Source organism: Salvelinus fontinalis, chromosome 9 (assembly GCF_029448725.1).
Source record: "Salvelinus fontinalis isolate EN_2023a chromosome 9, ASM2944872v1, whole genome shotgun sequence".
NCBI classification, from domain to species: Eukaryota; Metazoa; Chordata; class Actinopteri; order Salmoniformes; family Salmonidae; genus Salvelinus; species Salvelinus fontinalis.
In genome coordinates this window covers 5,637,961-5,698,908 of record NC_074673.1, presented here as the reverse complement: position 1 = coordinate 5,698,908, position 60,948 = coordinate 5,637,961, and the positions used below count along the sequence as shown (strand labels likewise).

The following is a 60,948-nucleotide window of genomic DNA, read 5'->3' as shown; positions in this document are numbered from 1 at the left end:
TGCAAAGCAAAGCAATTGTTTTAACTTTTTTAAATGTTATTTAACCTTCAAGGCAAATGGTGGCTACTTTGAAGAATCTCAAATATAAAATATATTTTTTAATTGTTTAACACTTTTTTGGTTACTACATGATTCCATATGTGTTATTTCATAGTTGTGATGTCTTCACTATTATTCGACAATGTAGAAAATAGTACAAATACTGAAAAACCCTGGAATGTGTGTTCAAACTTTTGACTGGTACTGTACATGCCCACCCTCGCGGCCCACCCGCCGACCCCTCGCCACACAGTTTGGGAACCACTGGTGGAAACCCACTACATGCGCCCCTCGATTAAAGCTTGGCTCAAGTAGCGCATGCGCCGTCAGGGGGGCGGGGTCTCAGCCGGAGTCAGTCTCGGGAGTTGTTGCAGCGCCGGTGTCATTCGTCATTTGGGGAGGCTCGCAGCACGATGGGGAACGGTGGTCCTCCTTTATAGAATGACAGGACAATCGGAATAAATGGCGATTTTCAAAAGGAATCGATATCAGCATTGTTTGCTGTGTTTTGTTTTGTTTATTCAACTATCAGGTTAAGTAATATGTTTTCTTCCTGTATCTTTTCTGTGTCAGTAATTCTTTGTAACTGCAAGAGAGTTTGAGGTCCGTCCGCGTGTGTGTGTGTGTCTGTGTGTGTGTGTGTGTGTGTGTGTGTGTGTGTGTGTGTGTGTGTGACCAGACATAAACCGTACCAGACCGGATGACCACAGAATGTAGCCACAACCTTTTGAGCGGATAATATACCGGGGGAAAAAGGATGCACGAGAAAAATAATATAGTTTATAACGTAAAACGGGAGAAAAAAAAGTTAATATTCTGTGTAAAATGCTCTGATTACATTACGTTTAGAGGATTAGAGTGACTGACTTGAGTGGCTGTGATTGTTTTCCTTCATGGACCAGAACCATACATTCAAATATTCAAATTAACAGATTTTTCCCAATTCAAACCGTCAATTTAGTATATTGTTTTTGGTCTCATCAACACTATATTGTATACCAAGTAACCTGAGCAATAACTAGGCTATGCACTGTATCTGAGTTATTTATTTTTCTTTCTATTTGTGATGTATTTATCAGGAAATATATGAGTAGGTAGAGAACGTTACACTAAAAGCTATACACTGCTATAATACACTGCTATGATAACCATGCAAGTATTGTGCAATTACATAAGGGCCCGATAGAGTCCCACATACCTGACAGGACAGGTCTAACATATCAATGCCTTCCTCTCCATCTATCCTTCCATCCTTCCTCCTCCTCCTTCCATCTCATTAACAGTCCCCTCTCCTTTCCATTTCCAGGTGTTTTTTGTTTCAGTGAGCTCTCCTTCATCACAGAACCCAGTGATGTTGTAGTAATAACCAGGGATCCAGTGATCCTGGACTGTGTGGCCCACGGACAGCCTCCCATCACCATCAGATGGCTGAGGAATGGAGTCATGGTTACGGAGAGCACCCGGCTCCAGATCCTGGCCAACGGATCACTGTGCATACCCGAGGTCAGGAGAGACGGACCGGAGTCAGACAAAGGGTTCTATCAATGCCTCTCTCAGAATAAATATGGAGCCATATTAAGCCAAAGATCACGACTGACTATCACAAGTAAGTGTGGATCATGAGGTAAATACAATGTGTCATTGGAAAAGCATACGTTGTATATACCGCTTAAAGGTATATCAAACACATCATTGCAGGTTGTATGTAGAATGCTATAGAACAACAACAACATTTGTAATGACACACACAAACATGTTATTGAGAAAAGCTTTCCTCAGTAAAGTTTCCACGTCATTAGAAGCTGTCCAGTGTTTCAGGGAGTGGACAGGCCTCTCCTTATTGGTGGTAAAAGCTTCTTGTGGAGTTATAGACTTGTTTTTTTGTTTTTTTACGACTTTGAAAGATCAATTAAGTACTGATGGACAGTCTGAAAGATAATTAAATACTCAGGTTAATAGGTTATATGTGTAATTTAGGAAATGTAATATGGAAGCACACGCACACACACACACACACACACACACACACACACAGGCCTATACACTTTCACACACACACAATTTCCTGGAAAATGGGATCAGTCAGTCTGCCGTGTTCTTGTGTAGGTTCATTGTCAGTGTAGACCAGTGCTCTCTCTGTGTGATTGTCTGTCACTTTTAGCCCTCTGTCTGGCCTGTCCTGACTGTTCCTGACTGTTCCTGACTGTTCCCGACTGGCCCTGACTGTTCCCGACTGTTCCTGACTCGCTCTGACTGTTCCTGACTGGCTCTGACTGTTCCTGACTGGCTCTGACTGTTCCTGACTGTTCCCGACTGGCCCTGACTGGCTCTGACTGTTCCTGACTGGCTCTGACGACTGGCTCTGACTGTTCCTGACTCGCTCTGACTGTTCCTGACTGGCCCTGATTGTTCCTGACTGGCCCTGATTGTTCCTGACTGGCTCTGACTGTTCCTGACTGGCTCTGACTGTTCCAGACTGTTCCTGACTGGCTCTGACTGTTCCTGACTGGCCCTGATTGTTCCTGACTGGCTCTGACTGGCCCTGGCTGTTCCTGGCTGTTCCTGACTGTTCCCGACTGGCCCTGACTGGCCCTGAGTGTTCCTGACTGGCTCTGACTGTTCCAGACTGTTCCCGACTGGCCCTGACTGGCCCTGACTGTTCCTGACTGTTCCTGACTGTTCCTGACTGTTCCTGACTGTTCCTGACTCGCCCTGACTGGCCCTGATTGTTCCTGACTGGCCCTGACTGTTCCTGACTGGTCCTGACTGGCCCTGACTGTTCCTGACTGGCTCTGACTGTTCCTGACTGGCCCTGACTGTTCCTGACTGTTCCTGACTCGCCCTGACTGTTCCTGACTGGCCCTGATTGTTCCTGACTGGCCCTGACTGTTCCTGACTCGCCCTGACTGTTCCTGACTGTTCCTGACTGTTCCTGACTCGCCCTGACTGTTCCTGACTGGCCCTGACTGTTCCTGACTCGCCCTGACTGTTCCTGACTGTTCCTGACTGTTCCTGACTGGCCCTGACTGTTCCTGACTGGCCCTGACTGTTCCTGACTGGCCCTGACTGTTCCTGACTGGCCCTGACTGTTCCTGACTGTTCCTGACTGTTCCTGACTGTTCCTGACTGTTCCTGACTCGCCCTGACTGTTCCTGACTCGCCCTGACTGTTCCTGACTGTTCCTGACTGGCCCTGACTGTTCCTGACTGTTCCTGACTCGCCCTGACTGTTCCTGACTGTTCCTGATTGTTCCTGACTCGCCCTGACTGTTCCTGACTCGCCCTGACTGTTCCTGACTGTTCCTGACTGGCCCTGACTGTTTCTGACTGTTTCTGACTGTTCCTGACTGTTCCTGACTGTTCCTGACTGGCTCTGACTGTTCCTGACTGGCCCTGACTGGCCCTGACTGTTCCTGACTGTTCCTGACTGGCTCTGACTGTTCCTGACTGGCTCTGACTGTTCCTGACTGGCCCTGACTGTTTCTGACTGTTCCTGACTGTTCCTGACTGGCTCTGACTGTTCCTGACTGGCCCTGACTGTTCCTGACTGGCCCTGACTGTTCCTGATTGTTCCTGACTGTTCCTGACTCGCCCTGACTGTTCCTGACTGTTCCTGACTGTTCCTGACTCGCCCTGACTGTTCCTGACTGGCCCTGACTGTTCCTGACTGTTCCTGACTCGCCCTGACTGTTCCTGACTGTTCCTGACTGTTCCTGACTCGCCCTGACTGTTCCTGACTCGCCCTGACTGTTCCTGACTGTTCCTGACTGGCCCTGACTGTTTCTGACTGTTTATGACTGTTCCTGACTGTTCCTGACTGTTCCTGACTGGCCCTGACTGTTCCTGACTGTTCCTGACTGGCTCTGACTGTTCCTGACTGTTCCTGACTGTTCCTGACTGTTCCTGACTGGCTCTGACTGTTCCTGACTGGTCCTGACTGGCCCTGACTGTTCCTGACTGGCTCTGACTGTTCCTGACTGGCCCTGACTGTTCCTGACTGTTCCTGACTCGCCCTGACTGTTCCTGACTGGCCCTGATTGTTCCTGACTGGCCCTGACTGTTCCTGACTCGCCCTGACTGTTCCTGACTGTTCCTGACTGTTCCTGACTCGCCCTGACTGTTCCTGACTGGCCCTGACTGTTCCTGACTGTTCCTGACTGTTCCTGACTGGCCCTGACTGTTCCTGACTGGCCCTGACTGTTCCTGACTGGCCCTGACTGTTCCTGACTGGCCCTGACTGTTCCTGACTGTTCCTGACTGTTCCTGACTGTTCCTGACTCGCCCTGACTGTTCCTGACTCGCCCTGACTGTTCCTGACTGTTCCTGACTGGCCCTGACTGTTCCTGACTGTTCCTGACTCGCCCTGACTGTTCCTGACTGTTCCTGACTGTTCCTGACTCGCCCTGACTGTTCCTGACTCGCCCTGACTGTTCCTGACTGTTCCTGACTGGCCCTGACTGTTTCTGACTGTTTCTGACTGTTCCTGACTGTTCCTGACTGTTCCTGACTGGCTCTGACTGTTCCTGACTGGCCCTGACTGTTTCTGACTGTTCCTGACTGTTCCTGACTGGCTCTGACTGTTCCTGACTGGCCCTGACTGTTCCTGACTGGCCCTGACTGTTCCTGATTGTTCCTGACTGTTCCTGACTCGCCCTGACTGTTCCTGACTGTTCCTGACTGTTCCTGACTCGCCCTGACTGTTCCTGACTGGCCCTGACTGTTCCTGACTGTTCCTGACTCGCCCTGACTGTTCCTGACTGTTCCTGACTGTTCCTGACTCGCCCTGACTGTTCCTGACTCGCCCTGACTGTTCCTGACTGTTCCTGACTGGCCCTGACTGTTTCTGACTGTTTATGACTGTTCCTGACTGTTCCTGACTGGCCCTGACTGTTCCTGACTGTTCCTGACTGTTCCTGACTGGCTCTGACTGGCTCTGACTGTTCCTGACTGGCCCTGACTGTTCCTGACTGTTCCTGACTGGCTCTGACTGTTCCTGACTGTTCCTGACTGTTCCTGACTGTTCCTGACTGGCTCTGACTGTTCCTGACTGGCTCTGACTGGCTCTGACTGTTCCTGACTGGCCCAAAAGAAAAGACTCTGTTGCAGGGCATTAGTTTGTCCACACCTTAGTGGACAGGACATCTGTCCATATCTATGGTCTATTTAGCATCACCAGGCCAGTTCTTAGACACACAATTACAGGAGTTGGCTTTAGTTTAGTCTGGTTTATCTTTTGGGAAGTATATTTTTAAAATATTTTCCTGTAGGACATAATTTAGGGATGGGGGCGATATTCTAAGTTTCACATATTCCTTGTTTATCAAAAGCAACACCAATATCAATGTTTCTCAGTTTATTTTATGTTTTGATAATAGTTGTTAGATCTGGCAATGATGAGCGTGGCTCCTAAAGGGTTAAAAGGTTTTGGCCAGCTGTATGGAGGTTGGGGAGGCAGAGGTTGGGGGAGGGGCATCTCTCTTTCTCTCTGCTGCTCCCCATCGGTCCCAGAGGCCCAGAGAGGTCAAGGGTTGCATGGGAAAGGCTTTGTGATGTCACCGCCTGGCCTGGTCTGCTCTGAGCTCTGTGCTGGGCCTGGGGGTTGCCCTGTCCTGCTGTCCTCTGTCCTTTCACTAGTCCGTTGGTCCTTTCAGTGGCTCTCCAGTCGCTGACCTCTCCCACACTCACTATCATTGTCAAGGGAAACTCTATTGTTCTATGTATGTATAGACTAGGCCCGATCTGTCATGCGGGTGACTAGGTTATATTATCAAACGTCTGAAAAAAAAGCTCAGGGAAGGAAAGCTACAATAGTTCTGTGATGTTTATTATTATTACGTCTGATTTCAGTTTGATAACAGTCATCGTTATACCACTGATGTCATAAAGCAACATGCTCTATGACATCACACTACGTCCTCATCTTTACAGTCATACTGCAGCAACATTGTTTCATATTCGAATACAAAACATCTTAACAAAAAAACAAAGTCCCAACAAGTCCCATTTTTTTTTTTTTTGGTAGACAATAGCTGACCAGACCGATAACAGTCTTCGATCCGACCGGTCTCCCCCCCCCAATTTGAGCTGAAATTGGATGGACAGGGGGGGGGTTTGAACCCTGCCCTCTTTAAGGGAACCTTTGTGCAGTCTGACCTGTCCATTGATCTGCTGTTTACAACAAAGCTAGGCTGGGCTGACCATATTAGTGGAGTAGTCTGCTGCCCAGGCCACACCCCTCAACATGGCTGACCCCAACCACCGGCAGAAACCCCCGCCAGAGAGGATGGCCTGGCCTCTTCATCTATGGGCGGGCATTTAGATCATCTTAGCAGGCCCCAGGGTAGTTCTGGCTCCGGGTGGGGAGGACCTAGAGCTACATTCCATGGTTCCATTGTTTTCAAGATGTTTCTCATGTTACAAAAAAAAAACATATATCTTCTTTTTTTTTACACCCCCCTTTTTCTTCCCAATTTCGATCCAATTACGATCTTGTCTCATCGCTGCAACTCCCCAAAGTGCTCGGGAGAGGGGAAGGTCAAGTCATGCGTCCCCCGAAACATGACCCGCCAAACCGCGCTTCCTAACACGGAAGCCAGCTGCTTCGTAGGAAACACCATTCAACTGATGACCGAAGTCAGCTTGCAGGAGCCCGGCCCGCAACAAGGTCCTGTGACTGTGGTCTTTAACATGGTATTGACCTGGTCCTGTGACTGGGGTCTTTAACATGGTATTGACCTGGTCCTGTGACTGGGGTCTTTTTTTTATATTTATTTATTTATTATTATTTTTTTTTTATTTAACCCCTTTTCTCCCCAATTTTCGTGGTATCCAATCGCTAGTAATTACTATCTTGTCTCATCGCTACAACTCCCGTACGGGCTCGGGAGAGACGAAGGTCGAAAGCTATGCGTCCTCCGAAGCACAACCCAACCAAGCCGCACTGCTTCTTTAACACAGCGCGCCTCCAACCCGGAAGCCAGCCGCACCAATGTGTCAGAGGAAACACCGTGCACCTGGCCCCCCTTGGTTAGCGCGCACTGCGCCAAGCCTGCCACAGGAGTCGCTGGAGCGCGATGAGACAAGGAAATCCCTACCGGTCAAACCCTCCCTAACCCGGACGACGCTGGCCCAATTGTGCGTCGCCCCACGGACCTCCCGGTCGCGGCCGGCTGCGACAGAGCCTGGGGGCGAACCCAGAGACTCTGGTGGCGCAGTTAGCACTGCGATGCAGTGCCCTAGACCACCGCGCCACCCGGGAGGCCGTGACTGGGGTCTTTGACATGGTATTGACCTGGTCCTGTGACTGGGGTCTTTAATATGGTATTGACCTGGTCCTGTGACTGAGGTCTTTAACATGGTATTGACCTGGTCCTGTGACTGGGGTCTTTAACATGGTATTGATCTGATCCTGTGACTGGGGTCTTTAACATGGTATTGACCTGGTCCTGTGACTGGGGTCTTTGACATGGTATTGACCTGGTACTGTGACTGTGGTCTTTAACATGGTATTTACCTGGTCCTGTGACTGTGGTCTTTAACATGGTATTAACCTGGTCCTGTGACTGGGGTCTTTAATATGGTATTAACCTGGTCCAGTGACTGGGGTCTTTGACATGGTATTGACCTGGTCCTGTGACTGTGGTCTTTAACATGGTATTGACCTGGTCCTGTGACTGGGGTCTTTGACATGGTATTGACCTGGTCCTGTGACTGTGTTCTTTAACATGGTATTGACCTGGTCCTGTGACTGTGGTCTTTAACATGGTATTGACCTGGTCCTGTGACTGTGGTCCTTAACATGGTATTGACCTGGTCCTGTGACTGGGGTCTTTGGCATGGTATTGACCTGGTCCTGTGACTGGGGTCTTTAATATGGTATTGACCTGGTCCTGTGACTGGGGTCTTTGACATGGTATTGACCTGGTCCTGTGACTATGGTCTTTAACATGGTATTGACCTGGTCCTGTGACTGTGGTCTTTAACATGGTGTTTACCTGGTCCTGTGACTGGGGTCTTTGACATGGTATTGACCTGGTCCTGTGACTGTGTTCTTTAACATGGTATTGACCTGGTCCTGTGACTGGGGTCTTTGACATGGTATTGACCTGGTCCTGTGACTGTGGTCTTTAACATGGTATTGACCTGGTCCTGTGACTGGGGTCTTTAACATGGTATTGACCTGTGACTGTGGTCTTTAACATGGTATTGACTTGGTCCTGTGACTGTGTTCTTTAACATGGTATTGGCCTGGTCCTGTGACTGGGGTCTTTAACATGGTATTAACCTGGTCCTGTGACTGGGGTCTTTAACATGGTATTGACCTGGTCCTGTGACTGTGGTCTTTAACATGGTATTGACCTGGTCCTGTGACTGTGGTCCTTAACATGGTATTGACCTGGTCCTGTGACTGGGGTCTTTGGCATGGTATTGACCTGGTCCTGTGACAGGGGTCTTTAATATGGTATTGACCTGGTCCTGTGACTGGGGTCTTTGACATGGTATTGACCCTGGTCCTGTGACTGTGGTCTTTAACATGGTATTGACCTGGTCCTGTGACTGTGGTCTTTAACATGGTGTTTACCTGGTCCTGTGACTGGGGTCTTTGACATGGTATTGACCTGGTCCTGTGACTGTGGTCTTTAACATGGTATTGACCTGGTCCTGTGACTGGGGTCTTTAACATGGTATTGACTTGGTCCAGTGACTGGGGTCTTTGACATGGTATTGACCTGGTCCTGTGACTGTGGTCTTTAACATGGTATTGACCTGGTCCTGTGACTGTGGTCTTTAACATGGTATTTACCTGGTCCTGTGACTGGGGTCTTTAACATGGTATTGACCTGGTCCTGTGACTGTGTTCTTTAACATGGTATTGACCTGGTCCTGTGACTGTGTTCTTTAACATGGTATTGACCTGGTCCTGTGACTGAGGTCTTTAACATGGTATTGACCTGGTCCTGTGACTGTGGTCTTTAACATGGTATTTACCTGGTCCCGTGACTGGGATCTTTAACATGGTATTGACCTGGTCCTGTGACTGTGTTCTTTAACATGGCATTGACCTGGTCCTGTAACTGTGTTCTTTAACATGGTATTGACCTGGTCCTGTGACTGTTTTCTTTAACATGGTATTGACCTGGTCCTGTGACTGTGGTCTTTAACATGGTATTGACCTGGTCCTGTGACTGGGGTCTTTAACATGGTATTGACCTGGTCCTGTGACTGTGGTCTTTAACATGGCATTGGCCTGGTCCTGTGACTGAGGTCTTTAACATGGTATTGGCCTGGTCCTGTGACTGGGGTCTTTAACATGATATTGGCCTGGTCCTGTGACTGTGTTCTTTAACATGGTATTGACCTGGTCCTGTGACTGGGGTCTTTGACATGGTATTGACCTGGTCCTGTGACTGTGATCTTTAACATGGTATTTACCTGGTCCTGTGACTGTGGTCTTTAACATGGTATTTACCTGGTCCTGTGACTGAGGTCTTTAACATGGTATTGACCTGGTCCTGTGACTGTGGTCTTTAACATGGTATTTACCTGGTCCCGTGACTGGGATCTTTAACATGGTATTGACCTGGTCCTGTGACTGTGTTCTTTAACATGGCATTGACCTGGTCCTGTAACTGTGTTCTTTAACATGGTATTGACCTGGTCCTGTGACTGTTTTCTTTAACATGGTATTGACCTGGTCCTGTGACTGTGGTCTTTAACATGGTATTGACCTGGTCCTGTGACTGGGGTCTTTAACATGGTATTGACCTGGTCCTGTGACTGTGGTCTTTAACATGGCATTGGCCTGGTCCTGTGACTGAGGTCTTTAACATGGTATTGGCCTGGTCCTGTGACTGGGGTCTTTAACATGATATTGGCCTGGTCCTGTGACTGTGTTCTTTAACATGGTATTGACCTGGTCCTGTGACTGGGGTCTTTGACATGGTATTGACCTGGTCCTGTGACTGTGATCTTTAACATGGTATTTACCTGGTCCTGTGACTGTGGTCTTTAACATGGTATTTACCTGGTCCTGTGACTGTTGTCTTTAACATGGTGTTTACCTGGTCTTGTGACTGTGGTCTTTAACATGGTATTGACCTGGTCCTGTGACTGGGGTCTTTAACATGGTATTGACCTGGTCCTGTGACTGAGGTCTTTAACATGGTATTGGCCTGGTCCTGTGACTGGGGTCTTTAACATGATATTGGCCTGGTCCTGTGACTGTGTTCTTTAACATGGTATTGACCTGGTCCTGTGACTGGGGTCTTTAATATGGTATTGGCCTGGTCCTGTGACTGTGGTCTTTAACATGGTATTGGCCTGGTCCTGTGACTGAGGTCTTTAACATGGTATTGGCCTGGTCCTGTGACTGGGGTCTTTAACATGATATTGGTCCTGTGAATGAGGGGGGAAGGTTCAGATGTGTTATCACTAAAAACACACATATTGAAGGGTAAACACATATGGTACCTATATGTTTCCAGTGGATTTGTGAGTTTTAGGGTATGCGTATGGAAAGATTCCTAGTTAGTTGCAGGACGTGGCTGAGCTCATCACTCCGCCATCCTGACTCAAATGGACACTACATCAGTTTCTGTAGTTTCCGATGACACATTGTGTTTTGTATTACGTACTCAATGGTGAGACAGACAGAAACTTCTAGTATTCGTTATTGAAGATCTCTGTGATGAATCATTATCATACTTTTATTATTTATATTTCTCCTCTTCCTCCTCCTCTTCCTCCGCCTCCTTCTTCATCTATCTGCAGTCTTAAAGCCTTATCTCCTGAGAGCCAGCCCATTGATTCGTTTTAATTTATGACCAATCATCATTCAATGCCATTCTCCCATTGATCTATTGATTGGTCTATTGATCCGTCCAGCTGACCAGCTGCACAGCTGATTGGCTCAAAGACAAGATCGTGATGGCTGGGATGTATCAAACTCCCTCGTGGATTCAGATCACATTTATCAACGTCAGGATTTGACAGACTTGACCTCATATCTTCAAACAATTAGACTGAAAGCTGAATATTCAAATTCCCAAGCAAAGTTGTTGAAATCAATGCAGTCGTTTTGTGAAACAACTTGATAACAAGTTCATCAGAGAAACGTTTTTAAATGGTAAAGTCCTACAGACCTTCCAGTCAGTCATTTGTTCTTAACTGCCTCACCTGGACTTAATGGTAAAGTAAATCAATACATTTGAATATGTTGCACCAATTTGCTTCTAGAACTCATCAACTCCCTGGTTATTCTATGTGTGTTCTAAGGGCAGTCTGTGTGTTCTAAGGGCAGTCTGTGTGTTCTAAGGGCAGTCTGTGTGTTCTAAGGGCAGTCTGTGTGTTCTAAGGGCAGTCTGTGTGTTCTAAGGGCAGTCTGTGTGTTCTAAGGGCAGTCTGTGTGTTCTAAGGGCAGTCTGTGTGTTCTAAGGGCAGTCTGTGTGTTCTAAGGGCAGTCTGTGTGTTCTAAGGGCAGTCTGTGTGTTCTAAGGGCAGTCTGTGTGTTCTAAGGGCAGTCTGTGTGTTCTAAGGGCAGTTTAGAACATTGAGCCTCGTTGGTAGAAATACGTTGAGCCTCGTGGGCAGAAATACATTGAGCCTCGTGGGCAGAAATACATTGAGCCTCGTGGGCAGAAATACATTGAGCCTCGTTGGTAGAAATACATTGACCCTCGTGGGCAGAAATACGTTGAGCCTCGTGTGCAGAAATACATTGAGCCTCGTTGGTAGAAATACATTGAGCCTCGTGGGCAGAAATACGTTGAGCCTCATGGGCAGAAATACGTTGAGCCTCGTGGGAAGAAATACATTGAGCATCGTTGGTAGAAATACATTGAGCCTCGTGGGCAGAAATACGTTGAGCCTCGTGGGCAGAAATACATTGAGCCTCGTTGGTAGAAATACATTGACCCTCGTGGGCAGAAATACGTTGAGCCTCGTGTGCAGAAATACATTGAGCCTCGTTGGTAGAAATACATTGAGCCTCGTGGGCAGAAATACGTTGAGCCTCATGGGCAGAAATACGTTGAGCCTCGTGGGAAGAAATACATTGAGCATCGTTGGTAGAAATACATTGAGCCTCGTGGGCAGAAATACGTTGAGCCTCGTGGGCAGAAATACATTGAGCCTCGTTGGTAGAAATACATTGACCCTCGTGGGCAGAAATACGTTGAGCCTCGTGTGCAGAAATACATTGAGCCTCGTTGGTAGAAATACATTGAGCCTCGTGGGCAGAAATACGTTGAGCCTCATGGGCAGAAATACGTTGAGCCTCGTGGGAAGAAATACATTGAGCATCGTTGGTAGAAATACATTGAGCCTCGTGGGCAGAAATACGTTGAGCCTCGTTGGTAGAAATACATTGAGTCTTACATTGAGTAACCACAGCTTCCTTTGGCCAGACTGTGTTTTGTGGAGAGTCAATACTAGACGGAGTAACCACTGCTTCCTTTGGCCAGACTGTGTGTTGTGGAGAGTCAATACTAGACTGAGTAACCCACTGCTTCCTTTGGCCAGACTGTGTGCTGTGGAGAGTCAATACTAGACGGAGTAACCCACTGCTTCCTTTGGCCAGACTGTGTGCTGTGGAGAGTCAATACTAGACGGAGTAACCCACTGCTTCCTTTGGCCAGACTGTGTGCTGTGGAGAGTCAATACTAGACGGAGTAACCCACTGCTTCCTTTGGCCAGACTGTGTGTTGTGGAGAGTCAATACTAGACTGAGTAACCCACTGCTTCCTTTGGCCAGACTGTGTGTTGTGGAGAGTCAATACTAGACGGAGTAACCCACTGCTTCCTTTGGCCAGACTGTGTGCTGTGTCCCGTAGCTAATTGGTCTTTCATTGTGCCTTCCAGATATCTCACCGTTCGTGGTGCATCCCGTGCTTTTGGAGGTGACTGAGGGTTCCGTGGCCAGGTTCACCTGTCAGGTGACCTCTAACCCTCCTGCCAGCGTGACCTGGGAGCTAGACCAAAGCACACTACTGCTGGAGACAGACAGGTACAGTATTTGAATATCGGGGCAAAATGTGTTTTCACGTAAAAGGTTCTACAAGCGATGTTTAGGGTCTGCAGCTGGACCATGCTTACTTACACGAGCTGTGGTCAAGAAGCATTTGTCATTTCACTCATAGCTGTATAGTTAAAAAGAATAAAAATCTAATCATACCAGTATGGTATTGATATTATACCTGTTGTTTATGTTATGGTACAATTCAAAATACAAGACTGCATTTGTCTCTTGATTTTACTTGAATCTCATCAGGTCCTGACCATCACTATCCACTATACTGTTCTATCAGGTCCTGACCATCACTATCCATTATACTGTTCTATCAGGTCCTGACCATAACTATCCACTATACTGTTCTATCAGGTCCTGGTACTAACTATCACTGACTATACCATGTCTCTATAGAATCACAGTCCTGCCCAACGGAGTTCTCCAGATCCACAACGTCCAGCTAGAGGATGCTGGGAAGTACCGCTGTGTGGCCACCAATATCGGCAACCGCGTCAAGAGCAGCGAGGCAACGCTCTCCGTTATCAAACCAGGTGATTGAGAATAAACTGTCAACACCACATTTATTCAATAAAGGAAGCAATCTCCACCCGGGCACAGCCAGAAGAGGACTGGCCACCCCTCATAGCCTGGTTCCTCTCTAGGTTTCTTCCTAGGTTTTGGCCTTTCTAGGGAGTTTTTCCTAGCCACCTTGCTTCTACACCTGCATTGCTTGCTGTTTGGGGGTTTTAGGCTGGGTTTCTGTACAGCACTTTGAGATATCAGCTGATGTACGAAGGGCTATATAAATAAATTTGATTTGATTTGAATCTGTGTGTTTCTCCTATGGACGACTGTATCACCCCTCCACTTCCTGGTATATTTATACTACTGTACATAGAAACGTTGTTTATTGCTTACTTGACATGTGTCTTGGTCGTCCTATCTGTTTCAGGTGTTGGCCCTAAGCCCCGTCAGAGGCCCCGAATCATAGCGGGCCCCCAGAACGTGACGGTGTCCCTCCACCACACTGTGGTTCTGGAGTGTATTGCTACGGGCAACCCCAGACCCATCATATCCTGGAGCCGAGTCGACAGTAAACCCATTGACGTTTACAATGCCAGGGTGCTGGGCAGGTAAGATAGACATTCAACTGAGAATCAGCCATCTGACGCTTCGCCCCCCCAATACTGCTGTTTACTTCGTTTGTGGCTGACTGTACCTTAATGACTGTCCTATTTAGCTTGGCCTTTAATCAGTGGTTGTATTAGTAATTTTTTAAGACATTTGTTGTGTTTTATGTTCTTTTGTTTTTACTACGGTGTTTGTTTTAACGGTAAAAGTGTGTTTAACGGTAAAAGTGTGTTTTAACGGTAAAAGTGTCTTTCAAATGTGTCAAGTCAAGTTTGATGTGGTTTTGTCAGTGGGAACCTCTTGATCAGTAATGTGAAGCCTCAGCACAATGGAGTCTACCTCTGTAGAGCCACCACACCAGGAACACGCAACCACACTGTCGCTGCTGCCAACCTCACCGTGCTAGGTGGGTACAATCCTTGGGTACATTTCCTTCCTGCACAACAGAATAAGCCTGCTCAGTCGATAATCTTTCATTGAAAGTGTTTTTTTTTTTTTTGTTGTCCAGGACTAGCTTAAATCTATGTCTCGGATTCCAGAATCGTATGCCCTTATTCATTGCTCCAATATATGTGATTCCAGACTATAATGAAGAGTACTGGAACCACAGAGATCGAACTGTTATATTGTCTTTGACCTCAACCATCATCCTTGTATGTTTTGAGTGGAATTGAATAGCGTTTTTTCCAGACGCTCAAAGAGATTTATTAAGTAAGGGGGAAACTAACCTCATATACCCGTTAAAGGGGGAAACTAACCTCATCTACCCGTTAAAGGGGGAAACTAACCTCATCTACCCGTTAAATGGGGTAACTAAAGGGGGAAACTATCCTTATCTACCTGTTAAAGGTGGAAACTAACCTCATCTACCCGTTAAAGGGGGAAACTAAAGGGGAAACTAACCTCATCTACTCGTTAAATGGGGAACTAAAGGGGGAAACTATCCTTATCTACCTGTTAAATGTGGAAACTAACCTCATCTACCCATTAAAGGGGGAAACTAACCTCATCTACTCGTTAAATGGGGAAACTAAAGGGGGGAAACTAACCTCATCTACCCATTAAAGGGGGAAACTAACCTCATCTACCAGTTAAAGGGGGAAACTAACCTCATCTACTCGTTAAATGGGGAAACTAAAGGGGGGAAACTAACCTCATCTACTCATTAACAGGGGAAAACTAACCTCATCTACACATTATAGGGGGAAACTAACCTCATCTACCCGTTATAGGGGGAAACTAACCTCATCTACCCGTTATAGGGGGAAACTAACCTCATCTACCCGTTATAGGGGGAAACTAACCTCATCTACCTGTTGTTATGTCCCTCCAGAGCCTCCGTCCATGGTGGAGAGGCCAGAGAGCCAGACTCGTCCCAGAGCTGGCACTGCCCGTTTCATGTGCCAGGCTCAGGGTGTGCCCCCACCTCGCATCACCTGGCTGAAGAATGGAGAGGAGGTGCACCTGAACGGCAGAATCAAGATGTACAACAGGTAGAACCTGAACTTATTCCACCTTATTAAACTTATTAGACAATTCACCACTTATCCCTTAACAAATCAAAATAGATTTAGCTATTTCATTTTCTTTTGGATTACAAAACTTCACAGTTTCAGTATAACAAGAACAGATTGTAGTAATAGTGCCCTACAATACATTTGAGGAAACCTAATCCCAATGTATACATAATAAAACTGTATAACTCGATGTTCACTAAGTCTGTGTTTCCCTCCACAGTAAACTGGTGATCACTCAGATCACCCCGGAGGACGATGCCTTCTATCAGTGTGTGGCGGAGAACGACCAGGGCAGTGTTCTGTCCATGGCACGCCTCATCGTGGTGATGTCTGAGGACCGGCCCAGCGCGCCCAGGAACATCTACGCTGAAACCATCTCCTCCTCGGCCATCCTACTGGCCTGGGAGAGACCCATCTACAACGCTGATAAAGTCATTGCTTACTCTGTACACTACATGAAGGCTGAGGGTAAACGACTTGTTATAAGCGTGTATGAGCCTTTATAATGTCCTATTACAGATGTAGGATCTTAATTTGAGCAAGTTTGCTACAGCAGGAAAATAATCCTGCAGCAACAATAATTATTATTATGTGGATTCTAATTAATGGACATTTTTTGTAAGGGTTGAAATTATATTTTGTTAGGGCAAATCAAGTCTGAAGTTTCAAAGTGGAACTATAGAAGCCTTTTTAAACCTAAAAAACATTGCAAGTTTGCATTTCCTGCCATGCAGAAAAATTCTCAGCAACAAAATAGTAATCAAATTAAGATCCTACATCTGTATAATGCTGACATAAGTCATCACATACTCTGTACACTACATGAAGGCTGAAGGCAGGAGTAAAGAGGGAGAAATTAGCATGTAGTCTCACAAGGATAGATGACAAAAAGGAATGTCCACAAGTCACAGCTATCTGATCTCTCTAGGAAAAGAGATGATTTATCTGAAGGGACTTTCTGGTTAAAACATGATGACAATTCAAATATTGTTTGATATGTGGGCGTTCTAAAGAAATCACTGACGAGAATAACAGAGGTGTGGAAAAGTTCTTTTTCTTCTTCATACAAATATATGTTTTATTTTATACCAATATGTTACAGGCGCCAAAGATCACCGAGAAGTGTTGCAAATGGTGGTTGAACTTGTTGAACTTCACTATGACGCTATTGAAAGGAGTGAAAGGGAGTCCAGTCCACCTCAATAGGTGATGGAGGCAGGCAGGGCTCTAACCTCTACACCTCTAGTAGCCTAATGTGTGACCAGCTTTCCTTGGAGGCCATCTGTTGTCGCCACGGCGAGGTCGAGGTTTAAACAGGAAGAATGGCCAACGCTCCAAAATAACAACAGCCATGGCGTGCCATTGTCCACCCTCAACCTTCTCAACCACACCGCTCTCGCTCTTAAAGGGACAGGACACCATTTTCTTTAAGCCTGACTTACTCTGTCTAGTACTCCAGACCAAACAGACATCCAAACACTTGTAATGTTAGAAGATAATCTACAAACTATCAAAATAAAGAAAGTCGCACACTCAATATATAAACTCCCAGCAATTTAATGGGTATTTACCAACATTTCGACGTCACTGTGCCTTCCTCAGGATCCACAAGGAGACCGTCTACAAGGGTCCACAAGGAGACAGGAAGTCACAGTGATGCAGAAACGTGATGCCCGAATCATTAGTCAGCACCTCCACACAAACAAATTTTTCTGTGTGCGCCAGCTCATGTTTTTTTAATCAAAAGATAATCTACAAACATTAGTTAACTGACATTTTAAACAACAATAATTGCTGACAGTTGCTAAAAAAAAAAAAAACACTTAAAAAAGTGGATGCAGACAAAAGTAAACAAAATATTTTTCTTTAACTCACAGGTTAGGACTGTTTGAGGCCTGTGGGCAGGAAAGACATGTCACAGGGAATGTGACTCTGCTCTGCATTAGGTCAATGTTTACAGAAAATCTGAGGGGCAAGAGAGACTATTAGCAGAAAGACTACCCAGCAAACCAGAAACATTCCCGGAACATTAGCTAAGATTCCCTGTAACAGTCCAAGGGCAACCTACCAAAAATGTGTTGCTCCGTGACCCAGAAAACTGAACTGCAACATTATGTATATAGTGTTATGAGGATGAATGATTCAAAACGTGTAAAAAAAATGCACATACATTTTTTTTCTTTAATCAAAGTTATGATATTTAGCATCAAAAACACAGTTTCACTTTGGTTACTTTTGTTGTACACTGGCTCACAGAACTTCTCGGTTAATACAGGGCCCTTTGGGCAGCTGTACTTAGCCTACAAGGGCCATCATTGCTCTTTCCTGCTAGCCAAACTAAAGACAGGTCAACGTTTGCTAGCTTACACTGCTCTCAAAACAAGCAAGGGTCCCGACAACTAAATAAAATACTGTTCTGGCATCTGAGATTTTTCAACAGCTTCTAATCTCGCATTATTTTGGGATTCCTCCGGTCCGGTACATACGTTTCTTTCTGTAAACATGGACAATGGAATGTGTGTAACGATGGTAACCAAGATTTAACATGGACAATGGAATGTGTGTAACGATGGTAACCAAGATTTAACATGGCAACCTCATAATGTTGCTAGGGGAAATTACCCAAAATGGGCTATGATTTCGAAATTGTACCCTTTTGATTTATGATATTTAAATTAATTTTAATTTTTTACAAGTTGTAGATCACAAATTCTTCAACTTAATTACAATTATCTACAAAATGATGTTGTCATTTTCCAGTTCTGTTTCAAGGGTGGTAGGTAGCCCTTTGACTACAAGTTATAGTTATGGTTTTAACGTTAGGATGATAACATCCCCAAAAAACATTCAAACAATGTTTTTAAATGAAATATCCGTATAATTTTATCCTAACATTAACTATAATGTACTGTAACAACCACCCACAGAACATTCCCCAAATGTTCCAATTAGATTTCCAGGTAATGTAATAACACATATTTGGAGCATACTGTCGCAAACAAAATGTGAGAGCAACGTTCACAGAACCAATTTTGGTTTGCTGGGTAGTTTACCCCAAACAGTGAATCCAATTTGTTTATATAAAACAGGGTTGTGAAGATCTCTGGTCTTTTTATATCTATTTTCATTTTAATTCTCATTTATTTTACCAGGTCCCATTGAGGTAATTCCTCTTTTAAAAGGGAGCCCTACATTTGAGGCATCTTACACGTTACGTTAAATCTATGCTTTTCATCTGCTCCCTATCCGTTCCAGGACTAAACAATGAGGAGTATCAGGCAGTGATTGGCAACGACACGACCAGCTACATCATAGATGACTTGGAGCCAGCCTGGAACTACTCTTTCTACATTGTGGCGTATATGCCGATGGGAGCTAGCCGTATGTCTGACCAGGTCTGTCAACACACTCTGGAGGACGGTGAGTAGGGCCATACACATTTGTATACTTTCTTCACACCAATAAAATATACTTGAATTGAATTGAATTGAGCAGTAGAGGACAGGGACTCAATGATTCCTGTCACTAACTCACTTCATTTGAGATAATATTCAGGTAATATTCAGGTAAACGTTGTGAGTCAGTGTTTTATTATGTTACTATTTATTATATTGAATATACATATTCACTCGCATGATTTTTCAGATAGTGGCTCTTCTGAAGAAGGATTTTACCTTTGTAATGATGTTAAACATATTATGTGATTGTTTTACCTAGTTTAGTTGATGCACTGATTGGAAGTCGCTTTGGAAAAGAGCATCTGCTAAATGACTAAAATATAATGATGTATGGGATTTCGCTCTTCCTGTTCCCTCAGTGCCCTTGCGTACCCCGGAGCTCAGTCTGACCAGCTACAGCCCTACAGACATCCAGGTGTCGTGGCAACCCCTGTCCACCAAACTGTCCCGTGGTAACATCTGGGCCTACCGCCTCTCCTACCGCACGGCTGCAGACGCCACGGTTTTGTCTGTGGAGCTGGCCCAGAACGACACCCAGTACCTCCTCGGTGACCTTCAGCCTGATACCATCTACCTTCTCCGGATCGCTGCAGCCACCAGGGTGGGGTGGTGTGAACCCTCCTCCTGGACCTCCCACCGCACTCCCAAAACCTCCAGTAATAATGGTAACTAACATCACAGTCTAACCCAATACCTCCAGTAATAATGGTAACTAACATCACAGTCTAACCCTAACCCAATACCTCCAGTAATAATGATACCTAACATCACAGTCTAACCCAATACCTCCAGTAATAATGATACCTAACATCACAGTCTAACCCAATACCTCCAGTAATAATGGTACCTAACATCACAGTCTAACCCAATACCTCCATTAATAATGATACCTAACATCACAGTCTAACCCAATACCTCCAGTAATAATGGTAACTAACATCACAGTCTAACCCTAACCCAATACCTCCAGTAATAATGGTACCTAACATCACAGTCTAACCCTAACCCAATACCTCCAGTAATAATGGTACCTAACATCACAGTCTAACCCAATACCTCCAGTAATAATGGTAACTAACATCACAGTCTAACCCTAACCCAATACCTCCAGTAATAATGGTAACTAACATCACAGTCTAACCCAATACCTCCAGTAATAATGGTACCTAACATCACAGTCTAACCCAATACCTCCAGTAATAATGGTAACTAACATCACAGTCTAACCCAATACCTCCAGTAATAAAGGTAACTAACATCACAGCCTAACCCTAACCCAATACCTCCAGTAATAATGGTACCTAACATCACAGTCTAACCCTAACCCAATACCTCCAGTAATAATGGTAACTAACATCACAGCCTGATAGGGTGATATAGGGTGAACCAGCTTGGTCAGGCTACTGTATTGATGTAGTCAGGTCCACATCTGCTTGGTCATGCTACTGTAATGATGTAGTCAGGTCCACATCTGCTTGGTCAGGCTACTGTAATGATGTAGTCAGGTCCACATCTGCTTGGTCAGGCTACTGTATTGATGTAGTCAGGTCCACATCTGCTTGGTCAGGCTACTGTAATGATGTAGTCAGGTCCACATCTGCTTGGTCAGGCTACTGTAATGATATAGTCAGGTCCACATCTGCTTGGTCAGGCTACTGTATTGATGTAGTCAGGTCCACATCTGCTTGGTCAGGCTTCTGTAATGATGTGAACATGAAGGGAGACAGAGAGCTGTTTTCAAGCGCAACTCTCAGCAGGTGTTTAATGTATAGGACCACAGGAGGTGGCAGGTACCTGGTCCAGGGACAGGCAGAAGGTCATACACAGGAGCTGGCAGGTAGCTGGGTCCAGGGACAGGCAGAAGGGTCATACACAGGAGGAGGCAGGTATCTGGGTCCAGGGACAGGCAGAAGGTCATACACAGGAGGAGGCAGGTAGCTGGGTCCAGGGACAGGCAGAAGGTCATACACAGGAGGAGGCAGGTATCTGGGTCCAGGGACAGGCAGAAGGTCATACACAGGAGGAGGCAGGTAGCTGGGTCCAGGGACAGGCAGAAGGTCATACACAGGAGGAGGCAGGTAGCTGGGTCCAAGGGCAGGCAGAAGGTCATACATAGGAGGAGGCAGGTAGATGGGTCCAGGGGCAGGCAGAAGGTCATACACAGGAGGAGGCAGGTAGCTGGGTCCAGGGGCAGGCAGAAGGTCATACACAGGAGGAGGCAGGTAGCTGGGTCCAGGGACAGGCAGAAGGTCATACACAGGAGGAGGCAGGTAGCTGGGTCCAGGGGCAGGCAGACGGTCATACACAGGAGCTGGCAGGTATCTGGGTCCAGGGACAGGCAGAAGGTCATACACAGGAGGAGGCAGGTAGCTGGGTCCAGGGAAAGGCAGAAGGTCATACACAGGAGGAGGCAGGTAGCTGGGTCCAGGGAAAGGCAGAAGGTCATACACAGGAGGAGGCAGGTAGCTGGGTCCAGGGAAAGGCAGAAGGTCATACACAGGAGGAGGCAGGTATCTGGGTCCAGGGACAGGCAGAAGGTCATACACAGGAGGAGGCGGGTCGCTGGGTCCAGGGGAAGGCAGAAGGTCATACACAGGAGGAGGCAGGTAGCTGGGTCCAGGGAAAGGCAGAAGGTCATACACAGGAGGAGGCAGGTAGCTGGGTCCAAGGGAAAGGCAGAAGGTCATACATAGGAGGAGGCAGGTAGATGGGTCCAGGGGCAGGCAGAAGGTCATACACAGGAGGAGGCAGGTAGCTGGGTCCAGGGACAGGCAGAAGGTCATACACAGGAGGAGGCAGGTAGCTGGGTCCAGGGGCAGGCAGAAGGTCATACATAGGAGGAGGCAGGTAGCTGGGTCCAGGGACAGGCAGAAGGTCATACACAGGAGGAGGCAGGTAGCTGGGTCCAGGGGAAGGCAGAAGGTCATACACAGGAGGAGGCAGGTAGCTGGGTCCAGGGAAAGGCAGAAGGTCATACACAGGAGGAGGCAGGTAGATGGGTCCAGGGAAAGGCAGAAGGTCATACACAGGAGGAGGCAGGTAGCTGGGTCCAGGGGCAGGCAGAAGGTCATACACAGGAGGTCCAAAGGCAACAGTACAGGCAGGGAAAAGGCTAGTAATGTAGTCCGGAAGATCAGGTAATAGGTTGATAACAGGAAATCCGATAGGCTAAAGTACAGGCAGGGAATAGGCAAAAAGACATCGTTAGTGAGGCAGGCAAAAACTATCATACAAGGGAGGAGTAAATTACGGGAAACACAGCGCTCTGAAAGACGTGTTTCACAAAACAAACAATACCTCACAGTGATGGGGTGCAAAGAACTGAACTAAATAGTGTGTGATAATGACATACAGGTGTGTGAACAGGTGATCAGAATTCAGGTGATTGGGATCTGGAGAGTGAGCTGCGTTCAGGGGATCTATGTGTTTGAGGGTGTGAGTTGGAAGCAGACGTTACAAGATGTCCGTAGGACAGACGTGAACTCCTAAGTCTGAATCGGCCTCTACGTGCCCTGGCCTGAAGCGGTGCCAGTATGTGTCCTTCATCATCCCCTTCATACCGACTCTCCTTCCTGTGTCCCCACAGTGCCACCAGCCCCACTGCTGCAGCAACTGGAGCCTCTCAACTGCACCTCCATCTTGGTTCGATGGCAGCCATCTCCAGGCTCCGTGGTCGTCCAGGGTTACCGGCTCTGTTACCATGAGGATGGCCAACCAGAACACCCCTCCATCCAGCTCCAGCCTGAGGACACAGAATACACCATCAGTGGCCTGGGTGAGTGATAGTTACAGTAGGTATAGATTGGGTATAGGCGGGTATAGGTATAGATTGGGTATACAGTGGGGCAAAAAAGTATTTAGTCAGCCACCAATTGTGCAAGTTCTCCGACTTAAAAAGATGAGAGAGGCCTGTAATTTTCATCATAGGTACACTTCAACTATGACAGACAAAAAAACAAAAAAAATCCAGAAAATCACTTTGTAGGATTTTGAATTAATTTATTTGCAAATTATGGTGGAAAATAAGTATTTGGTAACCTACAAACAAGCAAGATTTCTGGCTCTCACAGACCTGTAACTTCTTCTTTAAGAGGCTCCTCTGTCCTCCACTCGTTACCTGTATTAATGGCACCTGTTTGAACTTGTTATCAGTATAAAAGACACCTGTTGTAACGGCGTTCCTCTCTCTCTTCATAAGAAGAGGAGGAGTAGTGATCGAACCAAGGCGCAGCGGGTTGTGAATACATGATGAATTTTATTTACAAGACAAAACGAAACAAACTATACTTGAATAAACTAACAAAATAACAAAACGAAAATAGACAGACTTAGTACGACGAACTGACATAACACACGCAGAACGAACGAACAAGTACTTACTAAAAAAAAAACGCACGAACAAACCGAAACAATCCCGTATGGTGTAACATCGACACAGACACGGGAGACAATCACCCACAAACAAACAGTGAGAACACCCTACCTAAATATGACTCTTAATTAGAGGAGAACGCAAAACACCTGCCTCTAATTAAGAGCCATACCAGGCAACCAAAACCAACATAGAAACAGATAACATAGACTGCCCACCCAAAACACATGCCCTGACCTAAACACATACAAAAAACAACATAAAACAGGTCAGGACCGTTACAGAACCCCCCCCTCAAGGTGCGAACGCCGGGCGCACCAGCACAAAGTCCAGGGGAGGGTCTGGGTGGGCAGTTGACCACGGTGGTGGCTCCGGCCCTGGACGCTGTCCCCACACCACCATAGTCACTCCCCGCTTCTGTCTTCCCCTCCCAATGACCACCCTAAAACTAACATCCCCTAAATGAATGTCCAGCACCAGGACAAGGGGCAGCACCGGGACAAGGGGCAGCACCGGGACAAGGGGCAGCACCGGGACAAGGGGCAGCACCGGGACAAGGGGCAGCACCGGGACAAGGGGCAGCACCGGGACAAGGGGCAGCACCGGGACAAGGGGCAGCACCGGGACAAGGGGCAGCACCAGGATAAGGGGCAGCACCAGGATAAAGACCAGCACCGGGACAAGGGGCAACCCCGAAATAAGGGGCAGTTCCGGACTAATATACTCAGGCAGATCCTGACTGAACGGCTCTCGACGCTCATGGCTGGCTGACGGCTCTCGACGCTCATGGCAGGCTGACGGCTCTCGACGCTCATGGCAGGCTGACGGCTCTCGACGCTCATGGCAGGCTGACGGCTCTCGACGCTCATGGCGGGCTGACGGCTCTCGACGCTCATGGCGGGCTGACGGCTCTCGACGCTCATGGCGGGCTGACGGCTCTCGACGCTCATGGCTCTCTGACGGCTCTGGCTGCTCATGGCTCGCTGGCGGCTCTGGCAGATCCTGTCTGGTTGGCGGCTCTGGCAGATCCTGTCTGGTTGGCGGCTCTGGCAGATCCTGTCTGGTTGGCGGCTCTGGCAGATCCTGTCTGGTTGGCGGCTCTGGCAGATCCTGTCTGGTTGGCGGCTCTGGCAGATCCTGTCTGGCGGGCGGCTCTAGCGGCTCCTGTCTGGCGGACGGCTCTAGCGGCTCCTGTCTGGCGGACGGCTCTAGCGGCTCCTGTCTGGCGGACGGCTCTGTAGGCTCATGGCAGACGGGCGGCTTTGCAGGCTCATGGCAGACGGGCGGCTTTGCAGGCTCATGGCAGACGGATGGCTCAGACGGCGCTGGGGAGACGGATGGCTCAGACGGCGCTGGGGAGACGGATGGCTCAGATGGCGCTGGGGAGACGGATGGCTCAGATGGCGCTGGTGAGACGGATGGCTCTGGCCGGATACGGCGCACTGTAGACCTGGTGCGTGGTGCCGGAACTGGAGGCACCGTGCTAAGGATAAGCACCTTCCTACTAGTGCGGGGAGCAGGGACAGGGCACACTGTACTCTCAAAGCCCACTATAACTGATGCGAGGTACCGGCACTGGTGACACCGGGCTGAGGACAAGCACATCAGGATTAGTAGGGGGAGAAGATACAGTGTGTACAGGGCTCTGGAGACGCACAGGAGGCTTTGTGCGTGGTGCCGGAACTGGAGGCACCGAACTGGATACACGCACTACAGAGAGAGTGCGTGGAGGAGGAACTGGGCTCAGGAGACGCACTGGTAGCCTAGTGCGTAGTGTAGGCACTGTAGGTACTAGGCTGGGGCGGGGAGGTGGCGCCGGAAATACCGGACCGTGGAGGCGTACTGGCACTCTTGAGCATTGAGCCTGCCCAACCTTACCTGGTTGAATGCTCCCGATCGCCCGACCAGTGCGGGGAGGTGGAATAACCCGCACCGGCCTATGTAGGCGAACCGGGGAAACCATGCGTAAGGCCGGTGCCATGTATGCCGGCCCGAGGAGACGCACTGGAGACCAGACGCGTTGAGCCGGCCTCATGACACCTGGCTCAATACCCAATCTAGCCCTACCAGTGCGGGGAGGTGGAATAACCCGCACTGGGCTATGCACTCGTACAGGAGACACCGTGCGCTCTACTGCGTAACACGGCGCCTGCCCGTACTCCCGCTCTCCACGGTAAGCCTGGGAAGTGGGCGCAGGTCTCCTACCTGCCCTTGGCCCACTACCTCTTAGCCCCCCCCAAGAAATTTTTGGGTGTTACTTACGGGCTTTTTGGGCTTCCGTGCCAGACGCGTTCCCTCATAGCTCCGGTTCCTCTCTCCGGTAGCCTCTGCTCTTCTCAGTGCCTCCAGCTGTTCCCATGGGAGGCGATCCCTACCAGCCAGGATCTCCTCCCATGTATAGCAACCCTTTCCGTCCAATATATCGTCCCATGTCCATTGCTCCTTCTTTTCCTGTCCCTTACTCCATTTACTCCGCTGCTTGGCTCTGGAATGGTGGGTGATTCTGTAACGGCGTTCCTCTCTCTCTTCATAAGAAGAGGAGGAGTAGTGATCGAACCAAGGCGCAGCGGGTTGTGAATACATGATGAATTTTATTTACAAGACAAAACGAAACAAACTATACTTGAATAAACTAACAAAATAACAAAACGAAAATAGACAGACTTAGTACGACGAACTGACATAACACACGCAGAACGAACGAACAAGTACTTACAAAAAAAAAAACGCACGAACAAACCGAAACAATCCCGTATGGTGTAACATCGACACAGACACGGGAGACAATCACCCACAAACAAACAGTGAGAACACCCTACCTAAATATGACTCTTAATTAGAGGAGAACGCAAAACACCTGCCTCTAATTAAGAGCCATACCAGGCAACCAAAACCAACATAGAAACAGATAACATAGACTGCCCACCCAAAACACATGCCCTGACCTAAACACATACAAAAAACAACATAAAACAGGTCAGGACCGTTACACCTGTCCACAACCTCAAACAGTCACACTCCAAACTCCACTATGGCCAAGACCAAAGAGCTGTCAAAGGACACCAGAACCAAAATTGTAGACCTGTACCAGGCTGGGAAGACTGAATCTGCAATAGGTAAGCAGCTTGGTTTGAAGAAATCAACTGTGGGAGCAATTATTAGGAAATGGAAGACATACAAGACCACTGATAATCTCCCTCGATCTGGGGCTCCACGCAAGATCTCACCCCGTGGGGTCAAAATGATCACAAGAACTGTGAGCAAAAATCCCAGAACCACACGGGGGGACCTAGTGAATGACCTGCAGAGAGCTGGGACCAAAGTAACAAAACCTACCATCAGTAACACACTACGCCGCCAGGGACTCAAATCCTGCAGTGCCAGACGTGTCCCCCTGCTTAAGCCAGTACATGTCCAGGCCCGTCTGACGTTTGCTAGAGAGCATGTGGATGATCCAGAAGAAGATTGGGAGAATGTCATATGGTCAGATGAAACCAAAATATAACTTTTTGGTAAAAACTCAACTCATCGTGTTTGGAGGACAAAGAATGCTGAGTTGCATCCAAAGAACACCATACCTACTGTGAAGCATGGGGGTGGAAACATCATGCTTTGGGGCTGTTTTTCTGCAAAGGGACCAGGGCGACTGATCCGTGTAAAGGACAGAATGAATGGGGCAATGTGTGGCCTGGGGTACAGGTGGGTATATGTATACCTATGTATACCTCTCGAAATAAACATCCTGGCTTACTTTACAGTGCCGAGTATGATCACCTTTAAAACATAAAATAAAATAATTGGGTTTGACCGCTAGACTAACCATAAAAATAAAAAATCCTATATAGGTATACATATACCCGATCTATACCTATACCCACCTGTACCCGATCTATACCTATACCTATACCCACCTGTACCCGATCTATACCTATACCTATACCCACCTGTACCCGATCTATACCTATACCTATACCTACCTGTACCCGATCTATACCTATACCTATACCTACCTGTACCCGATCTATACCTATACCTATACCCACCTGTACCCGATCTATACCTATACCTATACCCACCTGTACCCGATCTATACCTATACCCACCTGTACCCGATCTATACCTATACCCACCTGTACCCGATCTATACCTATACCTATACCCACCTGTACCCGATCTATACCTATACCCACCTGTACCCGATCTATACCTATACCCACCTGTACCCGATCTATACCTATACCCACCTGTACCCGATCTATACCTATACCCACCTGTACCCGATCTATACCTATACCCACCTGTACCCGATCTATACCTATACCCACCTGTACCCGATCTATACCTATACCTATACCCACCTGTACCCGATCTATACCTATACCCACCTGTACCCGATCTATACCTATACCCACCTGTACCCGATCTATACCTATACCCACCTGTACCCGATCTATACCTATACCCAATCTATACCTACACCAACCTGTAAGAAATCTATACCTACACCCTATACCTACATATACCCACCTGTACCCAATCTAAATCTATACCCAATCTATATCTAAACCCGCCTATACCCAATCTATACTTATACCCAATCTATACCTATACCCGCCTATACCCAATCTATACCTATACCCACCTATACCCAATCTATACCTATACCCGCCTATACCCAATCTATACCTATACCCACCTATACCCAATCTATACCTATACCCGCCTATACCCAATCTATACCTATACCCACCTATACCCAATCTATACCTATACCCACCTGTACCAAATCTATACCTATACCCAATCTATAGACCTGCACCCAATCTAAATCAATCTAAATCTATACCTGCCTATACCAAATCTAGATCTATATAGATATAGATTGGGTATAGGTGGGTATAGATATAGATTGGGTATAGATATAGATTGGGTAAAGGTATCATCTATATAGGTATAGATTGGGTATATGTATAGATAGAGTATAGGTGGGTGTAGATATAGATTGTGTATAGGTGGTTATAGATATAGATTAGGTATAGTTGGTTATAGATATAGATTGGGTATAGATTGGGTATGGGTATAGATTGGGTATAGGTGGGTGTAAGTATAGATTGGGTATAGATTGGGTATTGGTGTGTTTAAGTAAATATTGGGTATAGGTGGGTATAGATATAGATTGGGTATAGACATAGATCGGGTATAGGTGGGTATAGATATAGATTGGGTATAAGTATAGATTGGGTATAGGTGGGTGTAAGTATAGATTGGGTATAGTTTGGGTATAGGTGGGTATAAGTATAGATGTTGGTATATAGGCGGGTATAGATATAGATTGGTATAGACATAGATTGGGTATGGATATAGATTGGTTATAGATGGGTATACGTATAGATTGGGTATAGGTGGGTGTAAGTATAGATTGGGTATAGGTGGGTGTAAGTATAGATTGGGTATAGATTGGGTATAGGTGGGTGTAAGTATAGATTGGGTATAGATTGGGTATAGGTGGGTATACGTATAGATTGGGTATAGGTGGGTGTAAGTATAGATCGGGTATAGATTGGGTATAGGTGGGTATACGTATAGATTGGGTATAGGTGGGTATAAGTATAGATCGGGTATAGGTGGGTATACGTATAGATTGGGTATAGGTGGGTATAGAACTCCAGCTTGAGGACACAGAATGAAACATCAGTGGCCTGGGGAGTTTCTGTCTCCTGTGTAGTTGTAAAACATCCGGGAGGGAGTAGGGAGGGGCTTATTTTGGAAATGCACTGACATCTTTTAATGTCTTCTTGCTCTTTCTCTCCGTCCGTGCCCGAACAGTACGACCTGACCCTTGTTTCCTAAACAGACGTCCCTCTCCATCCCCAGCCCCCCCTCTCCATCCCCAGCCCCCCCCTCTCAATCCCCAGCCCCCCTCTCCACCCCCCCCCCCCTCACCATCCCCGGCCCCCCCCTCACCATCCCCAGCCCCCCCCTCTCCATCCCCAGCCCCCCCTCTCCATCCCCAGCCCCCCTCTCCACCCCCCCCCCCTCTCAACCCCCCCCCCACCCCCCCTCACCATCCCCGGCCCCCCCTCTCCATCCCCAGCCCCCCCCTCTCCATCCCCAGCCCCCCCCTCTCCATCCCCAGCCCCCCTCTCCATCCCCAGCCCCCCCTACTCCATCCCCAGCCCCCCTCTCCATCCCCAGCCCCCCTCTCCATTCCCAGCCCCCCCTCTCCATCCACAGCCCCCCCTCTCCATCCCCAGCCCCCCCCTCTCCATCCCCAGCCCCCCTCTCCATCCCCAGCCCCCCCCTCTCCATCCCTATCCTGGTCCTGTTTGTGCTGTCTTACCAACTATGTTTTGGTCATTGTCACATTTGGCATCACAAGACGGCACACACAGACCTGGGACCAGGATACTCTAGTCCCTGTCCAGTCCCCTCCCCAGTGTCTCTCCATTCCCTCTCCCAGCATTGTGTGAGCAGCAAAGCCTCCAAAGGGGGTTAGGGCCCAGAGGTCAGGGCCCAGAGGTCAGGGCCCAGAGGTTAGGGCCCAGAGGTTAGGGCCCAGAGGTTAGGGCCCAGAGGTTAGGGCCCAGAGGTTAGGGCCCAGATGTTCTTCCCACCACCGGTTCCCATGGATCTTATCCTTGGTTTGCATACGTTATCCCTGGATATTGTGGTATAGCCAGTGGGCCAGAGCTGCCCTATGGCACCCTGACCACCAACCCCCCCCCCCCCCCCCCTCCGACACCTTGACTAGGACCCGATCTCCAGCAGGATGGGGGAGGTTACCACCACACCCCACGGCCCCCTGGGACTGGCCAGAGCTAGACAGACAAAGGACCTATGACCTATGGTCTTGAGACAGTGGACTTGGATATAGAGAATTGCACTGTCTGTCCCCTATTTCACAATGGCCTCTGTGATGCCCGAGGGTTTGATTCCCCACGGGGGACCAGAATGAAAATGTATGCACTCACTACTGTAGTGACTCTGGATTAGAGAGTCTGCTAAATGACTCACAACTGTAGTGACTCTGGATTAGAGAGTCTGCTAAATGACTCACTACTGTAGTGACTCTGGATAAGAGAGTCTGCTAAAGGACTCACTACTGTAGTGTCTCTCTGGATAAGAGAGTCTGCTAAATGACTCACTATTGTAGTGTCTCTGGATAAGAGAGTCTGCTAAATGACTCACTACTGTAGTGACTCTGGATTAGAGAGTCTGCTAAATGACTCATTACTGTAGTATCTCTGGATAAGAGAGTCTGCTAAATGACTCACTACTGTAGTGACTCTGGATAAGAGAGTCTGCTAAATGACTCACTACTGTAGTGACTCTGGATTAGAGAGTCTGCTAAATGACTCACTACTGTAGTGACTCTGGATTAGAGAGACTGCTAAATGACTCACTACTGTAGTGACTCTGGATAAGAGAGTCTGCTAAATGACTGACATGTAAATAGTGTCCAACAGATGCAGAGGAGTCCATGTGGTTGTGCCTTAGTCCCTAGACTGATAGATCTTTAACCTTTATTTAACTAGGCAAGTCAGTTAAGAACAAATTCTTATTTTCAATGACGGCCTAGGAAACAGTGGGTTAACTGCCTTGTTCAGGGGCAGAAGGACAGATTTTTACCTTGTCGGCTCGGGGATTCGGTCTATCAACCTTTCGGTTATTGAGCCGACGCTCTAACCACTAGGCAACCTGCCGCCCCCTTCAGATAGATATCATTAGATCTCAATCTAGGCTTTTAACAGTTAAAGGATTTATTTGGAAGTAAGTTAATAGATTTATCTAGAGGGAAGTTTATAGATTTATCTAGAAGGAAGTTAATAGATTTATCGAGAAGGAAGTTTATAGATTTATCTAGAAGGAAGTTAATAGATTTATCGAGAAGGAAGTTAATAGATTTATCTAGAAGGAAGTTTATAGATTTATCTAGAAGGAAGTTAATAGATTTATCGAGAAGGAAGTTTATAGATTTATCTAGAAGGAAGTTTATAGATTTATCTAGAAGGAAGTTAATAGATTTATCGAGAAGGAAGTTTATAGATTTATCTAGAAGGAAGTTTATAGATTTATCTAGAAGGAAGTTTATAGATTTATCGAGAAGGAAGTTTATAGATTTATCTAGAAGGAAGTTAATAGATTTATCGAGAAGGAAGTTAATAGATTTATCTAGAAGGAAGTTTATAGATTTATCTAGAAGGAAGTTTATAGATTTATCTAGAAGGAAGTTAATAGATTTATCTAGAAGGAAGTTTATAGATTTATCTAGAAGGAAGTTAATAGATTTATCGAGAAGGAAGTTAATAGATTTATCTAGAAGGAAGTTTATAGATTTATCTAGAAGGAAGTTTATAGATTTATCTAGAAGGAAGTTAATAGATTTATCTAGAAGGAAGTTAATAGATTTATCGAGAAGGAAGTTAATAGATTTATCGAGAAGGAATCAAAAGTGTTACTTATTTTTATTTTTATGTTCATGATAACATTAGTTGAAGTTACATACTAGGCAAATGCTTCAATACTAGTATCCTTTCGTGTTCCCAACCCTTCCTCCAGACCTATATGTTGAAGGGTAAGATAGTGGCAGTTACCTAGTACCCAATCCTACTTTAACCCGTCTCCTCCCCTTCATCTACACTGATTGAAGTGGATTTAACAAGTGACATCAATAAGGGATCATAGCTTTCACCTGGATTCACCTGGTCAGTCTGTTATGGAAAGAGCAGGTGTTCTTAATGTTTTGTACCCTCAGTGTATATGTGTCCAAATTGAAAGGGTCATTTGAGTGGACAACCCTTTCTATGGTATATATTATATCTGTCCAAGGTGGAGGGTAGATAGAAGGCTGGAGGGGAAACCAGGTGGAGGGTAGATAGAAGGCTGGAGGGGAAACCAGGTGGAGGGGAGGGTAGATAGAAGGCTGGAGGGGAAACCAGCTGGAGGGTAGATAGAAGGCTGGAGGGGAAACCAGCTGGAGGGTAGATAGAAGGCTGGAGGGGAAGCCAGGTGGAGGGTAGATAGAAGGCTGGAGGGGAAACCAGGTGGAGGGTAGATAGGCTGGAGGGGAAGCCAGGTGGAGGGTAGATAGAAGGCTGGAGGGGAAGCCAGGTGGAGGGTAGATAGAAGGCTGGAGGGGAAGCCAGGTGGAGGGTAGATAGAAGTCTGGAGGGGAAGCCAGGTGGAGGGTAGATAGAAGGCTGGAGGGGAAGCCAGGTGGAGGGTAGATAGAAGGCTGGAGGGGAAGCCAGGTGGAGGGTAGATAGAAGGCTGGAGGGGAAGCCAGGTGGAGGGTAGATAGAAGGCTGGAGGGGAAGCCAGGTGGAGGGTAGATAGAAGGCTGGAGGGGAAGCCAGGTGGAGGGTAGATAGAAGGCTGGAGGGGAAACCAGGTGGAGGGTAGATAGAAGGCTGGAGGGGAAACCAGGTGGAGGGTAGATAGAAGGCTGGAGGGGAAACCAGCTGGAGGGTAGATAGAAGGCTGGAGGGTAGATAGAAGGCTGGAGGGGAAACCAGGTGGAGGGTAGGGGCAACCAGGTGGAGGGTAGATAGAAGGCTGGAGGAGCAACCAGGTGGAGGGTAGATAGAAGGCTGGAGGAGCAACCAGGTGGAGGGTAGATAGAAGGCTGGAGGAGCAACCAGGTGGAGGGTAGATAGAAGGCTGGAGGAGCAACCAGGTGGAGGGGAGGGTAGATAGAAGGCTGGAGGGGAAACCAGGTGGAGGGTAGATAGAAGGCTGGAGGGGAAGCCAGGTGGAGGGGAGATAGAAGGCTGGAGGGGAAGCCAGGTGGAGGGGAGATAGAAGGCTGGAGGGGAAACCAGGTGGAGGGTAGATAGAAGGCTGGAGGGGAAGCCAGGTGGAGGGTAGATAGAAGGCTGGAGGGGAAGCCAGGTGGAGGGTAGATAGAAGGCTGGAGGGGCAGCCAGGTGGAGGGTAGATAGAAGGCTGGAGTGGAAACCAGGTGGAACAGGTCCTGAGAAGGGGAAACAAAGGGGGCCAGCTCCTCCTCTACTCAATTCAATTCAAGCCGCTTTATTGGCATGGGAAACATATGTTAACATTGCCAAAGCAAGTGAAGTAGATAATATACATAAGTGAAATAAACAATAATAATGAACAGTAAACATTACACTCACAGAAGTTCCAAAAGAATAAAGACATTTCAAATGTCATAGAATGGTCTACTCTCTCCTCTCCCACAGTCCTGAAGCCCAGATTCCTTCTGTTGTATCTTGGCCTGACCCCTGACCCTAGTCAACCCCCCCCCTTGTCCCAGGGGCCCTGGATCCTAGCAGCTGAATGCTGCCTCTGGCCCCCACACCCCAGCCCCCCAGGCCTCCCACCAAGCCTCCTGGCCCCATCCCCCACCACCACAACAACAGGCCTGGACACACACACACCACCTCCCCTTTCCACTGGTCAATACCCAGAACCTAACCTTTCACACCAAGATATAAAACAAATCCTTAACGGTCCCCTAAAATACGACATGATTTAGGAGATGGTTAGCGTGTGGTGCGTTTTAAACTGAAAGACACTGAATTGAATTGCAGCATTTTTAAAGAGCGATTGGCCCTAAAAATCAACTTCTCATTTTGAAAACGGTCGATGTGGCATCGATATGAGTCAGAAACATTGATTCTAGTGCCAAAATGGACAACAAAATGAATATAGAATAATTTTGGACATAAAGTATCTAGCAAGCGCAAAAGTAGGTGCCAGACGCACCATTTTGTGTCAAGAACTGCAACGCTGCTGGGTTTTTCACACTCAACAGTTTCCCTTGTGTGTATCAAGAATGGTCCACCACCCAAAAGGACATCCAGCCAACTTGACACAACTGTGGGAAGCATTGTAGTCAAAATGGGCCAGCATCCCTGTGGAACACTTTCAACACCTTGTAGAGTCCCGTGCCCCGACGAATTAAGGCTGTTCTGAGGGCAAAAAAGGGGGGAGACACTGAACTCTGTGTGAATAGGGAACGGTCAGCCCTCCAGCTCTAGGGGCTCGTACTTTAACTGAAAAAGCAAACTTTGATAACTTTTCATTTATTTCTTATGTTTTGACTGATAATGGCCATTTCAGATGTGCCTTTTGTTTGCACCGATGTTTTTAACGCGTATGTGGGTCAGTTGACAATAGATAGAAAATATAATATTTATTTCCACAGCAATTACTTTTTAATCTACCATTATATTGTTTTCCAGACCCAAGGAGGAAATACCATGTGAAACTGTTGGCATTAAGCCTGGTAGGAGATGGTTACCAAGCCGACCAGACACTCAGCACCCCAGGATGTGTGTGTAAGTAAACAGAAAAATCGTAGCAATTCTTTACTATTGATCTGCTTCAGCTTCTGTTCATCCTGAATTCTACATGGGCCTCTAACACATCTCCCACTACCATAAAAATAACTTCTCGACAGCTGAAGCAATCGCACGCATTTTCTACAGGAAGTGTTATTTTTGTCTGTGTGTGGGTGTGTCTTGTAGCTGTACGAGATCACCCGGTGGCCTCCCCTCCAGCCCCGGACCACGTGAGTGCGGTGGCTAACAGCTCGTCAGCGGTGTACCTGCGGTGGAACCGTCCCGCCTTCGCCTCAAGGAAGGTTGTCAGCTACACAGCTCGCTGTACACCTGTGGGCCTGATGAACGCATCAGCTGTACGCTACATACAGACGTGAGTTCATGACCAGTGTTCTGCAACAGAACCGCTCGAGTTCAAGAAGATACTTAGGATCATCAAAAAGAAAAGAGGACCAATTATTAATTAATTAATAACAATTATAATAATTAATAAATATAATAAATCATAATTATAACTACTTAATAATTACGGCAATTAATATTTATGCCAATTAATAAATATAAGGAATATTAATTATAATTAATAAATAATTATGATAATTTATAATTATGATACTTTATATTTATGCTAATTAATAAATATAGTAATTAATACTTATAATAATTAATAATTATAATAATTAATAACTATATTAATTAATTATATGAGGAGTGCCTTGGTCCTCCTTTCTTTTTGATGATCAATTTACCCCTTTTACCAAAGAGCACCTTCTGTCTACCAAAATGTACTATTGTTTACCTTAGTAACGGTTCCCTTCCTCCTCTTTCTACAAGATACTTAGGATGTTTATACCTGTATCCTGGGGTCTGTTGAAGAAGAAGAAGAAGAAGAATACTTTACTACTATTTTAATACTAAGATTATTATACTGAACAAAAATATAAATGCAACAATTTAATTGATTTTACCGAGTTACAGTTCACATGAGGAAATCGGTCCCATTGAAATAAATTCATTAGGTCCTAATCTATGGATTTCACATGACTGGGAATACAGATATGCATCTGTTGGTCACAGAAACCTTAAAATAAATGAGGGCACAGGATCTCGTCACGGTAGTTTTTGTGCATTAAAATTGCCATTGATCAAATTTAATTGTGTTTGTTTTCTGTAGCTTATTCCTGCCCATGCCATGGAATTCTATTCACAAAGGTGACATCAGCAAACCGCTCGCCCACTTGACGCCAAACACGTGGTTGTGAGACCGGTTGGACGTACTGCCAAATTCTCTAAAATTACGTTGGAGGTGGCTTATGGTAGAGAAATTAACATTCAATTATCTGGCAATAGCTCTGGTGGACATTCCTGCAGTCAGCATGCCAATTGCACGCTCCCTCAAAACTTGAGACAAATGTGGCACTATGTTGTGTGACAAAACTGCACATTTTATTGTCCCCAGCACAAGGTGCACCTGTGTAATAATCATGCTGTTTAATCAGCTTCTCGATATGCCACACCTATCAGGTGGATGGATTATCTTGGCAAATGAGAAATGCTCACTAACAGGGATATAAACAAATTTGTGCACAACATTTTAGTGAAATAAGCTTTTTGTGCGTATGGTACATTTCTCTGACTTTTATTTCAGCTCATGAAACACGGGACCAACACTTTACATGCTGCAGTGTACTTTACTACTATGCTATTGTCCATTCCATTGTAATTTTTCAGATCATGGAAATTGATAGTGCATGTGGTGATTTAGTTTTACACTTTACTTCTGACAAGAGACTGAAGTGCCACATTGTTATGGACACTGAGTGTTTTTGATTGAACCTGTCATGATTGCTAATATTTATTCTGGGATGTCTGTTTGTCCTCGTCAGTACCAACCAGAGTGTGCAGATACAGAGCCTGGACTCCAACACTCGCTATGAGTTCGTGGTGCGTCTCCATGTCGACCAACTGGCCAGTCCCTGGAGCATGGTTGTCTTTCAGAGGACTCTACCAGCAGGTAAACAATCCTCTTATTCTCTTCTGACTATCATGGAGCATGGTTGTCTTTCAGAGGACTCTACCAGCAGGTAAACAATCCTCTTATTCTCTTCTGACTATCATGAAGCATGGTTGTCTTTCAGAGGACTCTACCAGCAGGTAAACAATCCTCTTATTCTCTTCTGACTATCATGGAGCATGGTTGTCTTTCAGAGGACTCTACAAGCAGGTAAACAATCCTCTTATTCTCTTCTGACTATCATGTCACGTTTCCCAAGGAAAACAACGATAAAGATTCCTTCATGATCTATACATTATGAAGGAATCTATTTAACTTTAAGTGACATCAACAGTATAGCTTCCTTCCCAGTCTACTCTGAGATGTACCCGGCCGGTACTCTGGCCTGCACCTTGAGACTAATGCCCCATGTGATATAGATAGAGTCATTGAACACTGGTCACCTCATATTCTGTGTATATACTGTAATGAAACAGGCAGGGAGCGGGTTTCGAACCCTCGACCTTCTAGAAGTCCGGCGCGCTCTGGTACTCTGGCCTGGTACTGTGCCGCAAAAGCACGCTCGGACGGCAGAGTCGATTTCCGCGCCTTATAAAATCCAGGGTCGTTACACTACTGTGAAAACTTTACGTTACATATACATTGCACACTGGTCACCTCATATTCTGTATATATGCTGTTGTTGACTCACTGTTTATGTATAAACTGTATTCTCAACATAGCTCATCCTAATATACCTACTACTGTCCATACCATTTTCTTCCAAATTATCTACTGTCTAAACACAGCACGTATTGTGTATGTGTAACGGATGTGAAATGGCTAGCTAGTTAGCGGGTACGCGCTAGTAGCATTTCAATCAGTTACGTCACTTGCTCTGAGACTTAAGTAGTGTTGCCCCTTGCTTTGCAAGGGCCGTGGCTTTTGTGGAGCGATGGGTAACGCTGCTTCGTGGGCGACCGTTGTCGATGTGTGCAGAGGGTCCCTGGTTCGCGCCCGGGTCGGGGCGAGGGGATGGTTTAAAGTTATACTGTTACATTGATGCTGTTGACCCGGATCACTGGTTGCTGCGGAAAAAGAGGAGGTTGAAAGGGGGGTGAGTGTAACGGATGTGAAATGGCTAGCTAGTTAGCGGGTACGCGCTAGTAGCATTTCAATCAGTTACGTCACTTGCTCTGAGACTTAAGTAGTGTTGCCCCTTGCTTTGCAAGGGCCGTGGCTTTTGTGGAGCGATGGGTAACGCTGCTTCGTGGGCGACCGTTGTCGATGTGTGCAGAGGGTCCCTGGTTCGCGCCCGGGTCGGGGCGAGGGGATGGTTTAAAGTTATACTGTTACATATGCAGACACTGTTCACACTGATATATCTACTCTGGGTTGTCGGACTCATTCTTAAAATATAAAGGAGAGCTCTAGGAGCTCTGATGCAAAAAAATATGTAGTATCCAACGTTTCGCCGGCCAAGCTCGTCTTCATCAGGGTAGATGAATGTTGGACTCATTCTGACATTTTTTTTGTTTGTATTTTGATTATTTCTGTATTTGTATTGTATTTGCTAGACATTCTCACAGGCGCTGTTGGACCTAGTAACATAAGCATTACGCTGCACCTGCTATAACACCTGCTATAACACCTGCTATAACACCTGACAATTTTGTGTACGCGACAATAAACTTTTATTTTATTTTATTTGAGATGGGCCGAGAACCAGCGACCCGTGTGCACACAATAACACTCACCAATCAAAGCCAACTGTACTAGATGACGGACCGAGATACATTTAAGCTTAAGAGACTCAAATGACCCTTTTCTGTTCATCAGCGCCCAGCCACCCTCCTGAAGGTGTGAGGGTGAGTCTGATTGAGGACGGTACAGCCCTGGTTTCCTGGAGAGAACCAGCGGAGAACAACCTGGCCGTGACACACTACACCATCCTGTACGCCTCACAGAGGGCCTGGCTGGCCGGATACTGGCAGACACTGCAGAGGGAGGGTGAGTGGAACAGCTAGATACTGGCAGACACTGCAGAGGGAGGGTGAGTGGAACAGCTAGATACTGGCAGACACTGCAGAGGGAGGGTGAGTGGAACAGCTAGATACTGGCAGACACTGCAGAGGGAGGGTGAGTGTAACAGCTAGATACTGGCAGACACTGCAGAGGGAGGGTGAGTGGAACAGCTAGATACTGGCAGACACTGCAGAGGGAGGGTGAGTGGAACAGCTAGATACTGGCAGACACTGCAGAGGGAGGGTGAGAGGAACAGCTAGATACTGGCAGACACTGCAGAGGGAGGGTGAGTGGATCAGCCAGACACTGCAGAGGGAGGGTGAGTGGAACAGCCAGACACTGCAGAGGGAGGGTGAGTGGATCAGCCAGACACTGCAGAGGGAGGGTGAGTGGATCAGCCAGATACTGCAGAGGGAGGGTGAATGGAACAGCTAGATACTGACAGATACTGCAGAGGGGGGATAAATGCTATGGTTAGACAGCCAGATACTGCAGAGGGAGGGTGAGTGGAACAGATAGATACTGACAGATACTGCAGAGGGGGGATGAATGCTATGGTTAGACAGCCAGATACTGCAGAGGGAGGGTGAGTGGAACAGCTAGATACTGACGGATACTGCAGAGGGGGGATGAGTGAGATGGTTAGACAGCCAGGTATTATAGAGGAATTGTAAACACAGGTGGACATTTTGGAAGGGGGGGGGGGGGGTCTGGAGACCCAAAAAGCTTTGAGAGCAGAGTGTTGTAGCTACTGTTTGAGTCCGTTGAGTGCAGATTTAAACATTTCTGAGTATCTGACCAGTGTGCATCCAAGATTTGGGTCTGGGGTTTTGGGAATGGCTGTATTATGATGCATTCTACTCCAGTCCGCTCTAAAAACCTGTCTGCTGTCCCTACAGGAAGTAACACCAGTCCTGTCTTTCCCCTACAGGAAGTAACACCATGGCCCTGCTGGAGCGCCTGGAGCCTGGTAACGTCTACCTGGTGAAGATCTCTGCCTCCAACCAGGTGGGAGACGGGCCCTTCTCTACTACTGTGGAGCTGGCCCTGGGGCCTGGCTCTAGACACAGAGGGAAGAGCCCCAGGCACTCGGGCAGCGGCTCCTCCTCCTCAGACACCACAGGTTAGTTATGTCGTAGTGTTGTTGGACTGGAGAGTATTGCAGTTAGTGTTGTGGCTAGTGGTCAGTATTGTTGAACTGCAGAGACATAGGACCTGTCATGTCAGGTACTTTGAACATACTGCAGTTGGAGACAACATGACCCTAAACAGAATATAGTCTCTTACTTTACCGGTACAGAGTCAATGTGGAGGCTATATACAGGGGGTACCGGTACAGAGTCAATGTGGAGGCTATATACAGGGTGTTACGGTACAGAGTCAATGTGGAGGCTATATACAGGGTGTTACGGTACAGAGTCAATGTGGAGGCTATATACAGGGTGTTACGGTACAGAGTCAATGTGGAGGCTATATACAGGGGGTACCAGTACAGAGTCAATGTGAAGGCTATATACAGGGGGTACCGGTACAGAGTCAATGTGGAGGCAATATACAGGGGGTACTGGTACAGAGTCAATGTGCGGGGGCACCGGTGTTGAGGTAATTGAGGTAATATGTACTTGTAGGTAGAGTTATTAAATTATTTGAGGTAATATGTACATGTAGGTAGAGTTATTAAATTATTTGAGGTAATATGTACATGTAGGTAGAGTTATTAAATTGATGTGATAACATGATTTCTCATGTCTTCCAGTGTTCTCGGACGACCTGTACCACACAGAGCAGAATTCCATGACAGGGATCATCGTGGGGGTCTGCATCGCTCTGGCCTGTATAGTGATGTGTACCATCATCCTCATCAGCAAAGGCAGATCCAGGTATTTACACAATATCCATCTAAGTAATAGTCTTCTCCTTCTTCTGTTTCTTCTTCTTCTGTTTCTTCTTCTTCTCCTTCTGTTTCTTCTTCTCCTTCTTATGTTTCTTCTTCCGTTTCTTCTTCTTCTCCTTCTGTTTCTTCTTCTCCTTCTTCTGTTTCTTCTTCTTCTTCTCCTTCTGTTTCTTCTTCTCCTTCTTCTCCTTCTTCTGTTTCTTCTGTTTCTTCTTCTCCTTCTGTTTCTTCTTCTCCTTCTTCTGTTTCTTCTTCCGTTTCTTCTTCTTCTCCTTCTGTTTCTTCTTCTCCTTCTTCTGTTTCTTCTTCTTCTCCTTCTGTTTCTTCTTCTCCTTCTTCTCCTTCTTCTCCTTCTGTTTCTTCTTCTCCTTCTTCTGTTTCTTCTTCTTCTCCTTCTGTTTCTTCTTCTCCTTCTTCTGTTTCTTCTGTTTCTTCTGTTTCTTCTTCTCCTTCTTCTGTTTCTTCTTCTGTTTCTTCTGTTTCTTCTTCTGTTTCTTCTTCTGTTCCTTCTTCTGTTTCTTCTTCTCCTTCTTCTGTTTCTTCTTCTGTTTCTTCTTCTGTTCCTTCTTCTGTTTCTTCTGTTTCTTCTGTTTCTTCTTCTCCTTCTTCTGTTTCTTCTGTTTCTTCTTCTGTTTCTTCTTCTGTTCCTTCTTCTGTTTCTTCTTCTCCTTCTTTTGTTTCTTTGTCTGTTTCTTCTGTTTCTTCTTCTTCTGTTTCTTCTTCTTCTGTTTCTTCTTCTGTTTCTCCTTCTTTTTCTTCTTCTCCTTCTTCTGGTTCTTCGTCTTTCTTCTTCTGTTTCTTCTACTCCTTCTTTTGTTTCTTTGTCTGTTTCTTCTGTTTCTTCTTCTGTTTCTTCTTCTCCTTCTTCTTCTTCTCCTTCTGTTTCTTCTTCTCCTTCTTCTGTTTCTTCTTCTCCTTCTTCTTCTCCTTCTGTTTCTTCTTCTCCTTCTTCTGTTTCTTCTTCTCCTTCTTCTGTTTCTTCTTCTTCTTCTTCTCAGACTATACTCCATTTACTCATTCTAATGCTTCAGCCATTTTTGAAAGAACTGTCTTCAAATAGATTCTTTCATATTGTCCCCTATTGTCCTTCTACTCTTTGCTCCAATAGGAAATCTTCCATCTGTAAGATAATTGACGTAGTGAATGGTGAGGGAACCCATGGTCCACATACTGGTTTGGCCCTGGCCAATGAACACCAGGCTGAGAACATAGAGGCCCTGATGCCCATGATGGCACCACACTTCATTGATGCCGAGGTGAGACATGACTCCACAGACACAGGCCATGTGTCTATGTATGAGACTGTATGTATGTCATATACTGTGCCTTCGGAAAGTATTCAGACCCTTTGACTTTTTCAACATTTTGTTGTGTTACAGCGTTATTCTAAAATTGATTACATTTCATCAACCTCATCAACCTAAACACAATACCCTATAATGACAAAAAAAAGAATTTTTTGCAAATGTATTAAATCGGGTTCATGTCCGGGCTCTGGCTGTGTCACTCACGGACATTCAGAGACTTGTCCCGAAGCCACTCCTGCGTTGTCTTGGCTATGTGCTTATTGTGGTTGTCCTGTTGGAAGGTGGAACCTTCGCCCCAGTCTGAGGTCCTGAGCGCTCTGGAGCAGGTTTTCATCAAGGATCTCTCTGTACTTTGTTCCGTTCATCTTTCTCTCAATCCTGACTAGTCTCCCAGTCCCTGCCGCTGAAAAACATCCCCACAGCGTGATGCTGCCACTACCATGATTCACCGTAGGGATGGTGCCAGGTTTCCTCCAGACGTGACGCTTGGCACTCAGGTCAAAGAGTTCAATCTTGGTTTTAATTTTGTTTCTCATGGTCTGAGAGCCCTTTAGGTGCCTTTTGGCAAACTCCAAGCAGCCTGTCATGTGCCTTTTACTGAGGAGTGGCTTCCATCTGGCCACTCTACCATAAAGACCTGCTTAGTGGGGTGCTGCAGAGATGGGAGAAACTTCCAGAAGGACAACCATCTCCACAGATGAACTCTAGAACTCTAAAAAAAAAATAATAATAATATCCCAATGCCCCAGGGCAGTGATTGGGAACACTGCCCTGTGTAGGGTGCCGTCTTTCGGATGGGACGTTAAACGGGTGTCCTGACTCTCTGAGGTCATTAAAGATCCCATGGCACTTATCGTAAGAGTAGGGGTGTTAACCCCGGTGTCCTGGCTAAATTCCCAATCTGGCCCTCAAACCATCATGGTCACCTAATAATCCCCAGTTTACAATTGGCTCATTCATCCCCCTCCTCTCCCCTGTAACTATTCCCCAGGTCGTTGCTGCAAATGAGAACGTGTTCTCAGTCAACTTACCTGGTAAAATAACGGTAAAATAAAATAAAATAGAGCGGCGTAGGAGTGACCATTGGGTTCCTGGTCACCTCCCTGGCCAAGGCCCTTCTCCCCCGATTTCTCAGTTTGGCCGGGTGGCCAGCTCTAGGAAGAGTCTTGGTGGTTCTAAACTTCTTCCATTCAAGAATGATGGAGAGCACTGTGTTCTTGGGGACCTTCAATGCTGCAGAAATGTTTTGGTACCCTTCCCCAGATCTGTGCCACGACACAATCCTGTCTCGGAGCTCTACGGACAATTCCTTCAACCTCATGGCTTTAGTTTTTGCTCTGACATGCACTGTCAACTGTGGGACCTTATATAGACAGGTGTGTGCCTTTCCAAATCATGTCCAATCAATTGAATTTAACACAGGTGGACTCCAATTAAGTTGTAGAAACATCGCAAGGATGATCAATGGAAACAGGATGCACCTGACCTCAATTTCGTGCCTCACAGCAAAGGGTCTGAATATTTATGTAAATCTGAAGAAAAAAAAAATGTAATCTGTTTTCGCTTTGTCATTATGTGGTATGGTGTGTAGATTGCTGAGGATTTTTATTTATTGAATCCAGTTTAGAATAAGACTGTAACGTAACAAAATGTGTGAAAAAGTCAAAGGGGTCTGAATACTTTCTGAATGTACTCTACCCCTTTATCTGTTTCTAATCTGGCTCTCTCTCTGTTTCAGGGTGGGACAAACCTGGTGATTACAGAAGCTGGTCCAGTCTGCGGTGTCAACCGCAGTAAGAGATGGCAGTTTTTTAAGACGGAGAGAGACAATAGAAATACAAGCCAGGTAGGTCTTCAGACATGAACCAATCATGTTGCTGCTATTACAATACCAGTCTTCAACATGGAGTTTACAGTATTGATTATTGGTTATTTGTTATACAATGACAAAACTAACAAATATCTCTCCTCTCCCTTATCTCTAGGCTGAGAACAGAGCATGTCTGTACGAGGCAGGGAAGACCGTTCTGTGTTACGAAGAGAAAGAGGGCGCGTCTCCCCTCCAACCCTCCAGCCTGCATATCCTGTTCGGTCCACTAGGGGGCTTACAGAGCTCTGGGGGCTTTAGTGAGGGAAACAGCTCTGGGACTACAGAGACCAGCGACGGGAGTCAGGAGACAGGAGACTCTGGTCACTACTCCAACGAAGAGATAAGCAATGAGATGAGCAACCCGTCCACCGCCACCTCAGGCCGTAACTCCCGGCCTCCGTCCTTCGGGTCGGCGTTGGATGACAGCCCAACTCCAGAGAAGGAAGAAGAAGAAAAGCTTCTTCTTCTTCTTCCTGGTTTTAAAGTGGAATCTGAGGTGATGCCACCGAGACGTCTCTACCGTCATCACCATGGTCTCCACCAGCCTGGTCATGACACCGTTCAGCATCCCTCACATCCCTGTTCCCTCTCGGCTGAGGAAGCTGCTTATCCTGCCCAGACCACCGTCCAGCATCCCTCACGTCCCTGTTCCCTCTCGGCTGAGGAAGCTGCTTATCCTGCCCAGGCCACCGTCCAACATCCCTCACCTCCCTGTTCCCTCTCGGCTGAGGAAGCTGCTTATCCTGCCCAGGCCACCGTCCAACATCCCTCACATCCCTGTTCCCTCTCGGCTGAGGAAGCTGCTTATCCTGCCCAGGCCACCGTCCAGCATCCCTCACGTCCCTGTTCCCTCTCGGCTGAGGAAGCTGCTTATCCTGCCCAGGCCACGGTCCAGCATCCCTCACGTCCCTGTTCCCTCTCGGCTGAGGAAGCTGCTTATCCTGCCCAGGCCACGGTCCAGCATCCCTCACGTCCCTGTTCCCTCTCGGCTGAGGAAGCTGCTTATCCTGCCCAGGCCACGGTCCAGTCAACAGGCTCGTCCTGGTGATAGGTTACCCAACCTGAATGTGGCTTATTTTCAGTTGAAGCAGCCCGCCTTTCTCGCTTCTTTGCCTCCTAAAATAAGTCCTTGGGCAAGGAACATACTGTTACGTAGAGGGATCAGGAAGTTGAAGATTTAAGGAGGAAATGGGTGTTCGCTTCAGGTCTACCTCAAGATATTTGTAATGAATGTTGTTGTTTTCCTGTTTGTTATTTGTTCCTGGTTGTTGTCTTTGTCAGGTCTTTTAGGGAGGATTTCTTAGACACCAACCTAAGCGGGGACGGTGGCAACCGGATACATCTGGTTTTCAGGGGAACTGGAAAGAGAGGCTTCCGCTTTTCGACGTTAACAAATCGACATTCCATCTTAACTCCTCCTCCACATTTACAGGATTGGTTGAACAGTGTAGAAGAGAACCCCCCCCCCTGTTAGCACAACAAAGAAAGAAACACCACACAGATGAAGCTTTGTCATGAAATGGTGAAAGGGATGTTATGGGATCCTGAAAAGCATATTCGGTGAAGATTGGACATTGGAAGTGTTTTTTCCCCAATTTTTTTTTTTTTACAAAACTAAACTTAATCTTTGTCCGGGAAACCAGTCCTTAATGTCTGTCCTAAACCAAAGCTCACCCAACAATGAATGTTCAAAAGAATGTAAAAAATATATTGCTTTATGATACATTTACTTCTATAATTAAGTAGATTGTTTTCTTCCATTGAAGCAGAGGGTTTAGTTGGTGACCCCCTCATTGCTGATTGTCTACCTCAGTTACTCTGACTCTGTCAGTACTACCTCATTTTAACAATATATTGTGCAGTACTGTATTATACTACTACCTCATTTTAAGAGTATATTGTGCAGTACTGTATTTACTACTACCTCATTTTAAGAGTATATTGTGCAGTACTGTATTATACTACTACCTCATTTTAAGAGTATATTGTGCAGTACCGTATTATACTACTACCTCATTTTAAGAGTATATTGTGCAGTATTATTTTCCCTAACTCAGGGAATGAGGTTGAAAAACATTTCAAAGCCATGTCGTCTTACCTGCAGGAGTTTTTTAAATATTTAATTGTACCTTTATTTAACTAGGTAAGTCAGTTAAGAACAAATTCTTATTTTCAATGACGGCCTAGGAACAGTGGGTTAACTGCCTTGTTCAGGGGCAGAACGACAGATTTTGTACCTTGTCAGCTCTGGGATTCGATCTTGCAACCTTTCGGTTACTAGTCCAACGCTCTAACCACTAGGCTGAATTTTGTTTGAAGATTTGTGAAAATTCCTTTTGGAATTATTTGTTGTTTTTATAAGGTCGGAAAAGCTTTTACGTTATTTTAACGATGAACCTCTTTAGTATAGTTCTAACATTGAAGTGCATTAGATATTGTATCACCAGTCTCTATTTGAGTAAGATCAAGTAACTAAAAATTCAACGTTGAACTGGCATTTCCAGTGCAGCGGACCTTACAAGCTTTAAAATGTCCTTATTACGTGGAAAAGGGCTTTGCAGATGATTGTAGATACAGAGAACCAAAGAAAGAGTAGGAACACGTGACATAACAGCCGTACAGTATTGTAAGTGTCCTCTGAATCATTTTGCTGCCGTATCAAGTGTGTATATTTCTCGTTGAATTATCGAGTTGAATACAATTCTTATTGTACATTTTCAAGGCACGTTTTTATATCTGGTTGAAAGCTTTAGTGCTCTGTCTTTCAGACGAGTGTTCTCCATTTGCCTTCTATGTACAGCAGATCATTGATGCAGTGTTGACACTGTGCTATTAGATGCCAAAGAGTTGCCTACTTCCTCAGATGGGGGGATTCAGATAGATGGGAGGACTGATGGGTCCTCCAGATAGATCAGATGGGGAGGACTGATGGGTCCTCCAGATAGATCAGATGTGAGGACTGATGGGTCCTCCAGATAGATCAGATGGGAGGACTGATGTGTCCTCCAGATGGATCAGACGGGAGGACTGATGGGTCCTCCAGATAGATCAGATGGGAGGACTGATGGGTCCTCCAGATGGATCAGATGGCAGGACTGATGGGTACTCCAGATAGATCAGATGGGAGGACTGATGGGTCCTCCAGATGGATCCTTGGGATGATGTCACAGGAGATTCCAGGGTCGGGGCTAGTTCCATTTCAATTCAGTCAGTTCTGGGAGTAAACTGAAATTCCAATGCTTTTCAACACGGAAATTTGGGAATTTTGACATTTCAGTTAATTTACAGAATTTACTGAATTGGAATGGAATTAAGCCCAACACTGACAGGAGTTTGTCTCACACCAAAACAAAGAATCCGGTCAGTGTATTGACAGTGATAGTGGATGGATGGTGAAGCATTTTGCTTTTTGAATTTGCATTCATCAAGCTGATATCAACTGTGGTCACATTTCACATGAATACAATTTTTTATGAATATTGTATGATGGACAAATGTATATTTGTATCCACTATATTTCTAGCCTGGTATCGGATTTGTTTGTGCTGTATAGCATGCCACCCATGACAATGACCATAGGAGTTGGCTATACAGTACAAACAGATCTGGGAGCAGGCTACTACTATATTTCACATCCCAGTTTGACAATACCCCAAGATTCTGACTATCAAATCAATAACCCCTATGTGTGAAGAGCAACATAATCAAGTTTTATATCTTTGAAAAGCAAATAATCTTGACCAAAGAAGATGTTGTTTAATAATGAGTTATTTGGTTTTACTTTTTTTAAATTTTAATTTTACATAACAGTATTTGCATAATGTGTTTATAAGTTTCTAGGATTTTGATTCACTAGTAAAAGGCATTTTTAAAGTCGAATCATTGTGATGCCAAGTTCCATTTTGTTTTGAGTGGCTTGAGAGGTCAAAGAGTGTTCATTTGTCAGTTGGATCGTGTTCATGAGATTTCACCTGAAAGATGTTAAAAGTTTACTTTGGAACTTTTTTAACATTTTGTTATGGTTTTGTATATTTTAGGATAGTTTTATTTCGTGTTAAAGCATATTTTTCTTAGGTCGTGTCTACACTTGACACTTGCATGCGACTTCTGCTATCAGAATACGAACGACGCATTGAAAAGACGGGTCTAGACGCTCAAAAGTCGCTTTGTGGTCTGATTGTGTTCAGTTCTGGCTGACCACTTCAGAAGGTGGTCAGGGATGCGTTGTGTGCGGATTTCTCCTCAGTCTGGACACAATCAGGCTACCGAAAGTGCATACGGTGGGCGACGTCATCAGCACTCCTCCCATAAGTCTCCAGAAAGCTTGTTTTGAAATCGAGAGGCGCCTTTTTCATTATAACGTTGGAGAACATACATTGTGAGTGTGTGAGGAACGCGTTTACTGGCCTCAGAAATGCTAGCCAACAAGCTAATATTTAGAAAAGCTTTTTTTGGGGGGGCTAGAGTTATGCAAACCCTTTAGTGTTGCTCGCTGGCCAGCTACAGAGCTTAGCTGGCTAGTTAGCTACAGTAGTTAGCTATTGCCATCAGTTGTTGTTGTGTTGTTATCATATTTTGCCTATTCCACCGTTTGTAGAATGCATACTGGCATTTGAATATAGCGCAGGAAAAAGGGGAATCCGGACACACTGTGGTAGACAAGTTCGGAATTCCATGATCAGAATACTAAAGCTGCGTGAACTGTCAAGTCTAGACACGGCCTTAGATGGATATAAGAAAAGACTGGGCTATTTTCCCCCTCTGTGTTCTCAGAGCCTGCGTCGGTGACAGGTTTTGTGGCTAGGGGAGCGTGCTGCCTGTCGGACACCAATTTGAATGTGTTTTATTGCTACTATTTAACGTATGTTTTTGTTGTAATTTCCTGCTTTTGTAATGCATATTTACCATATCATGTATTTCTTTCTCCCAAGTATTAAAGCAAACAGTGTTTATGTGTTACAAACCACATTATTTTATCCTCTCACGATGGTCTCATCATTTGAATAAAAATGTTTCCTGAAAAAGTATTCCAGTGATAGTGTTTAAAAAATAATAATTCTCAGTTGATATGGATGAGATGAGGACATATTTTTACCTCAATGTCACCAAAATACACTATACAGTGTCAATAGATACAGGATTGATTGGTATGTGTGGATCTGAGTCTGTCCAGCAAACCCAAAAATGGTTCTGTGTGAAAATTAAACTTTCTCAGCAAATGTTTTCATAACTCAAACTCTCTAGTCGTACTGATGATTATAGAATGTTTGAATAAAACATTTGCCTGATGTTGCAAGGACATTTCTTGAAGAAAAGTAGGGGCGTGGATCAGAAAACCAGTCAGTATCTGGTGTGACCACCATTTGTCTCATGCAGTGAGACACATCTCCTTCACATAGAGTTGATCAGGCTGTTGATTGTGTCCTGTGGAATGTTGTCCCACTCCTCTTCAAATGGCTGTGTGAAGTTGCTAGAAATTGGTGGGAACTGGAACACTCGATTGTACACGTCAATCCAGAGCATCCCAAACATGCTCAATGGGTGACATGTCTGGTGAGTATGCAGGCCATGGAAGAACTGGGACATTTTCACATTCCAGGAATTGTGTCCAGATCCTTGTGATATGGGGCGGTGTATTATGCTGAAAGATGAGGTGATGGCGGCGGATGAATGGCACGACAACAGGCCTCAGGATCTCGCCACAGTATCTCTGCCATCGATAAAATGCAATTGTGTTGGTTGTCTGTTGCTTATTCCTGCCCATACCATAATCCCACCGCCACCATGGGGCACTCTGTTCACAACGTTGACATCAGCAAACCGCTCTCCCACACAATGCCATACACATTGTTTGCCACCTACCCGGTAGAGTTGAAACCGGGATTAATCCATGAAGAACACACTTCTCCAACGTGCCAGTGGCCATCGAAGGTGAGCATTTGCCCACTGAAGTCGGTTAGGTCAAGACCCTGGTGAGGACGGCGAGTATGCAGATAAGCTCGGTTCGATGAGCTCGATGAGACGGTTTCTGACAGTTTGTGCAGAATTTCTTTGGTTGTGCAAACCCAGAGTTTCATCAGCTGTCCGGGTGGCTGGTCTCAGACGATCCCGCAGGTGAAGAGGCCGGATGTGGAGGTCCTGGGTTGGCGTGGTTACATGTGGTCTGCGGTTGTGAGGCCGGTTGGACGTACTGCCAAATTCTTTAAGGCGGTGTGTAGCTCTTTAAAGCACATTGGAATACATCCCCACTATGTTTCTCTCCAGATTGAATGGCAATACGCATTTGAGGACTGTATTGTAGGACCACTACAAGCTGATGTAGACTCACAGGACATTTGAACAGCATTTAATCATAAACACACAAACATATTTATTTTACTGTTTATACTGTATGTTGACAATCTGCACATGTGGGGTTTGAAACTGTCGCGACTTTCACCGAAGGTGGCTCCTCTCCCTGTTCGGGCGGCGGGCAGTTGTCGTAGTCACCGGTCTACTAGCTGCCACCGATCCTATTCCCTTTTCTTTTGGTTATGTCTGTTTTGTGTTTCACCTGGTTTCATTTTGGTTCATTTTGGGGGGGGGGGATTTCATCTCGACATTTCCTTTGGACTTTTGTGCGGGATTGTTTTCGTTTTCGCTAGTTCATGTTTAACAGGTGGGGTTTTATGGCTACTGCTGTAGTCCAGTGTCCTGTTGTCTTAACTAGCTCTCCCAATCAATACCTGCGATTACTTTATGCCTCGCTGTATGTCTCTCTCAAATATCAATATGCCTTGTATACTGTTGTTCAGGTTAGTTATCATTGTTTTAGCTTACAATGGAGCCCCTAGTTCCACTCTTCATACCTCTGACACCACCTTTGTCCCACCTCCCACACATGCGGTGACCTCACCCATTATAACCAGCATGTCCAGAGATACAATCTCTCTTATCATCACTCAGTGCCTGGGCTTAGCTCCGCTGTATCCGCACCCCACAATACCCCTGTCTGCACATTATGCCCTGAATCTATTCTACCACGCCCTGAAATCTGCTTCTTTTATTCTTTGTCCCCAACGCTCTAGGCGACCAGTTTTTGATAGCCTTTAGCCGCACCCTCATCCTACTCCTCCTCTGTTCCTCGGGTGATGTGGAGGTAAACCCAGGCCCTGCATGTCCCCAGGCACCCTCATTTGTTGACTTCTGTGATCGAAAAAGCCTTGGTTTCATGCATATCAACATCAGAAGCCTCCTCCCTAAGTTTGTTTTACTCACTGCTTTAGCACACTCTGCCAACCCTGATGTCCTTGCCGTGTCTGAATCCTGGCTTAGGAAGGCCACCAAAAATTCTGAGATTTCTATACCCAACTATAACATTTTCCGTCAAGATAGAACTGCCAAAGGGGGAGGAGTTGCAATCTACTGCAGAGATAGCCTGCAAAGTAATGTCATACTTTCCAGGTCCATTCCCAAACAGTTCGAACTTCTAATTTTAAAAATTAAACTCTCGAGAAATAAGTCTCTCACTGTTGCCGCCTGCTACCGACCCCCCCCAGCTCCCAGCTGTGCCCTGGACACCATTTGTGAAATGATCGCCCCCCATCTAGCTTCAGAGTTTGTTCTGTTAGGTGACCGAAACTGGGATATGCTTAACACCCCGGCAGTCCTACAATCTAAGCTTGATGCCCTCAATCTCACACAAATCATCAAGGAACCCACCAGGTATACAACCCTAAATCCGTAAACATGGGCACCCTCATAGACATTATCCTGACCAACTTGCCCTCCAAATACACCTCTGCTGTCTTCAATCAAGATCTCAGTGATCACTGCCTCATTGCCTGTATCCGCTACGGGTCCGCGGTCAAACGACCACCCCTCATCACTGTCAAACGCTCCCTAAAACACTTCTGCGAGCAGGCCTTTCTAATTGACCTGGCCCGGGTATCCTGGAAAGATATTGACCTCATCCCGCCAGTTGAGGATGCCTGGTTATTCTTTAAAAGTAACTTCCTCACCATCTTAGATAAGCATGCTCCGTTCAAAAAACGCAGAACTAAGAACAGATATAGCCCTTGGTTCACTCCAGACCTGACTGCCCTCGACCAGCACAAAAACATCCTGTGGCGGACTGCAATAGCATCGAATAGTCCTCGCGATATGCAACTGTTCAGGGAAGTCAGGAACCAATACACGCAGTCAGTCAGGAAAGCAAAGGCTAGCTTTTTCAAGCAGAAATTTGCATCCTGTAGCTCTAACTCCAAAAAGTTCTGGGACACTGTAAAGTCCATGGAGAACAAGAGCACCTCCTCCCAGCTGCCCACTGCACTGAGGCTAGGTAACACGGTCACCACCGATAAATCCATGATAATCGAAAACTTCAACAAGCATTTCTCAACGGCTGGCCATGCCTTCCACCTGGCTACTCCAACCTCGGCCAACAGCTCCGCCCCCCCCGCGCAGCTACTTGCCCAAGCATCCCCAGCTTCTCCTTTACCCAAATCCAGATAGCAGATGTCCTGAAAGAGCTGCAAAACCTGGACCCATACAAATCAGCTGGGCTTGACAATCTGGACCCCCTATTTCTGAAACTATCCGCCGCCATTGTCGCAACCCCTATTACCAGCCTGTTCAAACTGTCTTTCACATCGTCTGAGATCCCCAAGGATTGGAAAGCTGCCGCGGTCATCCCCCTCTTCAAAGGGGGAGACACCCTGGACCCAAACTGTTACAGACCTATATCCATCCTGCCCTGCCTATCTAAGGTCTTCGAAAGCCAAGTTAATAAACAGATCACTGACCATCTCGAATCCCACCGTACCTTCTCCGCTGTACAATCCACGCTTAAGGTACTAAACGATATCATAACCGCCACCAATAAAAGACAGTACTGTGCAGCCGTCTTCATCGACCTGGCCAAGGCTTATGACTCTGTCAATCACCATATTCTTATCGGCAGACTCAGTAGCCTCGGTTTTTCTGATGACTGCCTTGCCTGGTTCACCAACTACTTTGCAGACAGAGTTCAGTGTGTCAAATTGGAGGGCATGTTGTCCAGTCCTCTGGCAGTCTCTATGGGGGTACCACAGGGTTCAATTCTCGGGCCGACTCTTTTCTCTATATATATCAATGATGTTGCTCTTGCTGCGGGCGATTCCCTGATCCACCTCTACGCAGACGACACCATTCTGTATACTTCTGGCCCTTCCTTGGACACTGTGCTATCTAACCTCCAAACGAGCTTCAATGCCATACAACACTCCTTCCGTGGCCTCCAACTGCTCTTAAACGCTAGTAAAACCAAATGCATTCTTTTCAACCGTTCGCTGCCTGCACCCGCCCGCCCGACTAGCATCACCACCCTGGACGGTTCCGACCTAGAATATGTGGACATCTATAAATACCTAGGTGTCTGGCTAGACTGTAAACTCTCCTTCCAGACTCATATTAAACATCTCCAATCCAAAATCAAATCAAGAATCGGCTTTCTATTTCGCAACAAAGCCTCCTTCACTCACGCCGCCAAACTCACCCTAGTAAAACTGACTATCCTAACGATCTTCGACTTCGGCGATGTCATCTACAAAATAGCTTCCAATACTCTACTCAGCAAACTAGATGGAGTTTATCATAGGGCCATCCGTTTTGTTACTAAAACACCTTATACCACCCACCACTGCGACCTGTATGCTCTAGTCGGCTGGCCCTCGCTACATATTCGTGGCTCCAGGTCATCTATAAGTCCATGCTAGGTAAAGCTCCGCCTTATCTCAGTTCACTGGTCACGATAACAACACCCACCCGTAGCACGCGCTCCAGCAGGTATATCTCACTGAACATCCCAAAAGCCAACACCTCTTTTGGTCGCCTTTCCTTTCAGTTCTCTGCTGCCTGTGACTGGAACGAATTGCAAAAATCGCTGAAGTTGGAGACTTTTATCTCCCTCAACAACTTTAAACATCTGCTATCTGAGCAGCTATCCGATCGCTGCAGCTGTACATAGTCCATCTGTAAACAGCCCACCCAATCTACCTACCTCATCCCCTTACTGTTTTTATGTATTTACTTTTCTGCTCTTTTGCACACCAGTATCTCTACTTGCACATGATCATCTGATGATTTATCACTCCAGTGTTAATCTGCTAAATTGTAATTATTCGCTCCTATGGCCTATTTATTGCCTACCTCATGCCTTTTGCACACAATGTATATAGACTCATTTTGTTTTTTTCCTACTGTGTTATTTACTTGTTTATTGTTTACTCCATGTGTAACTCTGTGTTGTTGTCTGTTCACACTGCTATGCTTTATCTTGGCCAGGTCGCAGTTGTAAATGAGAACTTGTTCTCAACTAGGCTACCTGGTCAAATAAAGGTTAAATAAAAATTGTTAAAAAGCTATATGATGATGGGCCAATTGTGCTCTGTCTCATGGGTCTCCCGGTGACATCTGGCTGTGATCGAACCTGGGTCTGTAGTGATACCTCAAGAACTGTGATGCAGTACCTTAGACCGCTGCGCCACTTGGGAGGCCCCTTATTGGTTCCATATTCTAACGGCCCAAAAAAGTATGCATCTCAGTTTTTACCCCACCCAATAGGTGGCGGTAAAAATACACCTTTTGGGATGTAGTCCGCCAATAAAACCCTAAAGAAGAAGAATGAGGGGGAGGGGGGAGAGAGAAAACTGTCGACATACAATCTGCTGCACCACGAGAGAAAGGGAGGGAGCGTCCAAACACACGGCCTTTTTGTGTGTAGGCGGTCTGGCTAGTAGCTGTGTGTCTACTGTTGTTGGTGTAAACTTCAGTTTTTGTAGGTAACTGGATATTTACATAGTTCGCCATGTCCGAGGAGATTGAAGGAACAAGGCCTGCCATCGGGGAGGCATCCCATGAGGAACAGCAGGTTTGATTATTTTGATGCTAACAAGCTAGGTTAATGATACATTGCTAGTAGCCATGACGGTTATGTCAAATCTGGCTATCAAAGCAGCAGTTTAGTTAGTTAACGTTAGTAATTTAACTTATTTCAAATGTATCATCAATGTGCATTGAACTGTGCACATAACCATTATTTTACCTACACGATGAGTTGTTAGCTAGTTAGCCACACAGTGATAGCTTTATCAATTTACCGGTAGCTAGCTATGTAGCTTAGCTAGATGTTTTCTATAATTGTGTCTGCCTGCGTTCATGCATGCCTCAAAGCTACGTTTTTTGGGGCCACATTGCAGATAAGCAGAAGGCTATGTTGCCAGCTAGTAACCTAACACCACTCATTGGAGAATCAAATCAAAGTCCATCATTGATCTGATAGAATGATAACCAGTAGCTAAGCTAATCGACTTGTCAACCTCGAGTTTGAAATAGACAAAACAATTTTGTTGCTGTCTGAACTGTGATGATGGTAACATGGCATTACATCATAGCATGTCATCCCAACCCCATTAATTTGTGTTTATACTCTGTGGTGTTCTGTCGACACAGGAGATGGGCGACACAGTCCTCAGCCCGGAAAAGGCAGAGGAGGTGAAACTGAAGGCCAGGTTCCCTCATCTTGGTGCCAAGCCTGGGGGCTCTGACCTGCTCCGGAAACGGCTTCAGAAAGGGGTAATATGGCCCTATGGTTGTGCCCTACAAACACAACACTTTGGTAGCTGTAGATGCTTCGAGTTAGGCTGAACATGCAAACTAGGCTATTTACACTTCACGTTCACTTACTTTCACAGCAATTTTTTTGTTATGGAATAATTGTCATGCTTTATATAAGCATTGGTTTTCATTTTCTTGGACAAGACAAACATCTTGGTAAAAGCTGTAACATATCTGATATGTGATTTATTTATATATATTATTTTTTCTGTGCAGCAAAAGTTCTTTGACTCTGGGGACTACAACATGGCCAAGGCTAAGGTGAAGAACAAGCAGCAGCTCCCTGCAGTGACACCGGCTGAGAAGGCAGAGATTACCGGGGACCACATCCCTACACCCCAGGACATTCCCCAGAGGAAGCCCTCCATCGTGGCCAGCAAACTGGCTGGCTGATGGAACTAGGGAAGCTTTGGAAATTTGACCTGTTCTGGTGTTACCATTCCATCTTTCTCTCTCTCTCCTCTCTCTCTCTCAAGCCAGTCCCAATTCAATCCCTACTTCCTTTACCTCTTGGCCCTAACCCTTCAATGTTTGATATATCTTGCTGTTGCTTCCATCACAGTACCTACACCTTACAGATTTGCAAACATTGAATGGTTAGGGCCTCTCTCTCTTTCTCCCTCCCTCCATCTCTCTTCTTTCCTAGACAACTGTCTTCTGCCCCCCTTTTTTTCCCCATCACCATCACCACCTTCTCTATATGAATTCTGAAAAATAATATTTTTGAGAATCAAGCAGAAAGACTCCTGAGAAATATTTCTGCCAGAGGATGACTGTCTTTGGATAGTGATGGAAATGATTGGTTTAAAGGGACACGTGTTTTCAAAGTGACCTGTATCTACTGTAGTGACTGATGTAAACTGTACATAGCCGATCACCATGTATGGGAGAGGCCAGGTCAATATCTTAGACATGTTTTACCTTCTATAGCTTCCATTGACGTTTAAATTATGAGGTAATATTCTAGAACCAACCGATGAGAATTCTTGATCAGTCCTAGAATCTTCTCCTGTTCTGGTTCCAGATCTATTTCTGCTGTCTGGACAACTTCTTGACCTTAGTCATCGTCTAGACAACACAAAATGATCTGGTACCGTCCGTCTAATGCCCTCTTCCACTGTCCAAAAGCTATGTTTGTTTTTTGATGCATTGATTGAAAATAGCCTGTATCATATAGTAGCTGTCATCTGTATATTATGAATCTCATCTAAACCTCTTAAATGGCCTTTAACAGTTTGAGCTGCTGTTTTCTCTTGGGCAATATTTGCTCACTCACTCCAGTGAGAGAATCTCTGCTTGTCTGAAATGGATCCCTATATAGTGCACTATCTGTGAGGCTCTGGTCAAAAGTAGTGCACTGTGTATATATAGGGGATAGGATGCCATTTTTGATGACTCAGCCTCTGTGAATCTAGCCTAGGAATGCCTGCCTGCATCTATATCTGAGACTCAGGTAATTTAGTAGTCGAGCAACTCGCTTTAAATGAAGTGTTGGTTTGAACGGTGTGCATGTGCATTGACTGTGTGCAGTCACGTTGTGCCATTTGTAAATAAAATAGTTTTGCACAATAGCTTTGTTTTTGACTTTGTTCTCTTGGCTGATGTTTTCTGACTTCACAGTAGCTATAATACTACAGCTGTAGTGTCATTATAAGTTGACCAACACTGGCAAACACAATGAATGTGGAGGAGAATAAAACAGGCCCATTTACCTTCAAAATCCATCAATTTATTAGTCTGGGTGACTGTCTGTAGCCTGTGTTCTGGTCTGTTTGCTCTCTCGCCAACTCCTTATGGAAATGTCATGCCAAATGACCGCAGTGGAGCTGGCAAGAACACACTGATCTGGAACCAGGTTGGCTCGATGTCATCTGCATGTGTTACGTACGCCTCCAGGAAGAGGGAACGCAACACCCTGCTACAACTCAACTCCACGTGGAGCGAGAGAGGCATGGGACTGTAGGTGCGAGTAAGGATGACAAGAGGCAGAGAATTGACCATTTACTGGGAATTTATTCCTTCAGATGGTAGATTAGGGGAAAGGGCTGAACGGAACCAAAGTAAATGTCAAAGTCCCCTCTCCTACCTTACCTGCCTACCCACCACCTGGTGCGCTAACCAAAATACAGGGGGTGGTCCGCCCAGGTCTTACCTAGTGTGCATAGACAGTGAATACTACGGGTTATGTATGCCCGTGGGCCTCTTGCCTAAGCACTCCCTAGGTGCCTTCCCCTTCCCCCCTGGGAACAAATGAAACAGAATAATCCAAACCTAATTAAACAATTTTAAGAATCAAGAACACAGTTCTATTGGCACACACATACCTCAAAGCAGCAGCTACAAAAAATACTTAACAAAACCTGTCTCTCAGCCACAACCAAGACAGAACACACTCATCATCTCTCAGCTTCAACCAACATGGGATATAACCCTCAGTTCTATCTGAGCAACAGAACACTGGCTTTTATAGCTGGAGAAGGGGACTAATGGAATACAGCTGTATCCTGCCGAAAGGGGCGGGGTCAGCTCCAATTCGCAATGGGGCCGACCAATCAGCTGCTTGGGGGAATTTCAGGAAGCCATCCTAAAACACACACATACAAACAAAATCACAAGACAGAAACTGGGGAAAGAAACACAATTGATGTATTCTTTTAATATTTCATACTGATTAATCCAGTATCCCACATGTTTGGCTTGTTGTTTTTCAAAATAGAACCGTGAAGTGTTGAAACAAAGTTGATTTCTAATAATAATACATGGGACTTACGTAGCGACCCCAAGTCACTTTCCAATTATTTTTCAATTTCTAATTTTAAATGACTATTGGAATCTTCATAATCTAAAAGTGGTTATTTATTTTTTACTTACTTGACACGTTTGTAATTTAACAAATCTGGACCTTGTTTTTAATAAAAATCATTTAATAAATCTGGTTGTTTTTATGCTTACAGATTGAAGTGAATTTATTTCGGGAAACAGACATATAAAACAAAATGTACAATGTGGACCAAGAGGATATCACTTGAAAGTATTAAACCGCTTGTTTCCAAAGTGGTCCTCAATGGTAAAAACAATAACACATATAATGATTAAAAGGCAAGACAAAATTACAAAATAACCATAAATACATTAATTTATATTGACAACCTAAAAAGTGACAATATTTACTGCTCTTCTCTCTAACCTTAAAAATCAACCATATTAATTTCACATTAAAACAATCTATTAATTGCACATCATACCTAACCTTCAAATCAAAACATCTGACCAGCAGGAGGGGGCAGTGTTGTGGTTTCTCTGACTTAGACAATCTTTGTCCAAATTAAAAACTTTTGCCTGCTTTTTTGAAGCTATTTCTACTTTTTTTCTTTGCTTATTCTCCAAGGGGAGGCTGTTCCATAGACAAATGCCTGTATAGAAAAAACATGCTCCTCGCAGGACTGTTTACTCTTGGGATTTTACAAGACATAAACACTAGCTCTGCTATTGTACCTGTGTTGGTTATAGACCATATCAATGTGGTTTTTCATGTAACCTGGGGTACGATCATTTAAGATTGATTGACATGAGGCTGATTCCAATAGGGCTCTTGGTGATAGGGTATTAAAATCAGTGTGACTTGGTTATTTTGTATAAATGGATGTACACTAATATTGGTTTTAAACTAATCCTTTACCGTCCATACATAGCCGTTGTAATACCTACTAATTTGTAGTATTGTATGGGTATAAAGGGTTAAATGATCAAGCCCAAAACCTCACCCTAACTTTCACTCTCCTCTCTCAGATGCCTGCGTTCTCACCCTGGACCCCAACACAGCTTACTACCAGCTGTACCAGTCTAGAGGTAACAAGGAGGAGGCCCAGCACCACCACAGCCTACTGCCAGCTGTACCAGTCTAGAGGTAACAAGGAGGCCCAGCACCACCACAGCTTACTGCCAGCTGTACCAGTCTAGAGGTAACAAAGAGGAGGCCCACCACCACAACCTACTGCCAGCTGTACCAGTCTAGAGGTAACAAGAAGGTGGCCCACCACCACAGCCTACTGCCAGCTGTACCAGTCTAGAGGTAACAAGAAGGTGGCCCACCACCACACCGACAGTACCTCAAGGTTCAACTGCCTGCCCCAGGTCCTCTGCAAGAATCCCTTGTCCGGAGTTGCCTACTACAGGGAGGTGGAGCGGAAAAGAGGGCCTGCATAGGAGTCACCTACAAGGACCTCAAGAGGACAGGCTACGGGGACAGCTGTCGCATCGGCTACAACAGCAAACCTCTTCTGCTCCGATTCTAGCTACTCTGCCCGGCATAGTAAAGACCAGGTGGAGATCAACGCACCCTATTCATTGAGGATAGGGGTCTTCTTGGACCTACTGGCAGGCACCCCCTCCTTCTACACCATGATGGGTACCATGTCTCTCATCTAGCGCTTCAATGCCTTTTCCGCTGAGCCCGTCTATCCAGGTTTCTGGGTCTGGTATGAGTCAGCTGTCACCATTGCGCTTTCACACCGAGAATTGGTGATTATCGAGGGGCAGATTGTTGGAAAGATTTTTTTTCAAATAGTTTTAATATATTATCATTCACAATGGATGTTCAAAAAGTTGTCTTACATTTCTGAGCAGCAGACCAGGTACATCTATCTATATGTGCTCAGGTCCGTGCGTTCCCCCAACATGATCAGGACAGAGAAACCAGACACATGTTCCCTCAACATTATCAGGACAGAGAAACCAGACACACGCTCCCTCAACATTATCAGGATAGAGAAACCAGACACATGTTCCCTCAACATTATCAGGACAGAGAAACCAGACACACGTTCCCTCAACATTATCAGGACAGAGAAACCAGACAGATGTTCCCCCAACATTATCAGGACAGAGAAACCAGACACATGTTCCCCCAACATTATCAGGACAGAGAAACCAGACACATGTTCCCTCAACATTATCAGGAGAGAGAAGCCAGACATGTGCTCATTGCTCACACTCCAAACAAAAGACAATGAAAAAAAATTATGTTTATGAAATAAACCAAAACTTGTTTCTCACAAGTGTAGCTGGTCGTGAACTCTGCAAACAACGTTTCCACTCTGAGAATGAGAACGGTAAATTACTGCCTATATCTCCACCACACACACCTGCCCTGCTGAGCCATTCTGGAGAGAGTCTGGCCTATATCTTCACCACACACCCCTGTCCTGCTGAGCCATTCTGGATAGAGTCTGGCCTATATCTTCACCACACACCCCTGCCCTGCTGAGCCATTCTGGATAGAGACTGGCCTATATCTCCACCACACACCCCTGTCCTGCTGAGCCATTCTGGAGAGAGACTGGCCTATATCTCCACCACACACCCCTGCCCTGCTGAGCCATTCTGGATAGAGACTGG

The 60,948-nt window shown here is 45.9% G+C and overlaps 2 protein-coding genes across 2 annotated transcripts; both read left to right on the top strand.

The window, feature by feature from the left end:
* Positions 1 to 447: 447 nt before the first annotated feature.
* On the top strand, positions 448 to 48,944 carry LOC129861960 (protogenin B-like). The gene is made up of 20 exons (XM_055933190.1): positions 448 to 571; positions 1,346 to 1,645; positions 12,897 to 13,041; positions 13,459 to 13,595; positions 13,997 to 14,177; positions 14,466 to 14,581; positions 15,509 to 15,668; positions 15,913 to 16,160; positions 18,948 to 19,112; positions 19,510 to 19,815; positions 22,737 to 22,925; positions 34,730 to 34,825; positions 35,015 to 35,201; positions 36,715 to 36,842; positions 38,661 to 38,831; positions 39,778 to 39,969; positions 40,603 to 40,726; positions 41,849 to 41,996; positions 43,786 to 43,893; positions 44,033 to 48,944. The coding sequence occupies exons 1-20, from the start codon at positions 502 to 504 to the stop codon at positions 44,963 to 44,965; spliced, it is 4,104 nt and encodes a 1,367-aa protein (XP_055789165.1). The 5' UTR covers positions 448 to 501; the 3' UTR covers positions 44,966 to 48,944.
* A 5,624-nt stretch (positions 48,945 to 54,568) lies between these two features.
* Positions 54,569 to 57,122, top strand: LOC129861957 (cAMP-regulated phosphoprotein 19-like). Its single transcript, XM_055933189.1, has 3 exons — positions 54,569 to 54,805; positions 55,387 to 55,509; positions 55,768 to 57,122. The coding sequence occupies exons 1-3, from the start codon at positions 54,743 to 54,745 to the stop codon at positions 55,942 to 55,944; spliced, it is 363 nt and encodes a 120-aa protein (XP_055789164.1). The 5' UTR covers positions 54,569 to 54,742; the 3' UTR covers positions 55,945 to 57,122.
* Positions 57,123 to 60,948: the final 3,826 nt, after the last annotated feature.

Excerpts from the sequence above, each read along its gene's own strand:
- LOC129861960 (XM_055933190.1), top strand. The coding sequence starts at position 502 with ATGGCGATTTTCAAAAGGAATCGATATCAGCATTGTTTGCTGTGTTTT. Across the intron at positions 34,826-35,014 it reads CAGCACCCCAGGATGTGTGT|CTGTACGAGATCACCCGGTG; the intron begins GTAAGTAAACAG and ends TGTGTCTTGTAG. Across the intron at positions 39,970-40,602 it reads CTCCTCCTCAGACACCACAG|TGTTCTCGGACGACCTGTAC; the intron begins GTTAGTTATGTC and ends CATGTCTTCCAG.
- LOC129861957 (XM_055933189.1), top strand. The coding sequence starts at position 54,743 with ATGTCCGAGGAGATTGAAGGAACAAGGCCTGCCATCGGGGAGGCATCC. Across the intron at positions 54,806-55,386 it reads CATCCCATGAGGAACAGCAG|GAGATGGGCGACACAGTCCT; the intron begins GTTTGATTATTT and ends CTGTCGACACAG. Across the intron at positions 55,510-55,767 it reads GGAAACGGCTTCAGAAAGGG|CAAAAGTTCTTTGACTCTGG; the intron begins GTAATATGGCCC and ends TTTTCTGTGCAG.